Here is a 72,089-nt window from a genome sequence, read left to right on the forward strand (position 1 = left end):
GTATACCTGAAACTAACACAACATTGTAAATCAACTAGACTCCAATAGAAATTATGAGAGACAAAATTCTATAATGAGAAAGAACCTGAAAAAGAATATATATTTGTACATATGCATATGCGTGAGTATGAGTCACTTTGCTGTACCTCTGAAACATTGTAAATCAACGACGCTTCAATTACAGTAAACAAACAAACACATAAATAATTCTTTTAATTAAAAAATGGAGAAACCAAGAAGGAAGTGAATATTGATGTACTAAAGCTTAGGGAAGAGCTCTGGGCTGGTGTCAAAGCAATGGGGAAGGAGAAGGGGTCTAAGACTTACAGACAGCAGTGCAAGATTTACTCTGTTGGCTTCAATGTAACAAGTGAAAATTACCAGTAATCACTTTTTGAATAATTTATAATTATTACAGGCTGAATGAGCATTCCAGAAATATTCCAATATAAAAGTGTTCCACCTATCTAGAACAACCTAGAGTTGGGTTATAAAGACATATGACCTTAACGTGTGCATGCGTGCATGCTAAGTCGCTTAGTCGTGTCTGGCTCTTTGTGACCCTATGGACTGTAGCTCACCGGGCTCCTCTGTTCATGGGATTCTCTAGGCAAGAATACTGGAGTGGGTTGTCATGCCCTCCTCCAGGGGATCTTCCAGATCCAGGGGTTGAACCTGTGTCTCTTATGTCTCCTGCATTGGTAGACGGGTTCTTTACGACTAGCACAACCTGGGAAGCCCAACCGGTGATTAAGTACCTCTGGTAGTCCACCAGACATCTTGTAGGGATAAGTGTCTGTGTCCCTGGAGCTTGACTTTCAAGCAGGTTTGAAGAGACGAGGGGCAGGGGACAGCCTGCGCCGGGAGGACGCTGGAGACGCAATAGCTGTTTCCACGACTGGCTTCTGTGTGGGTGATGCCATCCCGAGCCTGTTATGACGTGCTGCATCAGCTCTTAAATGTTGACCCTCGACGTGATTACCACACACGTCAGCTTTGCTCCCCTCAGTCACCTGACTGTAGGTTATAAAGATAAGCCACTCAGGCAACTCTCCTGGGTCGACGCTGATAAGCGTCTGTGGCCACCAGTAAGGGTCACAATGAACATATTCTACAACTGGAAACAGTGATTTTCGAGTTTGCATCCAACGGCGGGTGGTAACCTGGGCCAAGTGTAGAGGAGAACGAGTAGTGGCCAAACTGAGGCCCGGGGAATCACGCTACTTGAGAGACCAGAAGAACAGGAAGAGTTCATGAGGGAGACTCAGATGGAGTGATCAGAAGCAGGAGAGAAACTGGGCTCGGCAGAGCGGCCCCTCCCTGCCTCTCCGGGCGCTTCCAGCACCTTCCCTCGAGCGGCCTCAGCCCAAGACACGTGGTCTTCTTATATGAGGCTTGGTTCATTTTGTCTCTGAGCTTTTGCACATGCTATTCACTCTCCTCTCAGATATTTGAAAGTCTGATTCATTCAAATCATCGTCTCTGTTCATAAGTCACCTCTTCAGAGAAGTCTTTCCTGATAATCCTGAATAAGCTTGCACACATTGCAAGCTAAAGTTCTGTCATTCATGTGCTTCTTTATTCTAGTTATTTTTCTTCCCTGAAATGGAATGTTGATTGTGTGAGAGCTAGAACCTTGTCCTGCTTTGTTCACAGAAGTATTCCAGGATGTAGGATGGTACCTGCAGTGATGGTCAGTAATTATTTACTGAGTGTTCAATGCTTCAAGCCAAGGAGCAAAGTGCAGAGTTTTTTTTAATAAGAGTCGATGGGCAACAATGTCAAATACAGGAGAAAGAGCTAAAATAAAGAGGCATCCATTGGATTTGACTCAATCTCTGTCCTTAACAGCTTTTGTTGACAGCACAAAGCACAGACCTTGGAAATGTACAAGGCATTTAAAAGCAGCATATGATAATGCGATGTAAATGGTACAAGAGTGTGGAGCATCAAATGAGTGACTTTATAAATACTTTTTCATTTACTCCCAGCATAAAAGCTCAGAGGTTTACTCTGCTCCAGTCCTAAGCCACCCACTCGCTGCTCTGGGAACAGGGCAAGTGGTGCTTTTATTGAGCCTGGTTTGAAGCTATGCCTTTGCTGCCTGTTGGCTTGTAAATATTTCAGTCGTGTCTGTTTTCAAGGGAGTGAAGTGTGACTGGTTCAGCTTTTATTGCTCTAAGGTTATGCAGTGACTCTTGATCATACTTGTCAGTTGCAAAATTTTGATCAGCTTCATTTTCAGAGATCACTCACAGAGTTTTCACATTAGAAACAGTTACCTGAAGATTATGATTCAGCTGGATAATAGGTTTTGATTGCCTAAATATGTCAGTGTTTTAAAGAGTTTACCAGATATCGCGCCTGCCTTGGTAAATTATTGAGTGTTAAAGATCTCATACTATGGGTGACTACTCATGGCAGGGGCAGGGGCAGGCAAAATCTGATCCTCAGGTCATCTGCCCAGGCAGGTGCTTTTGAGGCCATCCTGTCCGCGGTGATCTCTGTCCACAGGGGCTACACTGCTTGTCTTACCTGGAGCTCAGGTCGCTCCAGTCGCATCACCGTGGAGACCTGCCTCTTCCGGTGTACGCAGTCATGGCCCGCTGGTTTTCCTGATGCCCCTGAACCCCAGCTGGCCAAAGTCAATTGTCTGCCTTCTCCTCCCCGACACTGCAAAGTGGGAAATTCTGGCATCGTCTAAAGTTTTACTGGTCTCAGTGGACGCAGTGGTCACTCTCTCTCAACGTTTGCCGCCTCCTTTCGTTGGGTCAACCGGGATTTCATCTTCTCAAGGGTTTTGTCCACTGCTTTAGACTTACCCCAGGAGCATGCACGGTGACCCTCCCTTGGGAGGACATCTGTTGCCTCCATCACATTCCTTTGCTCCTACTTCTGTGACATTCAGGGAATTTTGTTTCCTAAACTGGGTTTAAGTGAAAGTGATATGAAAATGCTAGTTGCTCAGTTGTGTCTGACTCTTTGTGACCCCCTGGACAGTAGTCCGCCGGGCTCATCTGTCCATGGGGTTCTCCATGGAAGAATATTGGAGTGGGCAGCCATTCCCTTTTCCAGGGGATCTTCCCGACCCAGGGATCGAACCTGGGTCTCCTGCATTTCAGGCAGACTCTTTGCTGCCTGACCCACCAGAGAAGCCTGAAAGACGTGGGGAAATCTGTGTGCGTGGCATGATGTTTTATCCTCAGCCTTTGGCTGGACTGTAGCTCCTTACTATTCCTCTCCTCCACTGTTGAGGTTTTTGAGCTCAAAAGCTGAGAAGGAACTCCTTCCTTTGTTGTCATTTTCTGCCGTCACATCCCCTTTCTAAAGCAATTAGATGAGAACAGCATAGCTGGCCGGACAGCGGGCAAGGCAGAGACGGCGGTGAGAGGCCACTCGGGGGGCGTGGGTGCGGTCAGGCCGGCTAATACTTTAGTTATTAGTCCATCGTTCAGTGAAACGTCAACCTTTTATTTAGAAATAAGAGTTCTGAGTTGTCAAGTCGTGTAATTTCCCCTTGCACTGCTTCATGCTCTCTATGACTTAACAGAAAGGCTAGTGAGAATTCAAAGGGAAAATTAAGGCGGTCAAGTAGCAGAATAGATGGGAGAAAAACTTTCATTCTCGGGGTTTTCTCTGGTTCTCTTCTGAGGCATTCTTTGTGTTCTTGATATGTGAGTAGTTTCTGTACTACTCTAGCCTGTCGCCCACACCTGCTGGAGAAATGATGCGGGAGTACATAAAGGCAATGCGAGTCCTCGCTTGCTGACTACTTTTCTCACCCTCTGTTCCTACCCTCTCCTCCAAAGCTCTGAAATATCAGCCCTTAATCCACACACACACGTACATGCAGACCAGGCACACACACGCTGAAGCGCTATTTGCGTTAATGAAGCACCCTTTTAGAGTAAAAGGCAATTCTTTACTCAGTAGAAGGTTGTTTCCAGAGGAGTTTGGATTTGGGTGTTGAAGGGAAGAAGAAAATCAGGGGGGAAAAAAAACAGAGGTTCGTGTTAATGGGGATCCAAGTCTCCTCACCTGAGCCCTTCTTTCCATCACCATCTTCTCTGTCTGTAGGGTGAGACCTCGGTTATCGCGCACTTGAAAAGCTCTGGACGCTGGGCTGGAGACAACTTGGAGAGCTGGAGACTGGAGAAAGAGAGAAACTTGAGGATGGCGAGGAATCGGAGGACATTGAGAGCCTGGAGAGTGACCGAGCGCTGGGAGCGGTGGAGGCTGTCTGCAGAGGGTGACATGTTCCCACAGAGAAGCCATAGTGACTGTGGGAAAGACCTCGGACCCTAGAGATTCAGTGATTAAATGAGATTAGCCTCTAAATTTGAAGCTGGTGACACTTGGGAGTCACAGGAGAAGCCTCTCAGCTTTTAGAGTAAATTAGTCAAGTAATTCCCAGGTTGCCTGTGTCTTTAGTTCTGAGGTGTCGTTTCTGTTATTGAATCACTGCGTGTTGCTTTGTCATGCACTCAAACATCTTTGGAATAAGCTCCTTGAAGTCAGCAATTGTAGTATTTACAACGTGTCCTATGACATTTTGATTCACAGAAAGCATTTCAGTTCAGTTCAGTTCAGTCGCTCAGTCGTGTCCGACTCTTTGCGACCCCATGAATCACAGCACACCAGGCCTCCCCGTCCATCACCAACTCCCAGAGCTCACTCAAACTCATGTCCATCGAGTCGGTGATGCCATCCAGCCATCTCATTCTCTGTCATCCCCGTCTCCTCCCACCCCCAATCCCTCCCAGCATCAGAGTCTTTTCCAGTGAGTCAACTCGTCGCTAGGGCATGTTAATTCATTCTTTCCACTGAACTTTACTTGATTTTATTCCCCGAGTTATTTCTATTGTATTTTCTTTGTCTCACTGAGTAGATTGTAAGTTTCCTGAAGGCAGGGACCAGATCTTCAACTTTCTCATCATGCCTAGTAGAGCGACATGCCCAGATAGGGAGCTCACTGAATACTTGTTAATGGACTGAGTGATTGACTAGAAATTTCCCTGAGGTCCTGATTCTAGGAAGTGAAATTTTCATTTTGCCTCATGAAACAAATAAACAAAAACCGTGTGTGAAATGGTAAAGCATCTCCAGATTTCTTAATGGTTCTGATAATTTCATTGACAAGGATCTTGCATTCATCACACTTGTTTGGCTGCTGGTAACTGAAACATTATTTATATTGGGTTTTACAAAATGAATGAATGAATTTAATAGAACTGAATTTATTTACTCATGTAACTGACAAACCCAAGATCTTGTTGATTTGATCTGTATCTCAGGGACCCATTATGTCAACCAGACCTGTTCTGTCTCCCTTGCTGATCTCTGCTTTCGTCTGCAATACCTTAATATTAACACAGATTTTTCACTCACAGGGGTCCTGGTGGCTCCTTCTTATCCTTCTAGTAAAGGCTCAGGGCTGATACCTGATTGTTGCAATAGTCTGACCAGGGTCATTGTCAAGGATCTGATTGTAATATTGGAATTATCCAGGTCTGGGTCATATGCTCATCCTAAGACCAGGTGATTGACTCAACTAGACTCAGACTGACTCTGGGGGGGGCATCTTTCCCCTCAAAATTAGAGCACTGTTTCCAAAAGGAGAACGAATGCTGTATGTGCAAAAGCTACAGCTATCTACAAGAGATTCTCTTTTTAGTTTTTCCCAAATGGAGCCCAATTTCTAGTCCTCAAATAAATCAGCCCGTCTTTCATGACACAATATTGAGCCAAGCTTCCCTGGTGGCTCAGAGGTTAAAGCGTCTGCCTCCAATGCGGGAGACCTGGGTTCGATCCCTGGGTCGGGAAGATCCCCTGGAGAAGGAAATGGTAACCCACTCCAGTATTCTTGCCTGGAGAATCCCATGGATGGAGAAGCCTGGTAGGCTACAGTCCACGGGGTTGCCAAGAGTCGGACACGACTGAGCAACAGAACAGAACGGAATGGATCATTATAAGCAAAACACCAACAAACAAACAAAAACCAAACAACTCTTCCTTACCTTGGATGTTGGAAGTTACATGTATGTTTTCTCCTGGACCTTTTGAGAAATTGGAAATAGCTCCTTGGACCTTCAGTCCTGTTGCTACCACTCCTGTCATTTTAGGAGACTGGGTTGGACACAGTTGCTAAAGTTCATTTTAACACAGAGTTTTTCAGGTCTAACTGTACATAACCAGGGGTCATTAGGGAGTCCTGATTGTTCTTCAGTGCTCATGTTCAGACGTTCTTACTTAGTGAGCTTGGTGAAGGAGCCAGCCATTGGAGGGATGTTTGCTTGTTTTTGCAAACACTCTAGTGAGCTTATGTGCAGCCAGACCTGGGGACCTTTGCAAATCGTCCTCTTTTTGCAATGACTTTAAGAGGCTTTATAAATCAGGACTCATGGACAGTGAACGCAGTTGTACCCGACACAGCTGCAGCTTGCAACCACAAACAGCTGCACGACTCACTCCAGGTGTACATTTCCCTTTGTCCATCACACCTCTGCAAAAACCAGCAAATGCGACTGGAATCACCATGGAGAAGTTCACAGAAAGGTTGACACCAAAGATGTGTTTTTCCTTTTGCTCATGTGCTAGTTTTCTTTTCAAATTAATAAACAGTGACTGGTTTACATTTTTGGCAGAGTTCTGCTTCCAAGTTAATATGCATTATGAGTGCCGGGGAAGCAAAGTTTTCCCAAGAACTTCAGCATTGTTTGTGGTTTAGAGGTCACTCATAATGGCTTAAAGAGTTTAGCTGGAGTTTTGATCTTGCATTTTCTACTTTTTTTTCTTTTTCTGCAGAACGCTATATTTTTTCTTATTTCATTAAATATGTTTCTCCAAGAAGGTACAGGCTGTACCATGAACAATCTTGCCAGCTGATTTAATCTGTATATGTCAATATTTTCAAGAAACTTAGGAAGAAATGAATAATGAAGTAAAACTTATCAGCAGTGGTACTGAAAAAGGGCAAGTTATGGACCGCAGAATCCACAGAAAATTTATAAAACCATCAGATACATGTGATATCTAAACTTGGGAGTCTCAGTAGTGTATCATGAGAACGTATTTCTGCCCTGGTGTGATGAGAATGTTTGATGTGGCTATAGCTCCAGTAAATGTAGGATCTGGGCTCTTGGAAAAATTGGATTTAAAGTATCTGTTCCATTATTTCCACAAATCATCAAAATATGTGGAAATTCCATTATTTTGGCAAAGAAACAACATATCTCAAATTGTTTGCCTTCCAGCTGCCTCTAAGATATCTGATTTGGGGTTTGGAAAATCAGAATAACACAAAGAAGACCAAATAAGACTTGCAGAGAAGGTTGGTTAGTAAAATTCAAGAGTGATCTATGTTCACTTCAGGATGATGACAGAACTGTATTATTATAGATTGTGAGAAAATGATAGGAAATCAAAAGTCTACAGTAAATGAAACTGTCTTTGAATTTTCTCAATCTGATGGTTCAGACTCCATACTTAAGCACAGTTAATGCTCCAATTGACTCCATAAAGCTTGCTGTTCTTCAGCCACTAAGTACTGATTCTTTGTGACCCCACAGACTGCAACACACCAACCCTACCTGTCCCCATAAAGCTTGACTTGAGTTAAAGGGGAATTTGACTTTTGAAACTGACACACAAACTTAAAGATAATTGAAGAATTTGCTTATTGTTTCTGGACTGAATTTTTATTCCTTTTGATGAAAGGGGCTTCCCCTGTGGCTCAGCTGGTAAAGAATCTGCCTGCAATGCAGGAGACCTGGGTTCGGAAAACCAGGATTCTTCCCTGGGTTGTGAAGATCCCCTGGAGAAGGGAAGGGCTACCCACTCCAGTATTCTGACCTGGAGAATTCCATGGACTGTGTAGTTCATGGGGTCACAAAGAGTCAGACGAGACTGAGTGACTTTCACTCACTCACTTTCATTTTGACCAAAGACGTTACAAGATTTACATGTTAAGCAGGATAGGCAGTATGATCTCTAAAATTATGTATGAGTACTGAAATAGAGCAAAGGTTGACTAAGATGTTAAATGTAAGAGGTGGTGTTTCAGAAGTGATATCCTAAAATAAAGTATTAGGTCAATATTAATTATTTCTTTTCTGATGTAAAGAGTATTTGATATTTAGTGACACATGTACAATAAGCCCACCATGGAAATTAGCAAAGTCTGAGGGCATAATGAGATAGAGAACAAATGTGAACTTTGATTAAATCTCAGGCCTGACTCAAGCGACAGATCTGGCACTTATTTGAGATGCCGATGTGAGATGAATCATACCAGCAGGAAACACGGTGTGAGAGTTCCAGGTGCTCCACAGCCTGACCAACATTTGGTATTGTCAGTCTTTGTAATTTTAGACATTCTGGTAGAAGTAGAATGGCATCTTATCATGGCTTTAATTTGCATTTCCCTGATGACTAATGATATTGAACATTTATTCATGTGCTTTTTTTTGCCATCTGTTTATCTTCTTTATAGAAATGTCTGTTCAAATCTCTTGCCCATGTTTTCATTGGGTGTTTGAGTTCTTATCATTGAGTTGTAAGAGTTATTTATACATTCTGACGCAAGTCCCTTTTCACATATATGTATTGTAAATATTTTCTCTCAGTCTGTTGCTTGCCTTTTCATTTCCTTAGTGCTGCCTTTAGAAGAGCAGAAAATTTTAATTTTGATGAAGTCTTACATGTAAGAAACTCTATTTTATGTTTTGTGCTTTCTGTGTCCTATCTCATATTTTTTGCATATTCTGAGATTGAAAAGATTGTCTTCTAGAAGATTTACAAGTAAAACCACGTGGAAGATTGGTTTAACTTTTATGAAATTACACATACCAAACAGCCCAGGAATTCCTAGTAGGTATTTACCCAAGAGAAATGAAAGCATGTTCATAGAAAGACCTGAACACAAATGTCTGTAGTATCCCTAAATTGAAACAACTCAAATGACCACCAAAGGGTGACTGGATAAAAAGGTGTGGTATATGCACACATGTGGTTTATGTATACGCAGCAATAAAAAGGAATTACTATTGATACACGCAGCAGGATGGATTAACCTTGAAACATTATGCAGAGCCCAAAGAGACAGAAACAAAAACATGTAAACAGTTATGTGAAATTCTGGAATTAATCCATAGTGACAGAAAACCAATCAGTGATTGCCTCCTGGAGTAAGAAAGGATTTGTCTGAGAATAAGCATGAGGGAACTTTGTGGAGTGGTGATGGAAATGTTCTATATCTTGACTGCAGTGTGGTTGTATGGGTGTATGTGCTTGTCAAAATGCATCAACTGTCCATACTTTACTGTGCTTTAAGGTATGTAAAATCAAAAGCATTTGCTCAAAGATGGTAAAAAAAAAAATACCATAGAGTTGGCCAATAATAATAATATACTTAGTGGAAACACACATTGACTAATTTTTAAGATGTGATAATCATTGGTAGAAATTCCAGCTGTTCGAAGAGATGGAGAAGGCAATGGAAACCCACTCCAGTACTCTTGCCTGGAGAATCCCAGGGATGGTGGAGCCTAGTGGGCTGCCGTCTATGGGGTCGCACAGAGTCAGACACAACTGAAGCGACTTGGCAGTAGCAAACCTCCAGATCATGACATTATCCTTTATATTTTAAAATAAAACATTTTATTTAATAGAAATTTGAAAAATACAGAAAAGTTAAAAGAACCAAAAGAAATGGCTTCTTGTCTCAATGCTTAAACCCAACTCTTCTTCTGTGCTTTGTGTTTTTCTCTGTCGTTGTTTAGTTGCTAAGTTATGTCCAACCCTTTTGTGACTCCATGGACGGTAGCCCACCAGTCTCCTCTGTCCATGGAATTTTCTGGGCAAGAATATCAGAGTGGGTTGCCATTTCCTTCTCCGGGGGATCTTCCCGACCCAGGGATCAAACCCAGATCTGCCACATTGCAGGCAGATTCTTCACCTCTGAGCCACCAGGGAAGCCCTTTAGCATACTAGAGCGAGTTGCCATTTTCTTCTCCCGGGGATCTTTCCAACTCAGAGATTGAACCTGCATATCCTGCATTGGCAGGAAGATTTTTTTTTTTACCACTGAACCACCTGGGAAACCCCTTTTTTTTCATACTTGTAGTCATATTCTTTAACACTTCACATATTACATTGAACAGATTACTGCTTTTGCCATATAAGAATTTTTCCAAATAATTTTACAGTTTTTATAAATGTGATTTTAAAAGTTACATAATATTCAGAGAAATAGACATTATGAACTACTTGAAGATGTCTACTTTTGAACACTTCAGTTTCTTGTTTACTTTTGAATTTTTCCTTATCTAAGGTTATGCTGATTAACATATAACATTTTCCCCACTTAGAATTATTTACTTGGTATAGATTCCCAAACATCTTGTTCAAAGGGTAATGCAGTCTACATAATTACTTGAAGCCAAACGATTGAGACGTGGCCGTTCTGGGTGGCTTTTCTCTTAGGTTTCCATTCCAGAAGATCTTTTCTTCTTTCACTTTCTGATGAATTATTGTTTTTCGAAGCAGGGAGCTAAGGAGAAAGAGGATTTTCACCTACTCTTCTGCATGTACTGCGTTGCCTGAATTAGCCTCATCTATCTGTCAAAGTGCCCAGAAACCATGATGATAGGAGCTGTGGAAATAGATATCTAGCATATGGGAACCTGCTTATAATTTCTTGCTCACAGCATTTATCCCACATACAACATTTATCTTTAAAAGAGCAAGACTAATGAACCCGTATGTATTGTTTTCTACTTATAGCACGTCCTCATTTGAAATACATCCCATGGAAAATAAAGCTCTGCTAATGAGTAAGGAATTGCAATGTTTTATAGTGACTAGAATCATAATGCCTTGGTATAATTCTTGCTTTTGCCACTGACCTTATTGGGTCATTTTTTTTTTTAATTAGAGAGACCATTTATTGTCTATAAAATGCCTTGATCATTTCTGATCTAGAATACTATGTAACCACACCACTTAATAAAAATTATCTTGCTTCAAGAAAATTGGGATTGGTCAAACCAATTACTGAGGAGGCATCCATTTGGGGTAGTTATTTTTGCACTGACAAAGGATTCATAGAGTATTCGCAGAAATAGTGCATTACAACTGCAGCTTGAATAACGAAAATTCAAATGATGATCAGCTTCTTCAGGAGTGCATCTGTCACTAAACGTTAGACAGTGTAGAAGAGTGGTTAGGCTCTGTCTTTTAAAAGCTGTGTGTTTGGGGGCAAGGTACATGGCCTATCCAAGTCTTGAAGATCCAAGTCTTACAAAAGAGGAGTCTTCTGTAAAACGAACAAAGGGACAATTTGCTCATAAATTGCTACGATGTTCCAATGAGATAATGCATGTAAGCAGCATACCTCATCATGTCACCCCTCCTCTATGGCACCTGCTCAATAATGCTCGTAATTGTGGCTACACTCATAGGAAGAGCAGAACCTGGGGATAGTCCATCATGCTTCACAATTCCACTTGTCCCCTTCTCCTTCCCTCTTCTTTGAACTTGCATCACTGGACATCTGTCTCCACCCTCTATTCTCCTCTCACTTTCAAATCCTGACACTCCCCGTGGGAGGGAAACCACCCAAGAGACTCAAACTCTGATAAATGCTCTTTTCACCACTTGGACTGACATCAGACTGTCCTCTGAAGACTTGACTCCTCAGCAGTCCTCTATCTTGGAGAAGTTTCCTCCCCCTTCTCAGGACCAGAAAGAAACGGAATTGTCCTCCACCACACCAGGCTGCTTTTAAACCAGGGTTCTCTCCCTCCTCTGTGCACCCTGTAGCTTTGAGGTTCAGTTCTTGAAAACAGACCATCATCTCCTTCTCATGACTGATGTTTACAGACTTCCTCCTAGCCACTTCCCTTCTTTCATTAAACTCAGTTGTAGCTTTGGGATCTTCATTTCCTTCTACACTCTTCTCATCATTCTTGGGAATCTGGTTTTTCAGTTCCTCTTTCTCCTTGTCTTTTCCACCCACTCTAGAATCTCAGATGTATATCTCTCTTTCTTGGACCACAAGATCACATCATTATGGTATTTTTTACTGCATGACATTCAATCCACTGATCTCATTGCCTAACTCAAAAGCCTTGAGCTTATGTCTGCTACCTGCAGTTATACAGTGTAAGTGACAAACAGACTCAAGGGACTAGATCTGATAGACAGAGTTCCTGAAGAAGTATGGACGGAGGTTCAGGACAATGTACATGAGGCGGTGATCAAGATCATCTCCAAGAGAAAGAAGTGCAAAAAGGAAAATGGCTGTCTGAGGAGGCCTTACAAACGGCTGAGAAAAGAAGAGAAGCTAAAGGCAAAGGAGAAAAGGAAAGGTACACCCGTTTGAATCCAGGGTTCCAAAGAGTAGCAAGGAGAGATAAGAAAGCCTTCCTCAGTGAACAGTGCAAAGAAATAGAGGAAAACAATAGAATGGGAAAGACTAGAGATTTTTTCAAGAAAATTAGAAATATCAAGGGAACATTTCATGCAAAGATGGGCACAATAAAGGACATAAAAGGTATGGACCTAAAAGAAGCAAAAGATATTAAGAAAAAGTGGCAAGAATACACAGAAGAACTGTACAAAAAAGATCTTCATGACCCAGATGACCATGATGGTGTGATCACTCACCTAGAATCAGACATCCTGGAATGTGAAGTCAAGTGGGCAGTAGGAAGCATCACTACGAGCAAAGCTAGTGGAGGTGATGGAATTCCAGTTGAGCTATTTCAAATCCTAAAAGATGATCCTGTGAAAGTGCTGCACTCAACATGCCAGCAAATTTGGAAAAGTCAGTAGTGGCCACAGGACTGGAAAAGGTCAGTTTTCATTCCAATCCAAAAGAAAGGCAATGCCAAAGAATGCTCAAACTACCGCACAGTTGCACTTATCTCACATGCTAGCAAAATAATGCTCAAAATTCTCCAAGCCAGGCTTCAACAGTATGTGAATGGTGAACTTTCAATGTTCAAGCTGGATTTAGAAATAGCATAGGAACAAGAGATCAAATTGCCAACATCCATTGGATCATCGAAGAAGCAAGAGAGTTCCAAAAAAGCATCTACTTCTGCTTTACTGGCTTCCCTGGTGGCTCAGAGGTTAAAGCATCTGCCTGCAATGGGTTCGATCCCTGGGTTGGGAAGATCCCCTGGAGAAGGAAATGGCAACCCACTCCAGTACTCTTGCCTGGAGAATCCCATGGACAGAGGAGTCTGGCAGGCTACAGTCCACGGGGTCGCAAAGAGTCGGATACAACTGAGCAACTTCACTTCACTTCTGCTTTATTGATTACACCAAAGACTTTGACTGAGCCAGTTCAGTTGCTCAGTCATGTCCAATTCTTTGAAACCCCATGGACTTCAGCATGCCAAGCCTCCTTGTCCATCACCAACTCCTGGAGTTTACTCAAACTCATGTCCTTTGAATCAGTGATGCCGTCTTACCATCTCATCCTCTGTTGTTCCCTTCTCCTCCCTCCTTCAATTTTTCCCAGCATCAGGGTCTTTTCAGATGAACCTGTTCTTCGCATCAGGTGGCCAAAGTATTGGAATAATCGACTGTGTGAATCACAAAAATCTGTGGAAAATTCTTCACAAGATGGGAATACCAGACCACCTGACCTGCCTCATGAGAAATCTGCATGCAGGTGCGGAAGCAACAATTAGAATTGGACATGGAACAACAGACTGGTTCCAAATTGGGAAAGGAGTAAGTCAAGGCTGTATGTTGTCACCCTGCTTATTTAACTTATATGCAGAGTACATCATGAGGAACGCTGGGCTGGAAGAAGCACAAGCTGGAATCAAGATTGCCGGGAGAAATATCAATAACCTCAGATATGCAGATGACACCACCCTTATGGCATAAAGTGAAGAACTAAAGAGCCTCTTGATGAAAGTGAAAGAGGAGAATGAAAAGGTTGGCTTAAAGCTCAACATTCAGAAAACTAAGATCATGGCATCCGGTCCCATCACTTCATGGCAAATAGATGGGAAAACACTGGAAACAGTGTCAGACTTTATTTTTTTGGGCTCCAAGATGGTGACTGCAGCCATGAAATTAAAAGACGCTTGCTCCTTGGAAAGAAAGTTATGACCAAACTAGACAGCATATTAAAAAGCAGAGACATTACTTTGCCAACAAATGTCCATCTATTCAAAGCTATGGTTTTTCCCGTGGTCATGTATGGATGTGAGAGTTGGACTGTGAAGAAAGCTGATTGCAGAAGAATTGATGCTTCTGAACTGTGGTGCTGGAGAAGACTCTTGAGAGTCCCTTGGACTGCAAGGAGATCCAACCAGTCCATTCTAAAAGAGATCAGTCCTGGGTGTTCATTGGAAGGACTGACGCTGAAGCTGAAACTCCAATACTCTGGCCACCTGATGCCAGCAACTGACTCATTGGAAAAGACCCTGATGCTGGGAAAGATTGAAGGTGGGAGGAGAAGGGGACGACAGAGGATGAGATGGTTGGATGGCATCACCGACTCAATGGAAGTGAGTTTGAGTGAACTCTGGGAGTTGGTGATGGACAGGGAGGCCTGGCGTGCTTCAGTTCATGGGGTCGCAAAGAGCTGGACACGACTGAGTGACTGAACTGACTTATGTCTGCTATCACTTCCCTTCATTTCTTGGCTAGATTTGTGATGAAAAGTTCTTCCTTGCAAATATGCCAGCACTCCTGTCCTCTCTCCCTCTGTCACGTGAAGTTTGTAAACTACCAGCCCTGGTTCAAATTTTCCTGCCTTTTCCACTGCACATGAAGGAGTATGACACAGCTGAGGGGAAACAATTGAGATATCAGACCTCAAGGATTTCTTAACACTCACTGTTCAACAATAAAAAAAAAGCACCATTTAAAGATTTATCCTACTCTTCATTTCCCTAGTGCTGTTATGTAAGAAGAACCCCCCCCCCCATGACCAAAATGACTTGTTCAAGTCCAGCTGCCGCAGTGCCCGTCCTGTCCTTTCTTATTGTTAAAATGAAGTGCATGCTCCTCCTTTCAAAGGTTGGCACCTCTGTGTATCCTTCTCAGCTCATCTCCTCTCTCTTTGATAAGATTTTGCCCACCTGGCCCTTCTCTGTCTCTTGTATCATCGATCTTTCTCTTCCTGAGTGATTTTCCCCAAATTACCAACAGGCAGTCTTGTCTCCCATGCCCACAAGTCCTCCACCCCGTCACCTCTTCATCTACTGCCCCACGTCCATACACATTTTCACAGTTCAGATTCCTGAGATTGGTCTTTAAAGGTTACTTCTGCATTTTCAATGAATTTGGGTCAGGTCAGTTCAGTACAGTCGCTCAGTTGTGTCCGACTCTTTGCGACCCCATGAATCACAGCACACCAGGCCTCCCTGCCCATCACCAACTCCAGGAGTTCACTCAAACTCATGTCCATTGAGTCGGTGATGCCATCCAACCATCTCATCCTCCGTCGTCCCCTTCTCCTCCTGCCCTCAATCTTTCCCAGCATCAGGGTCTTTTCAAATGAGTCAGCTCTTTGCATCAGGTGGCCAAAGTATTGGAGTTTCAGCTTCAACATCAGTCCTTCCAAAGAATATTCAGGACTGATCTCCTTTTGAATGGACTGGTTGGATCTCCTTGCAGTCCAAGGGACTCTCAAGAGTCTTCTCCAACACCACAGTTCAAAAACATCAATTCTTCTGCACTCAGCTTTCTTTGCAGTCCAACTCTCACATCCATACATGACGACTGGAAAAACTATAGCTTTGACTAGAAGGACCTTTGTTGGCAAAGAAATGTCTCTGCTTTTTAGTACACTGTCTAGGTCGGTCATAACTTTTCTTCCAAGGAGCAAGCGTCTTTTAATTTCATGTCTGCAGTCACCATCTGATTTTGGAGTCTGTCACTGTTTCCACTGTTTCCCCATCTATTTGCATGAAGTGATGGGAATTCACCCTTTAACAAACTCCAGAATGGCTCCCACCCCTGCTGCTCCACTACAACTGCTTCGGCTAAAACCACCAAGAAGTTTCAGAGACCAATTTCAAAGACCGGCTTTCTGTCCTTATCTTTAATTATTACCTGACAGCATCTCATGGTATCTTTAGTAAAACAGCAGCGGGGTTCTCTAAAATCGGCCAAGAGGAGGCGCTTTCCAATGGGAGGTCCTTCGTCTTTTCTCTCGTTTTTCCTCTGTTCCCCAGATCCCTGTGTCCTTGGGAAGCCACATCACAGCACAGCCTCTGCTCCATCTCTTTCCTAAGTCCACATCCAGATGTGGACTCAAGGCTTCTCCTATGATATCTCTCAATATTCCTAATTCAGCTGTACGTGGAAGACTCTTAAGATCTCTCAGCACAGCGGGAACATGTTAAAAATAGCTGAAGTAAAACCTCAGGGGTCACAAAGCCCAGAAAATAAGCCTAGACAGAATCTATCAAGGCAACATTTTGGTCCAGAGGCTTGGCTTATTCTTTTGCAGCTTCGGGTTCCTAGAGTTCTGATTCTTCAAGGAATGGTCAGTGGTCCCCTGGTTGCCTATCAGGGTCTCCTTTGGATGCCAGTCATTTCTTTGATACTTAGAAATTAAAGTTGAATAGCATGCCTGTTCATAGCCTTTATTGTTACAACTGACCAAGAGCTATTGAAGCAGAACCTACTGATTTATATATTAGTCAACCCAACTTGGTTGGGTTATACAGTATTGAGCGATAAGTATTGGAAGTTGGAATTTATGAACTAAAATGGCTAAATAACTTAATTCCGTCAAGGGCTTTATCTGACAAAGAAGTCTGGTGGCCGCACATTTGGTCACATGATGAAGCTCCCTCTGATAATACACATGACCGAGTCTGTACAGTGCCACTGTTTTGTGTATGTTGGAGGGAAACTGGCCTTTGGCTCAGCTCTGGATGAGGGCAGCGCAAACATGGGAGCCCCCATCTCAGTTTTGTCTCACGTGCTAGATGTCGTCTCAGCAACACCCTTTAGGAACAAATCTGTCTCCACGCTGGAAATGCAGAGGAAGGGCCTCAGAAGAAAAATTTTCAGTTGATATTTTGAGGTTGGACTTGAAAGGCGACTCATCCATTTAGGCGGGGGAGCTTTGTTGCCTTGGGCTTGTACTTTAAGAACACTGGTTACGTTTGGGGTGACTGGTTATGCAGTCGTGGGGAAAAGCCTGTCATGTTCAGGCAGACGGGGAACAAGGCCAGGAGACACGCCTTTGTTTCTGCGGGTTCCAGAATGTTTGCATTTCTGAGACAAGAAAAATTTCAAAAGTGGGAGGGCATCACAGAAAGATGGCCTTTTATTTTACCAAATTAGGACCCCGAAAAAGCAACATGTAACCTGCTGTTAAAAGGGAGGGTTTTCATGAAATAAGATGAGGCAGGACGCAATCTCAGAACAGATAAAGTGAGTATAACCTACCGTCTGCATCGTGTGGCAAGTAATCTTACGTATCCTGTATGCTTTTTATTTAATATAGCATATGAAAACTCCATTGCAGTTTGCTATTCTGCATTTTGCCACACTGTGAGCCAGTAAAACCCTGCCAGAGGTTTCCTCTGGCATATGGGACCCAGTGCTCCATCAGACAGCTTTATAAAGCTGTCAAACATGAATCAGAATATCAAATTGTGCATTCTTTTGACTATTTTCCTATTTTTCTCCCATCCTTGAATCCATGGGAAAGTTTGATTTATATATTCTCATCTCATCTCAGTTTAAAAAAGAAAAATGAATCCATCTGTGGGGCCAATGGATTCTCTGAAACCAGGGTGGTGTCGCTATCATGCTGTTTTAGCAATCTCCAGAAAAATGCAAACTTCAGGAAAGAGGACTTGGGGATAAGGGTCCAGATGGTCCTCGCATTCGAGTTCCCACCCTGTATTATCTACTGGAGGTTTGTGTCTCAGTTTCCTCATGGGCACTGGGGGTTTCTCTAAGAGAACTTCCTCATGATTCTGGAATGGCCTTTTGGAGTTCTTGAAAGAATGAAACGACAATGTCAGACATTCTAGTCTGTCCTCACACCCGAAAAAACGGAAAGGAGTTCCTGAAATGTCTCAGCGTCTCTACATTTCCTCCTGCGGAGAGATACCAGTGTGGGCAAATAGAACTGGTCCAGCTGGGGAGGGATGGGCAGAGGCTCCTCCTTGGCACCGAGCCCGTGGCACTGCTCAGCCCCCTTCCCGAGTCCTTGTACCCTGCCTGGTGAGGAGTCAACCGTTGGCCTGCAATCAACCGGGTGCAAAGTCAGCAGAAGTTGCCCTGGGGGAGGAACTGGCTTGTTGGAGGGCAGTAGGTGAGAAGGTGGTCATGGCAAAAGTGGCTCAGGAAAGGGAGAAGCCAGGACAGGGGCTGCAGCTGCTCGGTGGGATCTCATCAGGCAGCCCGCAGGCTCATGAAGCAAGTGTGGGGGTGTTCCGGTCTTAGAAAGGGCGGTTCCTTTTCTAGTTGTTAGTGAAAATCACTCAGTCGCGTCCAGCGTCCAGCTCTTTGCAACCCCATGGAATTCATGGAACTCTCCAGGCCAGAATACTGGAGAGGGTAGCCGTTCCCTTCTCCAGGGGATCTTCCCAAGCCGGGGAGCGAACCCAGGTCTCCTGTATTGCAGGCTGATTCTTTACCAGCTGAGCTATCAGGGAAGCCCTGTTCTAGATCACTGACAATTTAGCTGGAAGGTAAGGTGAGCCATTGGTCCGAGCCTCCCCCGCGTGTGTCCCTGTTGCACTGGGGTGAGGCTGCCCATAAAACTCCTTTGCACTGGGTTCTTTCCAGACCAGCTCAGGGGGGCTTTGTGAAGCAAACCCTTAACACAGGTCTCTGTCCAGAGGCAGCACTTAAGAGTCTATTGAGATGAATAGTGTGAAATTAGCAAACCAGTGAGTAAAAGGGTGAGGGAGACACAAAAGCAGAGGAGGCGAGTGAGGCGCTGGGGATTAGGAGTAATCTGTGCACCAGGCGTGCTGTTTCCGCCGTGCGGCGCAGTGTGGTCTGACAAGGCTGAGTGAATGGCTTTGCACTGCAGGGGCATTTACCTGCATCATACGAGGTGGCCTGGAACTTCAGGGCATCCAGTAACATGTTTGTCTCGTCACCAGTCTGCCCACTCCTGCATTTACCAGCAAACCAGTGCAATATGTGTGTGTGTGTATGTATGTACATATATATATATTATATATATATGTATATTTTTAACTTCACAGTATGGTGTCTGATTTATAATTTCCCAAGGGCAATATTTTTTTTACAGAGACTGGCAGGATTTTTTGTTCTTCATTAGGCCTTTTATTAACCCACTGCCAGAGCTCTGTATCTAACCACTCCCAGTGTTTCAGTGATCATATTATCAGTAATAGCATATTTCCTCTGGGAGATATGAATGCAGTCTATTGCAGGTGGAAGGCTGGGAGGAGGCGGGCACAGAGCTGGGAGTGTTCACATCTCTGTTCGTGCTCTGCCTTCAGACTCTCCCACTGAACTTGCAGATGTTGCTGACTAGAGACTTTGACGCTTCCTTAACTTCATTTTTATGCAGGAGAGCAGCAACTTGATTTGTTCAGAAAGTTTTCTAAAACGGTGACATCCGGCTCTATAAAAAGCAGCCCTGACCACACGTTTTGGGGGTGCAGATTCCTGAGGTTTCCTTCAGACATTTGTCTTTCCCTCCCAGTTAAAGTCTAGCGAGTTAACGGACATGGACCATTTTGAAAGAGTCATACGGTGTGCAAGGGGTGGTTCCTTCCTGTCTGGCTGAAGAGCTCAGATGAAAGGAAGTACGGAAGCCTAAAGCTTAATTATTATCATCACCGCCCTTCCATTTAGAGAGCAAGAAGCGGTCGCGATTACAGGGCTAGCAGGATACTAGGAGAGGTCTTCTGGTCCCTTCCCTAACCTTCCATCAGAACCGCCTGTCAAAATGCCTCATTCAGAAAAGAAAACACTTGGTTTCTAAAAGATTTGCAGGGGAGGAAGTTCTAAAGTTTCCTTGGTATCCCATTTAAGCTCCCAGCAACATCATCTTTTTATCTTCAGTGTGAATATTTACTAGCAGAAGGTACCTGAACAAGTCACTTAATCTCTTGGAACCTCATTTGTCAAATTTGAATTCTAATAATAATCTGTGGAATCCATTTCATTGTTGTGAAGATCAAACCGAACAATCCACTTAAAAGGAATTTTCGAACAGTGAAGCACTGCACAGTGATAAGCTCCTGTGATTTCACACATAATCCCTGTTCATGTAGTACCTCTCAAAATAAAATACGATCAACAAAGTAACTCAGACACCTTGGTAGGGATGGAAACCCATTGGCCTTCTCCTTATTCTTGTTACCTTCTCCTGCACGATACCACGGAAGAGAGTCAAAGACATGCCTTCTGTCATTAAACTGAAAATATTGATGTCCCTACACTTGGACATTCTTTGAATTCCTTGACACGAATTTCCATGCCATCTCAACTCTTTCCCAAGTTAATAAGGCTATAATAGCCTTACCCCAGTACCCTTCCTGTGCTCTGAACCCTTCTTAGGAAGACTTTTACCTCACTGGGCTAGCCTGGAAAACGGGGTGAGAAGACTCTGACTGCGTGTCTGGTGCCTTCGGCTGATAACAGGAGGTTTCATTCTCTGCACACTTTTATTCTGTTTGGGTTTTTCTTGTTGAGTGCTACCCTCACACATAAAAATCAATCCAAATTGAAGTCTGTTGGGTTTGGACAGTATTTGTCTATACCTGTTTTCCCCTTAACAGATTGCCCACTGCATCTGGACAGAGGCAAAGCATCTGTGGTATGAGCAAGGCTCTCAGATGGAGATCAATACTTAAGAAAGAATCTCTTGATTCTAAAACACTCAATAAGAAGAACAAGAAAGCAGACAGACAGGAAATGAGACAGGAAATATCCCCCCTGATTTGGGGTGAGATGTGGTTTAAGACGGAATCACTCTGCATGGTCACAGCCTCATCTGTTTGTTGTAAGGATTGAACGAGATGAATGGAATGGTCATGGAAACATCACCAACTGTCAACTTTCATCTGAATGGACATCGAAGTAAGCTGCTGGAACTGGCCAATAAACCTGTTTTGTCTGACTAATATCTCTAAGGCTTTGTGACATCTGGCTCAATGAAGACAAAGAGAAATGGAATTTTCACCCAGTGGACATCTTCCTCATAAATGGAGAGAAGCTACAAGCCCCTTCTCCTCGACTAACTGGAGTTGACCATCACAAAAGGGACACACCGACTTAACAGCGCTTCTAAAAAGATTTTTCCTCCCTTCTCAAAGGCAGCTCTGTCATCAGATCTTTGACCTTGCAAGAAAAGCATGGCTCTCATTTTGAAGGAGAAACAGAGTTTCCCAGACAAGTCTGATAGCAGTGTGTTTGCTTGGTATCCATGTACAATCTTCGGAGCACGATCTTTGTGCCAGGCATTCTGTTCATAGCCTCATTTAATTCTCACAACAAAGATATGAGGTTGGTACCACTATCATTCTCATTTTTCACAGGATCAAAGGGCGAATAACTTGTTTCAGGTTATGAGGCCAGCAACCAGTGAGGTTAGGATTGACTCAACTTTCTGGGTCTCCAAGTTTCCTTTCTGAATCACTACATATTACTGTGACCAACCTAGGCAGCATATTAAAAAGCAGAGACATTACTTTGCCTACAAAGGTCCGTCTAGTCAAGGCTATGGTTTTCCCAGCAGTCATGTATGGATGTGAGAGTTGGACTATAAAGAAAGCTTATTGCTGAAGAATTGATGCTTTTGAGCTTGGTGCTGGAGAAGACTCTTGAGAGTCCCTTGGACTGCAAGGAGATCCAACCAGTCCATTCTAAAGGAGATCAGTCCTGGGTGTTCATTGGAAGGACTGATGCTAAAGCTGAAACTCCAATACTTTGGCCACCTGATGCGGAGAGTTGAGTCATTTGAAAAGACCCTGATGCTGGGAAAGATTGAGGGCAGGAGGAGAAGGGGACGACAGAGGATGAGATGGTTGGATGGCATCACCGACTCGATGGACATGAGTTTGAACAAGCCCCGGGATTTGGTGATAGACAGGGAAGCCTGGCGTGCTGCAGTCCACTGGGTCATAAAGAGTCGGTCACGTTACCGCATTCTCCATCTCCCTGAAGAGTGGTTACAGAAGACAGATTGAGCAGCAGAAACAAGCTCTGCTGTCCAAAGCTTCCTTCCCTTCAGGGGTCTGACAGGATCACTAGCACGCCCTCCCCATGAGTACCCTCCGGAGGTCTGGTTTGTCCCCCTCCCTTTCCCCATGTCCCCCAAGGTTTGTTGTGTGACCCAGAACCTGTGTGTATGCCTGCTGTTCTACACACAACCACCAGGTGGCTCCGTGTGGGTCCACGCCCTCCCCCCACCTCCAGCGTGGATTCCCAAAAGGTGGAGGAGGTGTGGGAACAAATTGCTGCTTCCTGTCCTTCGGGATTCACTGGCAGGAGCTCATCCCTTCTTAGAGAAGAGCCACAGCTTGCCTGAAAGGGTAAGACTGTTCTCCTTGGACTCAAAGGGAGACTCATTTGAAGCTGACTCAGATGTCTGATGGGCTACTTGGTGAGTGTCTGTTCTCAAGAGACCAGATGCTTATTAGTAATTCTTCCTTCAAATGCGCAAATTAAACCCAGAAAGAACTTATAAAATTTCAGCAAAGAATTTTGTGGCTTGATTAAAACCAACACACACACACACACACACGCACGCACATGCACACACACACACAGACATACCCACACCCCAACTAGCTGCCAGTAGAGAACACCTGGGTGGGTGCAATGCCCCCAGGCCCCAGATGACAGAGTCTGTAAAGAATGTCAAGGTTTGCTAAGTTGTGATCAAACTCCCCCTAACCTGCCCCCCCCGCCGCCCCCACCTCCGCACACCTCCACCTTCAACCTTCGGAGGATGAATTTTTTTCAGAAAGAAAATTCTGTTCAAGCTGCCGAGTACCAGGGGGGTTGCCTGTCGCTGAGGCTGAAATGAACTCTTTCACCCTGTTTAAATATTTAAAACCAGAAAATCCTCCTGATACAGGCAAATAGGTCATGAAGTGCGAAAAGATATATCTGAGAATACATCTGCTTTTGAGATCAGGACTCCTGATCATACTCTGTCCGTTTTGATTTGCTTTATTGCTCAAATGTGAGAGGCACAAAATCCTAGCACAAGAACTAACTCATACACCCAGTGCTCCAGGAAAGAGACCCCTTCAGGGTAAATAAAATTAATGTTCTGTCACTCACTTGGGTGTTCTTAAGCTTTTCTTGGGCATCTTTTCCCTGGAGTAAGGGACAGATCAGCTTAACCCAGGCACACTGGGTGCAAATGATTAAATAATACTCTGTGGATTAAAGAGGATGGGGGTGAGCAGTAGATGCACTTGGAGTGTAAAGCCTTGGACAGAGAAGATAAAGAGAATCAAGCTGTCTTCCTCCCTTTGACAGTTACGCCTTGAGCTGACCTGCTGCTGAGACTAAATCTGGTCCATGTAATAATATTTTATTTTCCTTCTAAGAAAGAGCCATTTGTTTCCTGCTATAAAGGCATGATTAGTTGAGATATCCCTCTCGGGAGTGTGAGGATTTGATATAAATGGAAAGCCTAGAAAAAGTACGATTGAAACTTTATATTAATTACCACTCTCTAGTCAAGACTACCCTCCACCCTTCTTGTGGCACTTGACCTCTAGGTGACCTTGGATTTGTATCAGTTATACTGTAGGTAGCAACAAACCCAAGTCAGAGTTGGAATTTAGTCTCAGTGTGTAGAGCTCTCACATGTTTAATTAGGTTACTTGGGGCATACGTAAATAGAAAAGGAGGGAAGGAATGTTTCGAGAGAGAGATTAACAGAAATTAGAGAGGCAGAGGGTTGTGAATTCCTAGTTCCACATCTCAGGTCATCAAACTCCAGGGGACACCATTGTAGCCTTACTGGTTTGCTTTTGCTGTTCAGTCACCAACTTTTGTCAGACTCTTTGTGACCCCATGGACTGCAGCAAGCCAGGCTTCCCTGTCCCTCATCATCTTTTGGAGTTTGCCCAAGTTCATGTCCATCGAGTTGGTGATACCATCCAACCATCTCATCCTCTGTTGCCCTTTTCTGCTTCTGCCTTCAATCTTTCCCATCATCAGGGGCTTTTCTGTGAGTCAGCACTTTGCATCAGGTGGCCAAAGTATTGGAGCTTCAGCTTCAGCATCAGTCCTGGTTTGCTTGGATTGACTGAAATCAGTAAGCCAGTTTCTGCCACTTGGAGTCAAAAATTTCTAGTTAACACCAATCTTTGCGTATTTCTGCTCATGGGTTGGCCAAGGACTCTCTAGATGAGGATAAATGGCCAACAATTAAGGGATAATTATCAACCTTCCAAATACTTAACAGCATTCATTTTATACCAAATAAAGTTTTGCGGTAAACTTGTTTGTAGAGTTGGAGAAGTTGAATCCAAAGAACACTTTGATCTAAAAATCTGCTTGTTATGATATAGGTTCCTAGGCCCTTTCCCTACTGAACCAGGCTGGATGAGGGTGTATGCAGGGATCTGCTCTTTAAACTACGTTCCAGATGATTCTCAAATACAGTAGAGCTAGGGCACTAATGAATTAAGGAACTGGGGGTGTCAGAATTTCTGGGATTGCTCTTGTGAGAGTGAATATGCTCCATCCATACCCCTGATGCTGAGATAAGAATCTTTCAACTTTCATTAGCAGGGTGACCTAAGCAATTTTCTTTCTTTGTAACATCTTAGCCCAACTGTCCAGCCTCACCACTTAGGTTTTCCTTACCTCCCCACCCAGTGGGAGTTCTTAATTTGATAGGTTGAGTAGCTGTTTGGATCCAAAATTCTGCAGGTTCTTCTGAAGGGGATTCACCTGCACAGCTGCACTTGTGACAACAGAGAAAGTTACTTTGCTGGCTCCCTGGAGGCTATTGGCACGATTTGGTGTAAGTCTTGTTTAAGTTCTTTAAAGCATCTCTGGCACAGGACCAAGAAAAGGGTGCTTAAAAATGGGGAAAAATCAATGGACCAATCAATATGATGAATATATGGCTCCATTAGCCGCTTCCCGGTCTCTAGGAGTGGGATGATGTCTTCTGCATTTTCTCCGTATCGGGTTTGGATGGAATTAGGGGAAGCTGCCACCGCCTGCTTCAAAGCTGCCTCATCTTCTGTCAGTGGCTAGTTCTGGATGTTTCCATACTTCAGACATGAGAGACTTGAAGATCCTCTTGGATCAAGAAGTCTGTTTTCCTTGCCCTGCCCTCCTGAGACTTGAAGACTTCTCCAGATAAAAAATTCAATTACCTCGAACTTACTCATCACCTGGTAGCTTTCCTCAGTAAACTGGTTCCTTTGCCAGGCTAATGTGAACATTGGCCCTAGATTTCCTTCCTCAAGAACACTGTTCAGTCACATTTCATGACTCTGTTCCTGACTAAGGCATACAGGTCAAATTCTGACTTCACAAAGGGAGAAGTCTGCCCACTGAATAGTTCTCAAGTAATTCTGGAAACTTGAGTGGGAATAATTAGGGCTACAAAGGGATGTGAGCTGGTTTGTTGAGCTTCCATATTGAAAAAGAGTGGCTTACCAGAGAGCACAAGCGCTCTCCAGAGACGTTCCTGCGAAACATACGTAGTCTGGTTTGAGGAGTGCTGCTGAGAAATGGTCTCTGGTGCAGGGGTACAGAAAGAAATTTCTAGACCCTAACCAAACTGCAGGAGAGTTTTCAGAAGCATCCCCTTTCCTCAGAGAGAGGTTTGGTACATATAATGGGTGTGTTTTGCTGACCACTCAGGAGACTCTTGGCCGAGACCTTACCCTAAGCTGTAGTACCAGCAATGGAAACAGATCTGTTTAGCAGTTAATGTTTCTGTTGTGCGGGAGAATGACTTCCAAGCTTCAGCAACTCTGCCTTTATTAGAGGCTACTATGATCTAAAAGGATTTTAAGTCCTTAAAGGTTATAAGGGGCAATAATGGATTCTTCTCACTCCATTGTGTCTCTCGGGGGGAGCACACAACAGATTCCATAGAGATCATTACATAAGCCTGAGATAGAAGATCCTCTCCTCTCAGAATTCCTCCTGGATGAGGACAGGAGAGCGACTCTCTGGGGGCCTATGACCCAGTCACCAGATTGGACATAAAAGGCAAGTAAAGAATATAGACTCACATGAACGATTCACATGAGGTGTTGCAATAAGGGAACTGCGCCTGTAATGAGGATGCTGAAGACAATGGAAGAGTCATCAAACAGTGGGACTTCAGCTGTCCAGGGCAGAGAGTTTGCTTTCAGCAATAATAGAAGATATGATTGGAATGCCACAGTGGGAAAAGATGGTGGGCAGAACCTGTTGCTCCTGAAAAGTTTGTAGTTATAGGTTACTGTAGGATATTTACTAAAGTTTTAGGATTCCTGACTTTCCAGGCAAAACGGAACTATGTTTTTTTTTCCTAAAGGAAAAATACGGTTGTGTACCAGTGAATCAAGTAAGACAAAGTTCGCTTACTCCTGTTGAAGGGATCAAGACCAACACTGGAGACAAAGTTTTCAGCAGTGGTTTTGCCCACACAGGTGTGGCCTTGAAGGTCCTCAGTGAAAGCCAAGGGCATCCTCCTGACCTCTGACTTTGGGAAGGCAATTCTGAGAAGCTGACATTAATGAGTTTCAAACATGGAGCTTTCTGAAGCTTTAATTTGCTAACAGGACTGGCACATACCTTAACTTAATCTCCCCAAACAATAGTTGTTTCACGAAGTGCTTCAGTCTTCTAGAGAGAATTCCGTAGTAGATTCTAGGAAGCAATTTGACAGTAGCAACCAGAAAGAGCCTTGTAAAGGATTATGGCATTGCCATAGGAATCCCATGTCTAAAAGTCTACCTTATTCGTGTTAGAGATAATCTGAAACACACAAAGATGTTCATTTCAGTATTATCTATAATAGCAAAAAAAGAAAAGAAGGAAAATACAAATGTTTAATTGTAAACACATTAGATATTACACACAATGAAATATCATAAAGCCATTGACTTGGTAATAAATAAGAGGCATATGGCTTATGATCTAAAGTAAAATAAATAAGCACATATGAAACTTCATTGGTGTTGTTCAGTAGCTCAGGGGTGTCTGACTCTTTGTGACCCCATGGACTGCAGCATGCCGGGTTTCCCTGTCCTTCACAATTCCAGGAGTTTGCTCAGACTTGTGTTCGCTGAGTTGGCGATGCTGTTCAACCGTTTCATCCTCTGTCGTCCCCTTCTCCTCCTGCCTTCAATCTTTCCTGGCATCAGAGTCTTTTCCAACGCTTTGGCTCTTTGCATCAGGTGGCCAAAGTATTGGAGCTTTATTTTTAGCATCAGCCTTTCCAATGAATATTCAGTGTTGATTTCCTTTCGGATTGAATCATATGCCCAATACGAATGGAGAATATGTTAAAGGGCTAATATCTGTGGCATTCCTGTCAGGAGTGGTCATGAAGAGGGCGTAACCATTAAGAGTGTTGGTTTCGTTTTTAAAACATTTTCCGTCATAAAAGATTATCACTTTAATAAAAAGAAAACAAATCTACGCAATTACAAAGAGAAAATTTAACCGCTAAGTGTGAGCTTGGCCTTCCCTTCTGTCAGTGACGTAAGGACAAGCGGGACGCATTTCAATATCAGACGCTCGAGGGGCAGAGCTGTCCGAATAGAGAGGAGCTGCTTCGAAGCCTCCTCTCACAGGAAGACCCATCACATCCTCAGATGGCAACAGGGGTGCTTCAAGAGGGTCCAAAATCTATGCCCCAGACACTGACTCTCCTTAAGAGATCTGATAAAATTAAGTCAAGAAAACAGTCGCGTGTGGTCTGGAGCCAGGCTGCCTGGATTCAAATCCTGGCTCATCCCTTTCTGGCTGTATGAACCTGGACAAGTCACTCAGTCTGCTGTATCACTGCCTTATCCTTATGGGGTTTTTATGAGGATTACAGCATGCAGCTGAAGAGTTCTACAACTAGCACCTTGCTTTCAGTGAGAGCTCAATAAACGTGAGCTATTATGAAATCAAGGCTCCATTTCTGGTGTGTTCGACTCGTGTTGCCCTCAGCTGCTTCTGGCCCCTGTTATAAGCTTCTAGTTGTTTTCAGTAAGAACACAATGCAATGTCTTTTTAAACTTTTTCTAGAAAAAGAGGCTCACGATTATTCACTCATAGGCACAAATATTTTTTTATAAACTAAGGACATCTTGCTTATATAGATGATTGGTTCAATAATAGGAGAATAACTCTAATGAATTAATTTGCTAATTATCCATCCTGGTTCCATAAAACAACTGATCTTTAGTAAGGACATTGGCGCATTATTCATAGTTGCCAAAGGAATAACAAAAGCTACAGAAGAGGAAGAAACCTAAGGGACAGGAAGGCCTAGGAAACAGTACAAAATCTGCTCTCAGAGCCAGGCATGGCCTCAGCGTTGACAGTCACCAATGAAAAGACAGAAGGATCCCGAACCCTGGGTCCCCTGGGGAAACCGGAAAGCCTCAGTGGTGAAAAAGCACAGATCTCTCGCAAAAGAGTGTCAGGGCTTTGAGTTTTTGAAGAAAACTATATTTGTACCACTAATTACTAACAGAAATGAAATAGGGCTGCAAGACCATATACTTCTCAAGTTTTCATCAACTGACGTTATGTTTGAGATGCTTTCTTTATTTCAATTGAAATGTAGTTAATTTACAATGTTGCATTAGTTTAAAGTGATTCTTTTATACATATAGTAAAGCAATTCTTCTATATACATATATACACATACCCTGGAGGAGGGCATGGCAGCCCACTCCAGTATTTTTGCCTGGAGAATCCCATGGACAGAGGAACCTGGCAGGTGACAGTCCATGGAGTCGCAAAAAGTCAAGACACGACTGACTATATATCTGTGTATATCGGTATGTATTTCTCTCTTCTTTGTCAGATTCTTTTCCATTATAGGTTACTGCACGATACTGAATATAGTTCCCTGTGCTATACCGTAGGTCCTTGCTGTTTACCTGTTTTATGTGTAGCAGCGTGTGAGATGCTTTCTTAAAGACATCTGGGGCGGGGGTTTAGAAATGAGCTCCCCTCGCCTCCCAACCCCCTGAAATGGAATCTTTTTAAGAAGCTAGTCAGACATTAACTCTATTGAAATATATGCTTCACTTGTTAGTGAAACAAAACAGTTTGAATTCACTAAGGTCACAGTAAACCAGGCCTTTGCTCTGAAGCTAAAGGCTTTAAATAGATCAAAACATTCTTTGTAATGCCCTTGAGTGATCCATTTATTGTACTTAACTGTCTCATTACTTAAATGCAAAAGACTAAAGTTGAAGAGGCCAAAACATACATTTGGAAATTTCAGAAGACATAATAGTCTGAGAGAGATAATGTAATCCTTCTCCACGAAGAGGAGAGCTTGAATATCTTGATTACAGCTTCCCGACCCATCCCTCACACATTCAAATCCAATATATGTGCTTTTATTAATGCGCGAGTGCAGAGAGATGCATAAATGAATATTGATAAGGCAGGATACTGTATATTTATGAGGTTTTATATGTTTTCTCTTTATGTTTTATTTGTATTTGTATCCAGGACTGCACACTGTATGTATGTGTTTATAAGTGTAGCTGCTACAAAAAGAAATAAGATTTTAATTGATTTCATAATATTTTGCAACCACATATATCCTCCCATCTCTTTCACTGATGTGCATTGGAAGTGGAGGGACACTTCCTATGGCTCTCAGTGAAGACTTGCAATAAAGATCTTAGTGTTCAGACAAAATTTTATCAGCACCCTTGTGTTGTTAACACTACTGTATCCTTGAAATTTTACATGCCCGAGTCAGAAATTTGGAGTTGTCATAGTAACATCAATTCTGGCCCTTTCCAAAAGTGCAGTATTTTGTCATATAGCATAAAATGTTAATGCTTGTGCCTTTGTGACTCGGCAATGAGGTGGAGTTACATTTGCCGTGGAAATCATGAGTCTGGAGAGCTTTACTGTCGACATTTAGAATCAGACGCGTAACATGTTGCACTAAATTTCTCTAATTAAAAAAAAAAAAACGAGACAGTAACAAACCGGACAAAAGGGCAAAGAACAATGATTATTATTTTTGAAATGAACTGAACAAATGGGAGAGAGAAATGGGAAGATGTTAAAACATTTGTCGGGGGGAACTTAGTGACCCAGACGTGTTTATTCAAATGTAGTCCACGTTGGAACCGGGTTCCAGCACTGAGGTTGGTGCATTTTGCCACAAATGTTCAGGTCTCTGCTCAGGAGAAGCAGCACCCGGATGAGATGTGGGAGCAAACGCACGAGGAAGAATGTCGCATCTTTCCCCCAGGCTTCTGCAGAAAGAAAATAAGTACGCAGCTCTTGGCGGCAGGATAAGCAAATACCTATCTGAAGACAAAAGCTCCTAAAAATTGAACTACAGTTGATTCACAATGCTGTGTTAATTTCTGCTGTACAGCGAAGTGATTCATTTATACGCATGTTTGCGTTCTTTTTCAGTTTCTTTTCCATTGTGGTTTATCACGGATATTGACCAGAGTTCCCTGTGCTAACACTGAGACCTTGCTGTTTATCATCCTATAGATAATAGTTTGCATCTGCCGACCCCAGACCCCCACCAGTTCACTCTTAAACCCACTGCAATCTGATTGGGCCCGGATCACACTTCCGCACGTATCAGCAGTCCCTAGTGATCAGCTAAGGTCCACTTTCTGTGAAAATGTCTGTCTTTCCTCATGTTTGTTACACCTCTGCTGAAACTTTCCTCCTAAATCTCCTTTGCTCCTTAGCCTAGGCAATTTTGTGGGAAGTTTTCCAAGGACATCATTGTGTGCCCCTCTTTACGGCTCTTCCACCTGCTGCCAGCCCCAAATGCCACCTTGCTCTGGGATTCTGGGTGTGTTCTTCACGTTACTCCCTGGACTGCTGCACTCACTCCCCAGCTGCGATTATCACCCATCCCTGTCCTGGCCTACAAGGTAACCACTTAGCCACAAAGCGTGACTCAGAATAAAGTGAATTTACACCTTAGTTCCTCTGTCACACTAGACACATTCCAAGTATTCACTAACCACGTGGGCTAGTGGCTCACATACTGGACAGCACAGATCAGAACAATGTCCTCATTGCAGAGTGTTCTGTCGGATAGCGTTACTCGTAGGCTGAGGATTCTCAAACTACACGTGAAGTCCAAACATCTCTCTGAGGTCCAGGCTCATGGTTTGCACGAAGATAAAGAAATAAGGCAAAGGCAAAGTTCAGCATTCAGTTTTGCAGAGGCTTTGACTAACAGGAGACGTGAAACTTTTGAGTTTGGAAGCCATTGGTAGCAGGGGTTCTTAACTGGTTTTCTACCAAGACGTAGAGGATGAATGACAGCTATCTGAACCCAGATTTTCACAGTACTTAAAAAGGTATTGCTGGGAGGTAATCCTCCATACCGATTTGAAGTCACCTCAGCTGTTCATGGTAGGATATGGATGATCTGCAGCTAGAGAAGACGGGCTGTGTGCGGAAACTGTTTTAGAACTAGGGAACCGTCAACTCCTTTGGGTGCTTGCCTTCATGTGCCTTAAGATGATCATTGTCCTTCCAATAATCTCCCTAAAAATGAGTCTTTTGTCCCTTTTGTCTGTGTTCATGACGTCCCTTTTGCAGGTCTCCAGGTGAGAACCACAGAGTCGGCGTGGCTTCCATCCCTTTTCTCATGAGCCATAGTCCTTCTGCCGTCAGGTCTCTCCGGGGCTTCATCACTGTCCCTTGAATCCTCCCTCCCATCCTCAGTCCCGTGGACCCTTTGGAAGGCCAAGTTCCTCATGATAACTCAGCTGGATGGCTGCAAACCTCAATAAACCTACCTCCTTCTACTTTCCAGGTACCAGCTGGGATAATTTTCCCCTGATTTAAAATATTTCCTTGACTCTTTAAAGCCTGTCCCTTGGCTGTGAATTCCTCTATGCCAACACCAAACTCTTTAGCCTGGCATTCTTCACCTCAGTTACTTTTCCTCTCATTACCTTTTCCATCCTGTTGCTGAAACAGCAGAACCGTGGGGCTTCTGGGCATGGAAGCCTTTCTGTGCTCACCATTTCCTGTTAGTATGAAACAGCTTCGGCCTCTACGACCTTCCCTGAGTTCCAAGCAGCAGATTCAAGCAGTTGCTGATCAGTGAGGGGAGGGCATGTGGAAACAGCATGGTCGTGGGGCAGGCTCATCACTCTGGGTTCCCCCTTGACGGAGCTCTTCTGTGGGACTAACCCGTGTCCCCACTCCACCCGAAATGGAAGATGCTAACCACCTGACATCACTTTACCAACAAAAGTCCCTCCAGTCAAAGCTATGGTTTTTCCAGTGGTCACGTGTGGATGTGAGGGTTGGACCATAAAGAAAGCTGAGCACTGAAGAACTGATGCTTTTGAACTGTGGTGCTGGAGAAGACTCTTGAGAGTCCCTTGGACTGCAAGGAGATCCAACCAGTCCATCCTAAAGGGGATCAGTCCTGAATATTCATTGGAACGACTGATGCTAAAGCTGAAGCTCCAATACTTTGGCCACTTGATGCGAAGAGCTGACTCATTGGAAAAGACTCTGATGCTGGGAGGGATTGGGGGCAGGAGGAGAAGGGGACGACAGAGGATGAGATGGTTGGATGGCATTGCCGACTAGATGGACATGGGTTCGAGTGAGCTCAGGGAGTTTTTGATGGACAGGGAGGCCTGGCGTGCTGCAGCCCACGGGGTCAAAAAGAGTCAGACCAGACTGAGCGACTAAACTGAACTGAAGCATTCTTCATTTCAGAGAGGAGGTCATGGTTTGATAACCTCCAGAACAGCAGCAGTTCGTCAGGAGACCACCTGAGGCCAGAGGAAAGGAGTGCAGACCCAGCATACACCCTGATCCTTATCAGCAACTGTGCCCTTGAACCATCACTATAAGACTGCTCACCAAATCCCCCTGGGTTGGAACACAGAGTTTTGAAGGCCTGTGTCCACTGTGGCCCTCCTGCCTGGCAAAGCAATAACGCTATTCTTTTCTACTTTACCCAAAACTCTGTCTCCAAGGCTGGGTTTGGCAACTGGTGCACAGAGGCTGAGATTTTGGCGTCACGACCATCGCTTCCAAACATCCCCCTTCTTCATGACTCACCTTGAAAGCTGTGTTCTCCATGAAGCTTTTTTCTGAGTTCTCTCTTTTACACCTCAGCTGGTTGTGACCTCCACTTCTTAACTTTGTCTCTTTCTTCATCGGGAACCAGAAAACCATAGCCCACAGGTCAGAGCTGGTGCACCTCTTGTTTTCATAGCACATGAGTTAAGGATGGTTGTTACATTTCAAAATGGTTGAAAAAAGCAATAAAAAGAAAAATAATATTTTGCAAGAATGTGATAATTACTACGAAATTCAAATTTCAATGTCCATAAAACCTTATTGGAAAGCAGCCACACCCACTGATTTGCATGTTGTCTGTGGACACTTTCCCAGCATCAGGGTCTTTTCAAATGAGTCAGCTCTTCGCATCAGGCAGCCAAAGTATTGGAGTTTCAGCTTCAACATCAGTCCTTCCAATGAACACCCAGGACTGATCTCCTTTAGGATGGACTGGTTGGATCTCCTTGCAGTCCAAGGGACTCTCAAGAGTCTTTTGCAACACCACAGTTCAAAAGCATCAGAAGGACTGATGTTGAAGCTGAAACTCCAATACTTTGGCCATCTGATGCGAAGAGCTGACTCATTGGAAAAGACCCTGATGTTGGGAAGGATTGGGGGCGGGAGGAGAAGGGGACGACAGAGAATGAGATGGTTGGATGGCATCACCGACTCAATGGACATGAGTTTGAGTGAATTCCGGGAGTTGGTGATGGACAGGGAGGCCTGGCGTGCTGCACTCCATGGGGTCACAGAGTCGGACACTACTGAGCGACTGAACTGAACCGAACCGATGGACACTTTTGGCTACAATGGCAGAGTCCAGTCATGACAACATTGATTACAGCATACAAAACTGAACTTACGTACTCTCTGGCTCTTTATGGAAAAAGACTGCCAATGCCTAACCTACTGCACCTTTATGTGGATATTTCTGTGTAACTTTTGAAACACCAATAATACTTTCTTCTCATCTCTGTTGACACTTGGTTAAGTTTACTAACCGTTGTTTGTTCATTTGTCTTTCTAACTAACTGAAACATGGCAAGCTTCTTGAGAACATATTGCATTTATTATTCATTTTTGAATCCCTTGCTAGCCCTTAGATTTCGCACGTACAATGTGCTCACTAAATATTTTCATCAAAGTGATTAAAATATGGTTTTCTATGCAAAACAACTTCAGTGTGAATTATACCACATTAGGTATGTATCTGTATGGACACTCAGATACAGACACAGTTCACAGATATACATATAGTTCAGTTCAGTTCAGTTCAGTTCAGTCGCTCAGTCGTGTCCAACTCTCCGCGACCCCATGAATCACAGCACGCCAGGCCTCCCTGTCCATCACCAACTCCCGGAGTACACTCAAACCCATGTCCACAGAGTCGGTGATGCCATCCAGCCATCTCATTCTCCGTTGTCCCCTTCTCCTCCCGCCCCCAACCCTTCCCAGCATCAGAGTCTTTTCCAGTGAGTCAACCCGTCGCATGAGGTGGCCAAAGTATTGGAGTTTCAGCTTTAGCATCAGTCCCTCCAAAGAACATCCAGGATTGATCTCCTTTAGAATGGACTGGTTGGATCTCCTTGCAGTATAAGGGACTCTAAGGAGTCTTCTCCAACACCCAAATGAATGTAAATATATCTGTCTGGTGTTTAAAAACAGAATCCCATGGTTTCTACAGAGATAAAATTGATGTAAAACCAAGAAAATAGAGGGAGATGTTTATCAGATAAAGAAACATACTCCAAATGCTTTATATTTGAACTGTCACCCCTGCTCCCAATTGAATGGCAGCGTTTTCCTTATCTGATAAATGCTTAATCCTATTGTAAGTGGTGGAAACAATTACTCACTTGGGCTCTCATATTGTCAGCATATTCAATCTTGTCAAAGAGTGTGCCTTTGACTATCAGTTAGCACATTTGTTGGATGAAGCAATAAACAAACGGCGAAAGTGTGTGGGTTGCGGGATGGTTTACAGGCACTTGTTTTTGCATTCAGCACAGCATCTGCAGCCTACCTTTTATTGAGCATGTGCTTTGATCTTTGGCTACACTGGCAAAAAACTTAGCTGACTCATTTTTTCTGGGGGTACGGGGCACCCTCTGGCCAAATGACATTTTTTTAAAGAAGAGAGGCAGGACTTGGAGCTTGAGCGTAAGAAAAGCCAGGCTGCTTGACACCCTGAAAGTGCAGACCTGTGTCCCTGGGCCCAGGAGCTCTGTGTTCTGATCTGGGAGAACCTTGAAAGAGTGGCTGAAAAAAGGCAAAAGGCGGGCCGGAGTCACGGTGAGAACCCTCTCGTTTGTGAGTATGGTGTGAAATGGGAAGAGCTGATTCGTGAAGCCTTCTGGACAGTGCTGACTTTCGGCATTGCAGTTTGGAGATAATCTGAGTCGTGCGTGGCTGTGCCTCTGACTGGTCTTCTCTGCAGAGACCACAGGACAGAAGGTCGTCTACACATGGATGTTAGCCAGGCTATGACCACCGCCCTTGCTGAGGTCAGAGGTCGTCGGTTTGTCCGGTGGAAATGCCCGCCGCTTGGATCTCATCAGCTGTGGATGTCTTGCCTGTCCCCAGGGTAACAGGAACTCATCCCCTCCGCTCTAGAGCAGCTTGGAACCCAAGGGAGTAAAAGGGTCATTATTAAAGGGGTAACTTTGAATTCACAAGGCATTTGCTACTTTTAGTCCTGTCTTACCTGTAATAAGAAAATGTTGACATTTCATAATTGATTTCGCATCTTCATCTGCCTAAACAATACAATTGAGATTTGTCAGTCTATATAAACAATTTACTAACTTAATCTTATCATCTATGGTAACTTAGTTCCCTGAAGGGATCAAACCGGATGCAGAGAGTCCTAACCACTGGACTCCCAGAGGAGTCCCCTAAAATTTTTTTATTCCAGAAAAAAACACACATTATTAATCCAGAGAAAATAAAAAATAAATGCTTGCATGCAATTCCACAAGCCAAAGATACACACTTAGTCATTTTGTCCTGTCTGACCCTTTGAGACTCCATGAACTATAGCCTGCCAGGTTCCTCTGTCCATGGGATTTCCCAGGCAAGAATACTGGAGTGGGAAGCCATTCTAATCAGAGTTAAAATAACAGGGATTAAGAAATGCTTTTTATTAAAGCTCCCAGTATATGTGTAAATTAAAAAGAAAACAACTGGAGTTAGTTATATTATGTGTACGGCTTTGCATCTATTTAACAGTGTACCTCCATCACATCTCCTTATCACTTAATACATATTTTCCCTTGTGGCTCAGTTGGTAAAGAATCCGCCTGCAATGCGGGAGACCTGGGTTCGATCCCTGGATTGGGAAGATCCCTTGGAGAAGGGAAAGGCTCCCCACTCCTGTATTCTGGCCTGGAGAATTCCACGGACTGTAGAGCCCATGGGGTCACAAACAGTCGGACATGACTGAGTGACTTTCACTTTTTTAATACAGACTGAAATCACGATTTTGAGTAGCTGCCAGCACTCCAGTAGATGGACCTACCACAGTCCGTCTGGCCAGCGCCCTATTCCTGACACCGTGGTTATTTCTCATCCCACTGCAAACAATGCAGTGACGAAATCACCGTGTAGTCATCTTTCCCCACTTATCTAGATTGCTGCCTTAAGATAAATCCTTGGAAATAAATATGCTGATTTGGAGTAGTAGGTGAAATCCCCAAGCATTTGATATTATTGCCATTTGCCTTTCAGAAAATTTGTTCTTATATATACCCTCAGCAGCAATGAGAGACCAACCCCATCCCCCAGCTCTGCCGAGATAGAATTATTACAAATGTTTTAGTCCAAGAAAGAAAAGATTCTCATACTCTCTCACTGTTTTCTTCTTTACATTACTGATACTATTCAGCAAGTTAAACAGAGTTTTTAATGTGTGTGGTGTGTGTGGTGTGTGTGTGTGTGTGGTGTGTGTGGTGTGTGTGTGGTGTGTGTGTGTGGTGTATGTGTGTGTGTGTGTGTATGCGTGAATTGTGTAGTAATTAAAAGAGTAAAGTCTTTGGAGTTGGACTGTGTGGGGCCACTTCTGGCTCTAGTATTTCCTAGCTCTGTGGCCTTGGGAGGGTTACCTACACACCCTATATTTCAGCTTCTTCATTTATAAAATGGGAAAACCAAGAGTAGCTTCTGAACCAGCTTACTGTGAGGAATAAGACAGTTTATATCAAAGTGCCTTAGCATAGTTCTAGGAACACGTGAGCTCTGATGAAAGGTTAGAGGTTGCTTGAGAGCAGATTTTCAACGCGTTAGTGGCATCCACTTGTGTGTTTCTAGACTGAGCTGGTGTAGCAGCGAGTCAGGGTTTGCACTGATGGGCTCCATCTGGCTTGGTCAGGTCTGATGCTAAGTTTAGGGACGTTCAGGACTTTCAAGTGTGGGTGCAGCTATCACTGGTCTCAGAACCCTCTCCAAGACCTGGCAGAGACAGCCCTGGGGTGAGGCCGGTCCAGGGCTCTTCCAAGGCTTCAGGAAACTTCAGAGATTAAACAAGACCTGAATTTCCTATAACCTGGAACGTCTCCTCCATCAGTTCCTGAATAACACGCCCATGCCTGAATTGAGCCCTGCTTCTTAGGAAAGAAACCCTGGCCGAAGAAGAAATTGCATTTGAAGGAATCAAACACACTTCCAGCCAGACCTCTACTTGGACAGGAGGAGTCTGTGGGCTTGTGGGCCCAGCGGCTGAAGCCCCAGCCTTACTGATGGCCCGTGTGGCCGTGGATCTTTGAGAGACATTTCCTAATCCCGGGAGAACTTTTCCTCCATCTGTGTGATTTTCGATTTAAGTGACCAGCTGCTTTAAAATAAACTAAGCATATGACATGGGCACTCGGCACATCTTGAAAAGCAGGAGGAAGTTTATTCACTTAAAACTGCATTTCTGTCATTCCTGCATGGTTCCTCCCTGAATTGTCTTTCCCCAAAGCATCTGATGTTAGGAAGAAATTCTCTTTCCATTCAGCTCTCAATCCAAATAAACAGTACCTTCTCATCCTCGGGCTGGCTTCTTCAGGCTGCCTACGGCTGCCTTTTTAGTGCCATTTAAATCTGGGTTGGTTTTCACTAGCATTGCAGGAGAAGAGTTTCAAAGCAGATGTATCATGCCTTGCAACGCAGGTGAGAAAAAACTTCAAGACGTTCCGAACCTGCTTTTCCTCCGTGTTCTCCTGCTGACGGAGAGACTGTCAGTAAGGCCGCCTCGTTAAGCAATGAGTCATTTCAGAGATCCAGGACCACTTTATCCTGGAGGAGGTTATTTAGCACAGGTGTTTTAATAATTGTAAGAGGCTGAGAAACCTCACGTGGCTGGGCCTCAGACTCAGTGGCGGCCTCCCGCTGGGCCAGTTCTGCCCTTGGAGCCTGCCGTCACTTCCAAGGCTGCCTCTGGCTGACACCTCAGTGTTGGCGTCCTGGCAGCTGCTGCACCTTTGTCTGGGTTGAGCTTCAGGCCTGTGCTTTCTGGGCATTTCTCTGTATCTGCATTTACAATCAGCATGTTGAAAGGCAGGGATGAAAGGGAGGACTTGTCACTGTGCAGCCAGCAGAGAGCCTCCTGGATGCCACTCGCTGCCTTTGTTTCCCAAGCAGTCTCGGGAAGGTGCAAAGCACAGGTGGCGGCTTGCGGAGCGCAGGTGGCAGGGGCGCTAAGTGACGGCCCGGCGTCCAGGCTGCAGCAGGCCGCAGGGGCTCCCGGCCGCGGCTGCTGTGCTGTGAGGCGCTCCGACGATCTAAGCAGGGAAAGCAAATCCGGCAGGTTAACAAAGCTCCTGGAGGAGGAAGGTGAGGAGGTGTGATCGCCACATCCAGCAGGGAAGCTTTCAGGAAGGCAGTAAATTGGATTGAGGGGCTGGCACCCAGTATCAGGGACCCCTCCCTGGGTATCACCCGAGAGCTTTGTGGTGCTGAGACGTGTGCAGGCAGAGGGTCGCTGGCTCCACACCGTCCCACTCGCTTAAGTGTTGGGCTTTATCACCCAGTGAGTCTGTGTGAAATGTGGAGGGGATTCTACAACAGACCAAGATGCGATCCTTCTGTCTTCCTTTTTAAAATTTCATCTTTATTGGGACTGCAGGAAGGAAACGGAAATATCTGCAGTTACCAGGAATGTCCTTCCAAGCCAGTGTTCCCCCCGACTCTCCCTGATGCAATGATATTGGTAAAGGAAATAAATTCATTTACTGGACGTGATACTTAATGCAGGCCTGAGTCTGGAGTCCCACTGTCTGTCCCGACTCAGGGAGGAGGAAGGCCAAATTGACAACATTGGAATGATGGGAAACCCAGGCCATTTGTCATCTGCAATTCAGATCGTGTGATATATTTCAAGATTTCTCCTGACACAGTTTATATGGGAAAAGTCTTGAAAGGTCTTCACAAGATAACAGTGAAATCTGACAGTGAGACAAACTCTTTTTTTAAAACATACCTTTCCAAGGAGGGTGTTAATCATGAACCTGTTTTTATTTACGGGAATGTAAAGACAGTATAAAAGGAGTTTGGTCAGGGTATAATTGAAGTTTGCTTACTGCCTTGTGGTGCTTCCCACATTAAGTGACTCTGGCAGATTTTTTTCTTCCCGTGGAGGAAGACGCTGGTGGGGCAACCCTGTCGAAGGAGAGGCGTGGCAGACACATGGAAAGGATGTTCTCTGCACCTTAGGAGTGTGTGACGAAGGATGATGTGCCCTGTGGTAAATCAATTACTACAAAGGACAGTTCCCCATGGGGAATTCTGATAGCTGTCTACTAAAATATTTGGGCTTCAGTTACTTTTATTTTTCTGCATTATTAAAAATAAATCAATGGGCATATTTAGGCTATCCAATCTACATATTTTTAGATCAGTGGAGAAAACTATAAGGCTTGTATTTCAAGAGGAATGAGAAGAAAGCAGGTAAAATCACTCTGTGGAATGCTTTGATACACACAGATTTACTTTGGGTCAAGGAACAACATTGCTGCTTTCAGTGATATGAGCCCTGGCAGTTTTGAACATTTGGTAGCAATGTCTGAAAGATGACTGACTCTTTGGTAAACTCACTGAGTCCATCAGATAACGTGCTTTTGGCTGCAAGTAACAGAATATGCCATTAGAAGTGGATTAAACAAAGAGGAGAATTTATATGCTCAAAAACAGGAGCAACTCCAGGATTTACTAAATCAGTGGCTCAAAGGTGACACTAATGGCCCAGGTTCTTCCTGGCTGTCCACTCTCCAGCCACGGGCGGTCGGCATTTCTTCTCGGTTTGTTTCCTCATAGAAGTCAGGTGCTCTCTGTTGTCCTGGACCCCACGTTCTCACACAACCCCGTGGGGAGATAGGAAAGAGGACGTTTTTCCTTAATTGTCTGTTTGTCGGGAAGGAAGCTGATTTATCAGAAACTCCTTAGCAGACTCCCCTTTGAGTTACTATGGCCAGGGTTGTAGCGCCGGCCATCACAAAGAATGCAACTACCAGAAAAACAGAGACCATTGAAGACCTTGGCGTATTAAATTTTAACACAAACATTTTCATCTTTGGACATTTCTGTAGGTAAAATCTGGATTTCCTGGTCCCAAGACGATAATGTTAAAAGATAGTTACTGATAATAAAGATGTTTTTAAAAAGGAGAAAAAGTTGTGCAGTAGCATGCACATGTAGTGCTCAGTTCAGTTCAGTTGCTCAGTCCTGTCTGGCTCTTTGTGACCCCATGGACTGCAGCACGCCAGGCCTCCCTGTCCATCACCAGCTCCCGGAGCTTGCTCAACCTCATGTCCACTGAGTCAGTGATGCCATCCAGCCATCTCATCCTCTGTCATCCCCTTCTCCCCCTGACCTCAATGTTTCCCAGCATCAGGGTCTTTTCCAATGAGTCAGCTCTTCACATCAGGTGGCCAAAGTATTAGAGCTTCAACTTCAGCATCAATCCTTCCAATGAATTTTCAGGAATGATCTCCTTTAGGATGGACTGGTTGCATCTCCTTGCAGTCCAAGGGACTCTCGAGAGTCTTCAACACCACAGTTCAAAAGCATCAATTCTTCAGTGCTCAGCTTTCTTTATGGTCCAGCTCTCACATCCATACATGACCACTGGAAAAACCAAGCCTTGACTAGATGAACCTTTGTCGGCAAAGTGATGTCTCTGCTTTTAAATATGTTGTCTACATTGGTCATAACTTTTCTTCCAAAGAGGAAGCGTCTTTTAATTTCATGGTTGAAGTTACCATCTGCAGAGATTTTGGAGCCCCCAAAAATAAAGTCTGCCACTGTTTCCACTGTTTCCCCATCTATTTCCCATGAAGCGATGGGACCGGATGCCATGATCTTAGTTTTCTGAATGCTGAGCTTTAAGCCAACTTTTTCACTCTCCTCTTTCACTTTCATCAAGAGGCTCATTAGTTCCTCTTCACTTTCTGCCATAAGGGTGGTGTCATATGCATATCTGAGGTTATTGATATTTCTCCCGGCAATCTTGATTCCAGCTTGTGCTTCTTCCAGCCCAGTGTTCCTCATGGTGTACTCTGCATATAAGTTAAATAAGCAGGGTGACAATATACAGCCTTGACGGACTCCTTTTCCTATTTGGAACCAGTCTGTTGTTCCATGTCCAGTTCTAACTGTTGCTTCCTGACCTGCATACAGATTTCTCAAGAGGCAGGTCAGGTGGTCAGGTGGTCTGGTATTCCCATCTCTTTCAGAATTTTCCACAGTTTGTTGTGATCTACACAGTCAAAGGCTTTGGTGTAGTCAATAAAGCAGAAGTAAATATTTCTCTGGAACTCTCTTGCTCTTTTGATGATACAACAGATGTTCACAATTTGATCTCTGGTGCCTCTGCCTTTTCTAAAACCTGCTTAAACATCTGGGAGTTCACGGTTCATGTATTGCTGAAGCCTGGCTTGGACAATTTTGAGCATGACTTTACTAGCGTGTGAGATGAGTGCAACTGTGTGGTAGTTTGAGCATTCTTTGGCATTGCCTTTCTTTGGGATTGGAATGAAAACTGACCTTTTCAAGTCCTGTGGCCACTACTGAGTTTTCCAAATTTGCTGGCACATTGAGTGCAGCACTTTCACAGCATCATCTTTTAGGATCTGAAATAGCTCAACTGGAATTCCATCACCTCCACTAGCTTTGCTCGTAGTGATGCTCTCTAAGGCCCACTTGACTTCACATTCCAGGATGTCTGACTATAGGTCAGGGATCACGTTATCTTGACTATCTTGGTCGTGAAGATCTTCTTTGTACAGTTCTTCGTGTATTCTTGCCACCTCTTCTTAGTATCTTCTGCTTCTGTTAGGTCCACACCATTTCTGTCCTTTATTGAGGCCATCTTTGCATGAAGTATTCCTGGTATCCCTAATTTTCTTGCAGAGATCTCTAGTCTTTCTCATTCTATTGCCTTTCTCTATTTCTTCATATTTGCTGCATTAAACTCTAAGCTCCATAAGGACATTCTTTTGCAGTGCATCCCCAATGTGTGGAATGATGCCTGACGAGTATTAAAAGCTTGATCAACATTTTTGAAGGAATCCCTCTTTGCCCATATATATTCCAAAGCCTCCCTGGGTTTCTCACTTGTGTCCTGATTCTCCCATCCATGAACTTCTCTCCAATCCTAATTCGTCTGACGTCCCCACACAATCCACAACCCATGTCTGAACCTTGTCCGGTTTTCACTCCCTGGTGATACCTGCCCATTTCTTTGCTCAGCTCCTGTGTAATCACACACCCTCTCCAAGGCTTCTTTAGTTATTTCCAACAGTAGTTGGCAGTATTTCTGATGTGTCCGAACATTTCTTGCAGATGTTAAAATTTCCTCCATTGATGATATGTCACCTGTGAAACCGTCTGGGTGGATTCCTTGCTCTGGCCATGGAGGCGGGTGCGAGTGCCCCTCCCGCAGGCTTCTGATGCTCGCACTGTGGGGCCTGCCCCCCAGCTCTCGGGTCTGCCAGCCCTCACTCATCCTGCCAAAGCGCTGGCCTCCCAGGAGTCTTCACAGCCTCTGACCACACAGTGCTCCCGCCAGAAAGACCGCCCTTCTTGGGGGGGAGTTTCTCCTATAACCACCAAGCAGGGCATGAGTCCTGGGGGCCAGGCTGGGGAGCAGACACCCCAGTGGGCTGTTCCTGCCCCTTCTCACTTCTGTCACTCTTGCTATCACTGCCATTCCACGCTCTCCTCCACTCATTTCATGAGACACACCTGCGTGCGTTTCACATGCGCTCAGCTGGGACACTTACAATTCTTCCTTTCCTCCCTTCCTGAAAGAATATAAGGTGCTTACTACAAAAGCACAGTATCCTATTCCAGGTTGATGGTATCAGAACCGTCTGGACAAAGGACTTGACTTCTTATTATTTCGACATCCCCTTCATTCCACAGTTCCCGATTCATTTATGAGTGATGCTCCGGTGACATCAAGCATGCTGTGGTGGCCCTGCATACGTCCTCCCAGGATTTCCCTCTACAAGCTCCCAAAGTCTCCCATGCAAGCATGCTCAACTCTCCCCAGAGGGCTCTTCTACTTCCCGGAGGAGGGATGGCTCAGGCCTGGAGTAGTCTGCAGCCAAAGTTCCGAGAGGCCCTTCTCAGCAGACACAGCAGGAGTTGGCGTGAGCCCCCAGCCCCTCAGTTGGGCTAACTGAAAGGTGGGCTCCACACTGTGCCCAGGGCTCTCAGCCGTGTGGGGTCTCTGCTGTCCACGGTGACTGCCTCCTTGGCGATGCGCCCTTCAGGGCCATTTCCTCCTTTTTGTCTGTCTTCTCCTTCCCTTTAGCAGAGTTTTCTGGATTATGTTCCAAATATTTTACTTGCACTCAAATCCTCGTGTCAGGGTCTGCTTCTGGGGGAACCAAATCAACATAGAAACTAAAGAAATGAAGTTTGTTAGGATTAATTTAAACAATGCTCACTTTCCAACATACTTGAATTGATACTGGTGTTGCATCCTTATTACATACCAAATTCAAGGAAATTCAGGGAATATCATTCTCCACGTTAGTCTCAGTAAAGGGCATGCGATATTTTGGAGGAAAAAACCCCAAAAAACAAGACAATGTGAACGTGAATATTTCCAAGAATAATGCCTTAAGTTTTTAGTGACATTTTCTCCCTTGTTTATAAGACGTATTCCTGCAATATAAATGCACAGGAGGCTTTCTTTTAAATCTCTGACTTTCTTATGTAGTACTTCTGTTGTTGACAGTAACTCCAACTGCCTCTTGTTTGGTACTGAAGTTCATACAACAGACTATGAGCCAAAGTTAGTGATTAACTGTTTTGAAAGAATCTCCCAAAATACACTTGTTTGTAATATGTCTTGCTTTTGTGTCTCAGGTGCAAAATAATTGGCATCTTATGCCCACTTTGCCTTTTGTGAGTGATCTGTGCAGTGGGACTTGAGTGTCTCTGTAAGGCTCGTATTGGGAGCAGGGGCTCCAAGCACTGGGCCCCAGTCTACCCGGACTTGCCCACTTCTCATCTCTGCTTTCATTCAATCCCTGTGAAAATGTCCAGTTTTCCTGCTGGAAGAGACTGATGCCATTTTAAATGTAATTCTTAATTATATATTAAGTTTTTCCACAGTAACATTCTCTGACAGTAACTTCAGCTGTATTTTCACTTTTGTAGATATGCAATGATGTTCTTAGAGAATTCCAAGTGGTTTGACTACGTTGATCTAACTCTGTTGCTTTCTCTTAATGGTAGAAGTCGGAGACCAAAACAGCTGATTTTGACACACTCAGTTTGCTGTGCCTTTATTAAAGTATATATGTAAAATATGTATATTAACATTAATTTAAATTAGATAATATATACAACAGATGCATCGTCCCCGAGTGTCGCCCTGCTCCTGGCCATGGGAACGCAGTTCTGACTTTGAATGGAAGGGTTAGCTGAGATCACTCTGTCTCAAATACACAAATCTCTGATGTGTGTAAAGTCTGGTGCTTGCCTTTGGGAGCTTCAATTGTTGAGCTTGTATCAGGAGTGGGATGCTTACTTTCCCAGAATCTGTTTGGTTTAGGGCCTTCTCTGGCCCTTCTTTTGAGACCACTGCTGTTAGGCTCTTGATGGAAGCAACCTCTCTCAGAGATTCCCTCATCCCCCCTACCCCAATCACCACTCCCTAAAACACTCCCTTTGTTGTATACTTGCTCATTGTATTGAAGATTTGGGGCCATAGGGAGCATTTTCATCATAGAAACCCATCACCTTCCAGAAGCATTTTAGAAATCCTCATCCCTAAGGATCGTTCGGACAACCCCACCCGCCCCCCGCCATGGGTATTCCGTCCTTCCCAGTTCCCCACCAGGTGCTCAATCCCTGTGCAGATCTGCGTTCCCATTTCTTGTTCCCACGCTCATCAATTCCAGCGAGACAGGCTCACATGTGCTTCTCTGATTCCATCGAGAAATCAGCATTTTATTTTTTTGTTCTCCTCTTTTCTGAGGGTCTATCTTTTCACAACTAGATGACTTGTCAAGGGATTTTTCTGAACAAAGACAGTTCCCTCCCTAAGAGAAAGTTTGATACCAGCTTACAGATAATTAATTTTCCTTTTACCCTGCTCTCTTGTACGACCTCAAGAGCTTTCCACATCCTACCTCACTCCAAACTACCCTCCATGTGCTTCTAAAATGAACACTTGCTCTTGTGACTGATCATCTGTTGAAAACCTCCCCAATGTTTCCAGCTCTCTGTTGTTCAAAGCTTCCTTCATGGGTTTGTCTGAGAAAGGGCAGCAGGAATCACAGCTGTAAAGAATAATATTGCACAGGAACCTGGAATGTTAAGCCCATGAATTAAGGCAAATTGGAAGAGGTTAAACAGGAGATGGCAAGAGTGAATGTCGACAGTTTAGGAGTCAGTGAACTAAAATGGGCTGGGATGGGTGAATTAAATTCAGATGACCATTATATCTACTACTGTGGGCAGGAATCCCTTAGAAGAAATGGACTAGCCATCACAGTCAACAAAAGAGTCTGAAATGCACTGCTGCTGCAGCTGCTGCTAAGTCGCTTCAGTCGTGTCTGACTCTCTGACCCCACAGACGGCAGCCCAGCAGGCTCCCCCGTCCCTGGGATTCTCCAGGCAAGAACACTGGAGTGGGTTGCCATTTCCTTCTCTAATGCAGTACTTGGGTGCAGTCTCAAAAATGACAGAATGATCTCTGTTCATTTCCAAGGCAAACCATTCAGTAGCACAGTAATCCAAGTCTTTGCCCTGACCAGTAATCCTGAAGAAGCTAAACGTGAATGGTTCTATGAAGACCTACAAGACCTTCTAGAACTAACACCAAAAAAGATGTCCTTTCATTATAGGGGACTGGAATGCTGAAGTAGGAAGTCAAGAAATACCTGGAGTAACAGGCAAATTTGGCCTTGGAATACAGAATGAAGCAGGGCAAAGTTTAACAGAGTTTTGCCAAGAGAACGCACTGGTCATAGCAAACACCCTCTTCCAACAACACAAGAGAAGACTCTACACATGGACATCACCAGATGGTCAATACCAAAATCAGACTGATTATATTCTTTGCAGCCAAAGATGGAGAAGCTCTATACAGATAGCAAAAATAAGACCAGGAGTTGACTGTGGCTCAGATCATGAACTCCTTATTGCCAAATTCAGATTTAAATTGAAGAAAGTAGAGAAAACCACTAGACCATTCAGATATGACCTAAATAAAAACCCTTATGATTATACAGTGGAGGTGGCAAATAGATTCCAGGGATTAGATCTGATAGACAGAGTTCCTGATGAACTATGGATGGAGGTTCGTGACACTGTACAGGAGGCAGGGATAAAGACCATTCCCAAGAAAAAGAAATGCAAAAAGGCAAAATGGTTGTCTGAGGAGGCCTTACAAATAGCAGAGAAAATAAGAGAAGCTAAAGGCAAAGAGAAAAGGAAAGACACACCCATTTGAATGCAGAGTTCCAAAGAATAGCAAAGAGAGATAAGAAAGCTTCCTTGGTGATCAGCAAAGAAACAGAGGAAAAAAATAGAATGCGAAAGACAAGAGATCTCTTCAAGAAAATTAGAGATACCAGGGAACATTTCATGCAAAGATGGGCTCGATAAAGGACAGAAATGGTATGGACCTAACAGAAGCAGAAGATATTAAGAAGAGGTGGCAAGAATACACAGAAGAACTATACAAAAAAGATCTTCACGACCCAGATAATCACGATGGTGTGATCACTGACCTAGAGCCAGACATCCTGAAATGCAAAGTCAAGTGGGCCTTAGGAAGCATCACTACGAACAAAGCTAGTGGAGGTAATGGAGTTCCTGTTGAGCTATTTCAAATCCTGCAAGATGATGCTGTGAAAGTGCTGCACTCAATGTGCCAGCAAATTTGGAAAACTCAGCAGTGGCCACAAGACTGGAAAAGGTCAGTTTTCATTCCAATCCCAAAGAAGGGCAATGCCAAAGAATGTTCAAACTACCGCACAATTGCACTCATCTCACATGCTAGCAAGTAATGCTCAAAATTGTCCAACCAGGTTTCAACAGTATGAACTGCGAACTTCCAGATGTTCAAGCTGAATTTGAAAAGGCAGAGGAACAAGAGATCAAATTGCCAATATCTGTTGGATCATCAAAAAAGCAAGAAATTTCCAGAAAAACATCTATTTCTGCTTCATTGACTATGCGAAAGTCTTTGACTGTGTGGATCACAATAAACTGTGGAAAATACTGAAAGAGATGGGAATACCAGACCGCCTGACCTGCCTCTTGAGAAACCTGTATGCAGGTCAGGAAGCAACAGTCAGAACTGGACATGGAACAACAGACTGGTTCCAAATAGGAAAAGGAGTACGTCAAGGCTGTATACTGTCACCCTGCTTATTTAACTTATATACAGAGTACATCATGAGAAACGCTAGGCTGGATGAAGCACAAGCTGGAATCAAGATTGCTGGGAGAAATAGCAATAACCTCAGATAAGCAAATGACACCACCCTTATGGCAGAAAGCGAAGAAAAACTAAAAAGCCTCTTGATGAAAGTGAAAGAAGAGAGTGAAAAAGTTGGCTTAAAGCTCAACAATCAGAAAACTAAGATCATGGCATCTGGTCCTATCACTTCATGGCAAATAGATGGAGAAACAATGGAAGCAGTGAGAGACTTTAATTTTTTGGGCTCCAAAATCACTGCACATGGTGACTGAAGCCTTGAAATTAAAAGACACTTGCTCCTTGGAGGAAAAGCTGTAACCAACCCAGACAGCATATTAAAAATCAGAGACGTTTCTTTGTTAACAAAGGGTCCATCTAGTGAAGTATGTTTTTTCCAGAAGTCATGTATCAATGTGAGGGTTGGACTATGAAGAAAGTTGAGCACCAAAGAATTAATGCTTTTCAACTGTGGTGATGGAGAAGACTCTTGAGAGTCCCTTGGACTGCAAGGAAATCAAACCAGTCCATCCTAAAGGAAATCAGTCCTGAAAATTCATTCGAAGGACTGATGCTGAAACTCCAACACTTTGGCCAGCCAATGTGAAGAGCTGACTCATTGGAAAAGACCCTGATGCTGGCAAAGATTGAAGGCAGGAGGATAAGGGATGACAGAGGATGAGATGGTTGGATGGCATCACCGACTTGATGGTCATGAGTTTGAGCAAGCTCTGGGAGTTGGTGAAGGACAGGGAGGCCTGGTGTGCTGCAGTGCTGGGGTCGCAAAGAGTCGGACACGACTGAGTGACTGAACTGAACTCTACTGATAAGATGTACCCATGATGCTCTGATGCCACTGATATCAGGTGGTCTTGGCATGCAATGGCTTGGAGTCTGTCTTGGATTTCAAACTGGACACTGAGGCTGGGTCTGGGAGGTGAAAGCACCAGATCGTAGCCACTAGACCAGTGATCAGTGACAAGGGCCCTGACCTTGCAGAGAAGAATTTCCAGTAAGACAGAAAGTAGTGAAGGAAGCAGTGTATTTATTAAGAGGAAAAGAGTACAGAATGTGTGGCAAGACATGGGCAGACTGGCAGGAAGAGTCCCCGTGTTGCTGAGCTGCATCACTCAGGTGGACTCACTTTTCTGGGGCATCTCTTCCAGTTTTCCTTTGGTCAGGCATTTTGATTTGCCGGGCCCACAGTCCGTATTTGGTATATCTCAGTGTCCTTCCACGTCTATGTGTACATCTCTTAGACAACATGGATTCCACCACAAAGGTGTATGGGTAGAGCATCCCTTGACGTTGTTCCCCCTTTGACCTCCAAGGAGCCTTTGTGTGCGTGTGCTCCTGGGGAGGTCTCCTGACTTTGGGAATGAGAAGTGTGTGGTCTGGGCAGCACCCAGCCTCCGCTCTTGATCGCCCTGCTGTTCTCCTCGTGGAGTTTCAGTCTACAGGGAATAAACCTCCCGCTGCTTTACTCTGGGAGGCCCCGTCTTCCTCCTCACTCATCGCCAGCACCCTGACTCTTCCAAGGCTGACCGTCAAAGGCCAACAAGTGGGTGGTGGCCCAATTCCTGGAATAGTTGCAATAATCCTCCCACTCTTCAGCCTATGAAGCTGCTGTTGCTGTTCAGTCACCAAGTCATGTCTGACTCTTTGGGGCCCCATGGACTGCACCAGGCTTCCCTGTTCTTCACCATCCCCCATAGTTTGCCCAAGTTCATGTCCACTGACTCAGTGATGCTATCCATCCATTTCATCTTCCGTTGTCCCCTTCTCCTCCTGCCTTCAATCTTTCCCAGCATCAGGGTCTTTTCCAATGAGTCAGTTCTTCAAATCAGGTGACCAAAGTATTGGAGCTTCAACTTCAGCATCAGTCCTTCCAAAGAGTATTCAGGGTTGATTTCCTTTAAGATTGACTGTTTTGATCTCCTTGCTTTCCAAGGGATTCTCAAGAGTCTTCTCCAGCACCATAGTTCGAAAGCATTAATTCTTCACTGCTCTGCTTTCTGCTTTTTTTCATTAGCCTATGAAATTATCCAGCCCATAAAAACTATTCTGAAATGGTCCACCCTGTGTGGAGTGTGTCTCCCCCTGAATAAATTCATTTCTTACCTGTCACTTTTTCTCTCACCGAATTCTTTCTGCAAGGAGACATCAAAAACCTGAACTTCACCAGAAGTTTTGAATCCTGAGAACAGATGTGATTTCAGGTAAAAGACCTTGGGTTCAGGTCCCAGTGTGAGCGACATGATTTCAAGCTCACTGGGAACAAATGTGTGAAGACTGGGGTGGGACAGGAGCAACCGCAGCAGCAACAAAACTCCTGAGGAGGTGACACAAATCTCTGACGCGTGAAGCCTCCCAGGATGACATCTGTGCTCGTCTCCAAACACAACGGGCATTTACCTCAGTGTTTACTATTTTACACTAGATGAACAACTTTCAACCAAAATTATGAGACATATACAAAGGCAAGTAAAAGACACTCCAGAGAAACAAGGTAGTCATCAAGAGCAGGCGCTTCGCACAGTGTGGGTTTGTCAAAAATGACACACAGCAGACCAGGAGACTTAAATAGGAAACTCAGAGCCAGACTCACATAAATGCAGTCAACACATTTTTGCACAAATATGCAAAGGCAATTTTATGTAGAGAAGATAGTCTTTTCAACAAATGGTGAAGAAAGACTTGATAGCCCCATGCAAGAATAAAATAAAAGGAAGATTGATACATGCCTCCAACGTTATATGAAAATAACTCAAAAATGGATCATTGACTTAAAGGCCAGATGTAAAACTCTGAAACCCCCAGAAGAAAACTGATGTGACCTTGGGTTTGGAGAAGACTTTTTTAGTTATGAAACCAAAAGCACATGATTCCCTAAAGGAAATCCATCCTGAATATTCACTGGAAGGACTGATGCTGAAGCTGAAACTCCAATACTTTGACCGCCTGATGTGGACTGACTCATTGGAAAAGACCCTGATGCTGGGAAAGACTGAAGCTGGGAGGAGAAGGGGATGACAGAGGATGAGATGGTTGGATGGCATCACTGACTCAATGGACTTAAGCCTGAGCAAGCTCTGGTGTTGTTGTTGATGGACAGTGAAGCCTGGTGTGCTGCAGTCCATGGGGTTGCAAAGAGTCGGACACGACTGAGAGACTGAACTGAAAAAAAAAAAAAAAACTGTTAAATTGAGCTTCATGAAAATCATAAACTTTTACTTTGTGAATGAAACTGTCGATGACACTGAACAAGAGATCCACTTTTGCCTTTCTGGGCCCAAAGACCCTGGTTTCATGTCTGTGGGATAATGATTTCAGACTCCTAGGCTTTTCTGCATACCAAAGAGCAGATTTAAACAACTACTCGTCAGGGAAGTGAGAGCACTGCAGGAGCAAAGCAGAGCAGTCAAGAAGCAATAGTCAGCCATGGGGCAAGGTCCTGGCTCCTCCTCAAGGGACATACAAACAATTTCTTTGCGTTATTCTGCAAAACACGCCCTTCCTCACAAGGAGAAGGATGGCTAACTTCAGACTGAGCACAAGACTCTCGGAACATGGCCCTGTTAACGCACCACCAACCAGTCAGAAGGAAGTCACGCATCCTGAGGCCCTCACCAAAATTTCAGAGCTTCTCTCTGAAAACCTTTGAGGAGTGCTGGGTTTTCTGAGCACAAGTCACTTGTTCTTCTTACTTGGCCTTTCAGTAATCATTTCTCGGCTCCAAATCCCAGTGTTTCAGTTTGTTCGACCTCAGTGTGCATTGGGACCACCAGTGTGCATGTGGTGGCGTTAAGAGAAGGGAAAGATAGGCCGTAGTGTGGGGTAAACCATTTGTAAAATGTGTAACTGACAAGACACTTAAAGCAAGAAAATAGCAAAAAATCTTAAACCTCAACAATACAAAATCACACAACCCACTTAAAAAATGGGTAAGATCTGAACTGACACTTTGCCGAAGGGGTACATAGTGGGCAAGTAAGCATATGACAGTATGTTCAAAGTCGAAGTTAGTTTTTAGGGAAATACAAATTAAGATCACAGTGAGATACCTTTACATTAGAACAGCTAAGACAAAACAAAACCAACAATTTCAAGTGCTGATAAGGCTGCACAGCAATGCACCCTCTAGCCTTAGTGGAACACAAGTCAGTACATTCACTTTGGAAAGCAGTTGCGCAATTTCTTATCAAGTTAAACGTGAGTTTATTAAATGATTAACCAATCTTACTTTGGTTTGTCAAGTATTTAATCAAGTGAATCTAAAACTTATACAAAAGCATGTATGTGAACATGTATAAAATTGCTAAACAGTGGAAATAGCCCGGTTATCTTCCAACAGGAGGAAGAAGAAAGAAGCTGTAGTATATCCATAGAATAGAGTACTACGCACTGATAAAAAGGAACCGACTGTTGTTTCATGCAATAGCATGAATGAATTTCAAGTGAATTTTCTTAAATGAAAGAAGGCAGATACAGAAGTCTGTATGTTGTGTGATTCCATTTGTATGACATTCTAGATAAAGAAAATTATAGAAATGGAAAGCAGATCTTTGGTGGGTGAGTGTGGGAGGGGCTGACTCAAAGGATCAACAGGAGGGAATTTGGTGGGCAATGTTTTGAGTGGTTCCATGATGGGAGATGTATGATTCTATGCATTTGTCAAAACGCATAGAAATGGACATCACAAAGAACGAATTTTACTTATGCAAATTGGATTAAATAGCCAGGATGTTAGTGGACGTCAAGAAAGAATACAGACTGTGATAAATAAATATGTGATGTAATTCCTAAAAGTGATTAGGGAAGAAAGGGGTTGACCTATGTACCTCGGAAAACAGTATTTAAACTAGGTGATTTAGGTCTGAAGATTAAAACTATGCATGAATTATTTATTTACTGTGGTTAAGTTTCTCATAGGGGCATGGGTTAGCAATTCTGAAACTAACAAATAAATTGTATCAATAGAAATCAAATGCCAGATTTCTCACTGCCAGAGAAAGAAGCTTACAAACAAACAGGGGGAAGGCCAATGAATCCTATTTTTCTAGATAATATTCAGAGATAACAGTTTGAACCCATGATTTTGAGGGGTTTTATTTCCCTTTAGTTTTTTTATTTTGTATTGCAGTATAGTAAATTAACAATATTGTGATAGTTTCAGGCGAACAGTGAAGAGACTCAGCCATGCATATAGAAGTATCTCTTCTACCCCAAATTTTAGTAGGCACATAGTTAGAATGAAAATAAAATTTGGATGCATATATGAGTGTGTGTATATTATTTAATTAGAAAACATGCACATTCCCATCTTTTTCACCTGTCTTTCCTCTTGAGAAACCTGTGTGCAGGTCAGGAAGCAACAGTCAGAACTGGACATGGAACAACAGACTGGTTCCAAATAGGAAAAGGAGTGCGTCAAGGCTGTATATTGTCACCTTGCTTATTTAACTTATATGCAGAGTACATCATGAGGAACGCTGGGCTGGAAGAGGCACAAGCTGGAATCAAGATTGCTGGGAGAAATATCAATAACCTCAGATACGCAGATGACACCACCCTTATGGCAGAAAGTGAAGAGGAACTAAAAAGCCTCTTGATGAAAGTGAGAGTGAAAAGGTTGGCTTCAAGCTCAACATTCAGAAAACTCAGATCATGGCACCTGGTCCCATCACTTCATGGCAAATAGATGGGGAAACAGTGGAAACAGTGTCAGACAATTTTGGGGGGCTCTGAAATCACTGCAGATGGTGACTGCAGCCATAAAATTAAAAGACACTACTCCTTGGAAGAAAAGCTATGATCAACCTAGACAGCATATTAGAAAGCGGAGACATTACTTTGCCAATGAAGGTCTGTCTAGGCAAGGCTATGGTTTTTCCAGTAGTCACGTATGGATGTGAGAGCTGGACTATAAAGAAAGCTGAGCGCTGAAGAATTGATGCTTTTGAGCTGTGGTGCTGGAGAAGACTCTTGAGAGTCCCTTGGACTGCAAGGAGGTCAAACCAATCCATCCTAAAGGAGATCAGTCCTGGGTGTTCATTGGAGGGACTGATGTTGAAGCTGAGACTTCAATACTTTGGCCACCTGATGCGAAGAGCTGACTCATTTGAAAAGACCCTGATGCTGGGAGGGATTGGGGGCAGGAGGAGAAGGGGACGACAGAGGATGAGATGGTTGGATAGCATCACTGACTCAATGGACATGAGTTTGAGTGAACTCCGGGAGTTGGTGATGGACAGGGAGGCCCGGCGTGCTGCAGTCCACGGAGTCACAAAGAGTCAGACACGACAGAGTGACTGGACTGAACTGAACTGACTGATACATGCATATATTCCCTGAGAGGGCCTTGCAGCAGTGACATCCTATTTAGCACCCAGAACTTGGTTTCTAAATACCATTCTCCAATAAAATGAATACTATATAGTATAGGGTTATAGCCCCCAAATAAAATACACAGTGATGAATCCATGCTTATATAAGTAAATAAGATAGATTATTTTTTCTTTTCAGAGAAATTTCAGTTAATATATGTGGACGGAATGAGGGACAGAGGGACATGGAAAATTACCGCTGACATTACAGTAAAAGTTGCTGCATATGCCGATAAATGCTAGAAATTAATGAGCAAAGGTTTAAGAAGGAATTTTAGCATCACCACAAATGATTTCTCCCCAAAATATGAACTAATTGCTGTGCTGGTTGCTATTACGTCCATGAACTCTCTGATAAATCTCCTCCCACAAGGCGGAGATCATTTCTTCTCCGCTTGGGTGGGGGCTGGACCGAGCTGCTGTGTTACCAGTAACAGAGCACCCTCATCCCAGGCTCCTTCTGTCCTGACACAAGGAGGTGTGGGGCCACCCCACCTCTGCGGTGTTCTGCCTCAGGTTCCATCACCCACTCAACCGTGAGAAAGCCTCAGACAACCCCAAATCTGGGGACAGTCTTCAAGGTATCTGACCAGCATTTTTCAAATGGTCAAGGTCACGCAAGACAAGAATAAACAGGGTGTGTCACAGATTGGAGGAGGCCGAGGAGACACAAGGTGGACACTGGATTGGACCTTGGAATGGAAGAAAGGGTGGTACTGAAAACCCGGCGACACTGGAATACACTCTGTAATGCAGCTGAGAGCACCGTGCCAGAGTCAGTTTCTGTAGATGGCTGTATCGTTGTTATGTAAACGTTAACTGAACTTCATGAAAGGTATAAAGGCAGCTCTATATTGTCTTTGCCAATAATCTGTAAATATAAAATCGCTTTAAAATAAAGGTTTTCTTTTTTTTAAGGAATATAAAATTTTTTGAAGTTTTGTATCTTTGATATCATCTAATTGTCAATTCTTTGTTTTTTGGTTCTCAGAAAAATCTTCAAAATGGCTGCAATGGGCTATTTCCCTTTTCCCAGAGAACACTGATCCTGCCCTTCAAGTACTCTTAGCAGCAACAGCAATAATAACAGCAGTAGTTTACATTTATTGCATGCTTACTGCATACCAGACACCCTGCCAAATACTTTACATAGATCCCTGCTCATTTCATGCTCAGCAGTTCTAAACGGACTTCCTATCCAATTTGATAGAGGTGGAAACTGAGGCTAAGATATGTCATGTCCAAGGATATATGATTAGTTGATGTTGAGCAAAATATGATTTAAATCACTTAAGATGCCAGACTCCATAGCTAAGGCTAATTATGATAAAAATCTGAGGGGCTGATATGTGCTTAAAAGTGAAATTGCTTAGTTGTGTCCTACTCTTTGTGGCCCCACGGACTGTAGCCCACCAGGCTCCTCTGTCCATGGGATTTTCCAGGTAAGAATACTGGAGTGAGTTGCCATTCTCCAGGGGATCTTCCTGACCCAGGGATTGAACCCGGGTCTCCCGAATTGCAGACGCTTTACCATCTGAGCCACCAGACACGTCTATGCGCTCAGCACCAAGTCATTTAAGAGTGCTGTTTTGTTGGTCTGCCCTTGGTAGCCATCTGGACTGTCTTGTTCCACCGATGAGGGTGCTGAACCCCGGGAAGGAAGCACCTCGCTAAGCCCCGTGTCCAGTGAGCCTGACTTCCCTCTCCACCCCGAGTCTGCCTCACTCTCTTTACAAAGATGTGGCTTTTCCTCCCTTGATTGCCAAACTCAGGGGGGACCCCAGACACATTTTTCGAAATGATATAACTGTGTTCTGATGTTCACTCTGCTTTCCAATCGCTTTAAAGTCACAGTGATTGAAAACTGTTCCTCGTTGAGTGGATGCAGTGTGGGACACCACGGGGTCCCTGGATGTTATGGCGAGTGTCTCGCATCACGACACCATCGAAACACTCCCTGCCTGCCAGCCTGTGTTGCAGGCACTTTTTATCAAGACAGACACCACTGTTTATGTCACAGAGCCTTCCGTTCAAAAGCCAAACAACAAAGCCATCCAGCAGAGGAATTTTCTCCCTACTTCCACATCTGAAATGAACCCTGAGCTGAAAGTACCATCAGATGCTCTTTCAGCAAAACAAATGAACAAGCGAGCCTGGATGGCAGGAGGGCACTCTGCAACGACTTTGTGGAGTTACCCAGCAGGGTGCTCAGCAGAGCCACTCTTGAGTCAGAAGGGTGAGGTCAGACCGCCTCTGTTGCTTATCACCTTCCAGCTTACTGCTTCCCAAAGTAAAGTCTTGAAGCGAACATCAAGGGGTCACTTTGTACAGGAAGCCTGTTCTCGACCCACCTAGACATGTCTGGAGTCCCTCATCTTCAGCTCCATAGGGGTGATGCCTGTTGCCAGGTGCAGGGAAACAAGGGTGCCGTGTCACCCAGCAACCATGTACCGTGAGTCTAAGGGCAGGAAGGACGATGAAACCAGAGCGAAAGGCAGAGCCTCAGGGGTCAGCAAGCAGAACGGACCTGCAGTGGAACACTTAGCCATCGTTCACAGGTAGAGCTGGGTGAGGGTCTTTTCATTCCAATTTCGTGTTTAATACCCGTCACTGATGAGCAGATAGAAAGGGATGGCTTAGATGGAGGTGACCGCACAGAGCAGCAATCTCTGCTTAGCCATGTAACAAATATTTACTAAACACTCACCGTGTCCTAGGCATTTTGCCAGATGAGGGAGCAGAAAGGATTGTAAGACATAGTCTAGGACTTTGAGGAGCTCACAGTCTGGTAGAGAACATGGACTTGTAAACAAGTAATTGCAACCAAGTGTGGTGTGTCTTGATATAAAGGTGGGAGTCAGCTTACCAGAAGAGCCCGAAGACGGTGGGATCTCCTCTGTTTGGGGAGGACCCAAGACGTTTTCTCCCCCATGAGAATAAAACAGTTACTAGTGTTCAACAGTATGTGGTAGGAGAGATGAACATTCATCTGCTAGGATAGTGCCATCTATTGTTGGGCATACACTAATTTGCAGTTTATTTATTTTTGTTAATATAACGTATTTATTTAATTGGAGGCTAATTAGTTTACAATATTGTATTGGTTTTGCCATACATTGACATGAATCTGCCCCCAGAGTACATGTGTTCCCCATCCTGAACCCTCCTCCCACCTCCCTCCCCATCCCATCCCTCTGGTTCATCCCAGTGCACCAGCCCCGAGCATCCTGTAAAATGCATCGAACCTGGACTGGCGATTCATTTCACATATGATAATATATAAGTTTCAATGCCATTCTCCCAAAGCATCCCACCCTCGCCCTCTCCCACAGACTCCAAAAGACTGTTCTATACACCTGTGTCTCTTTTGCTTTTGAACTGTGGTGCTGGAGAAGACTCTTGACAGTCCCTTGGACTGCAAGGAGATCCAACCAGTCCATTCTAAAAGAGATCAATCCTGGGTGTTCATTGGAAGGACTGATGCTAAAGCTGAAACTGCAATACTTTGGCCACCTCATGCGATGAGTTGCTTCACTGGAAAAGACTCTGATGCTGGGAAAGATTGGGGGCAGGAGGAGACGGGGATGACAGAGAATGAGATGGCTGGATGGCATCACCGACTCTGTGGACATGAGTTTGGGTGAACTCCGGGAGTTGGTGATGGACAGGGAGGCCTGGCGTGCTGTGATTCATGGGGTCGCGGAGAGTCGGACACGACTGAGCGACTGAACTGAACTGATACAGGGTTATCGTTACCATCTTTCTAAATTCCATATATATGCATTAGTATGCTGTATTGGTGTTTTTCTTTCTGGCTTACTTCACTCTGTATAATAGGCTCCAGTTTCACCTACCTCATTGGAACTGATTCAAATACATTCTTTTTAATGGCTGAGTAATCTCTTGAGAGGCCCTTGGACTGCAAAGAGATCCAACCAGTGCATTCTAAAGGAGATCAATCCTGGGTGTTCATTGGAAGGACTGATGCTAAAGCTGAAACTCCCTTACTTTGGCCACCTCATGTGACGAGTTGACTCACTGGAAAAGACTCTGATGCTGGGAAAGGTTGGGGGCTGGAGGAGAAGGGGACGACAGAGAATGAGATGGCTGGATGGCATCACCGACTCTGTGGACATGAGTTTGAGTGAACTCTGGGAGTTGGTGATGGACAGGGAGGCCTGGCGTCTGTGATTCATGGGGTCGCGGAGAGTCGGACACGACTGAGCGACTGAACTGAACACTCCATTGTGTAAATGGACCACAGCTTTCTTACCCATCCGTCTGCAGATGGACATCTAGTTTGCTTCCATGCCCTGGCTATTGTAAACAGTGCTGCAGTGAACACTGGGGAATGCATATAACTTGCAGTTTAATTTATCAGCTTCCTTGTGCCGTCAGCCCCCTATCCAGGGCGAGGCTCCTGGCCTGCGCCTGCTCTGCTTTGCTGGGTGGCCCTCCGATGGCTCTGTAGAGCCTCCGCTCACACTGAGACGCTCTCGTGCCTCATCTCTGTGCTTTCGCACATCCTAGTCCTTCCACCTGATCGTCTCCGTAAATGCCGAACAAAGTCCACCCATTCTTTAAAGGGTCCATCCAATACTGCCTCTTCCAAGTCAACCTATCTAGAAGTGAAGCCTTCCTCTTTGCATAGTTTTTGTTGTTTTGGTTTTGTGTTTGATTGCTGTTTTGTTTTGTTTGACGATCTTTCTTCCCTGACCAGGGATCAAACCCACGCTGCCTGCAGAGGGAGTTCAGAGTCTTAACCACCGGACCGCTTCTTTAACCAGGGAAGTTCCCGAACCCTCCCTCTTTGGACATCCAGCCTACAGCCTTCTGTCTCCTTCATCTTACTAATCACACACTTCCTTACACTGCTGTTGTTTCTGCCTCCAAATTATACATGATTTCAGACTAGGTCCCATGTGACGTTTGTAGAAGCTAGCAGAGCGACTGGAACTTTGAACGGATTCAGCATATTTGACAAATAAATGCACTTGTGGAAAGAGATGATAATGTGCTGGAAAACTTGGACTTGACCAACCACAAACAAGTCAAAAATGCTCTACAAGGAGGCAAGATACATTCCAGCAAAGAAAGTAGAGTGAAGATGCTACTGAATGGCTCAGATATCTGGTAGGACCCGGTAGGGTCCTGAGTGTGCAATCCATGTATCACATTGTGCTCCACCCATGGGTTAATTCATTACTATCACCATCTTGAAATTCTTATTACTTTGCTAACAAGAGGAAAAGAGTCTGATGCTGGGAGGGATTGGGGGCAGGAGGAGAAGGGGACGACAGAGAATGAGATGGCTGGATGGCATCACCGACTCGATGGACATGAGTTTGAGTGAACTCCGGGAGTTGGTGATGGACAGGGAGGCCTGGCGTGCTGTGATTCATGGGGTCGCAGAGTCGGACACGACTGAGCGACTGAACTGAACTGAACTGAACAAGAGGACCAGCATTTTCAGTTTGCTCTGGATTCTGCTTCTTATGTAGCTAGTCTTGGATTCAGTTTAAGAAGCAGTTTCAAGATTCAGAAGAATTAGTGGGAACCATGACATACCAGCCCCCATCCATCACCTGGAGACTAACAGGTGGGCTGCAGTTGTTACAGGTGGTCTGCGTTATGTTCCTGCTGAGGTTACAAGGATGCTACTTCCTTTCTGTCCTGGGTCTTCCCCTCCCTCTGCCCCCATTCCCCAGACAACTATGCCTCTTGTTGCTGTCATTTAGTCCCTAAGTCATATCTGACTCTTGTGACCCCACAGACTGTAGCCTGCCAGGCTCCTCTGTCCATGGTATTTCCCAGGCGATGATACTGGAGTAGGTTGCCAATGACTCTTGTGAGTACATGGATGTGAGAGTTGGATCTTAAAGAAAGCTGAGCATGGATGAATTGATGCTTTTGGATTGTGGTGCTGGAGAAGACACTTGAGAGTTCCTTGGACCACAAAGAGATCAAACCAGTCAATCCAAAAGAAAATCAACCTTCAATATTTATTGAAAGGGCTGATGCTGAAGCTGAAGCTCTAAGACTTTGGCCAGCTGATGCAGAGACAACTCATTGGAAAAAGCCTTGATGCTGGAAGGACTCAAGGCAAAAGGAGAAGGAGGCAGCAGAGGATGAGATGTTTAGATAGCATCACTGACACAGTGGACATGAATTTGAGCAAAGCGTAGGAGGTAGTGGAGGACAGGGGAGCCTGACGTGCTGCAGTCCATGGGGTCGTAAAGAGCCGGACTTGACTCGGTGATTGAGCAAAAACGACAGAAATGTGGATGGAAGGGGGTGCATTCTGTGAGTCTGTTAGGGCTCCTGTAACACAGCACGGGCACACCTCTTTTCATTGGACTTCCCTTATTTCTCTTTGCAGGGACTGTATTTCTTGTAAATTGAAGGTTTGTGGTAACCCTGTATCAAGCAAGTCCACTCGGGTCAGTTTCCAACATATCTTATCACTTCATATGTCTGTGTCATTGTTTCATAATATTTCATTTTCCTTATTATTATAAATGTGATGGTGATCTGTGGTCTTTGATGATGTTACTATTACAAAAAGATTATGACTCACTGAAGGCTCAGATGAAGGTTAGCATTTTTTAATCAATAACATTTTAAAAATTAAGTTATGTAGATATTTTTTAGATACAATGTTATTTCAAACTTAATAGACTGCAATAGTGGAAACAGGGTTTCCCTGGTAACTCAGCTGGTAAAGAATCTGCCTGCAATGCTGGAGATCTGGGTTCGATCCCTGGGTCGGGAAGATCCCCTGGAGGAGGTCATGGCAGCCCACTCCAGTATTCTTGTCTGGAGAATCCCATGGACACAAGAGCCTGGCGGGCTGCAGTCTGTGCGGCAGCAGAGTCAGACACGGCTGAGTGGCCGAGCGCAGCTCAGACACGCCGTGGAAACATCACTCTTATCTGCATTAGGAAACGAAAAGTGATCTTGTGACTCGCTTTGTTGCAATGGTCAGCGCTGAACCGCAGTGTCCCTGAGGCCTGCCTATCCCACGGACTCACATGGCAATGTGCTGTCTCATAGTTCTGGAGGCTGAACGTTCAGGCTCAAGGCAGGGTTGGCCCCTCCGAGGGCCGTGAGAGAGAATTTTCTCCACGTCTGTCTCCTGGGTTCTAACGGCCTTCGACACTCCTTGGCATGCAGATGGCGTTCTCTCTCTATTTGCATGTGTGTCTGTCTGTGTCCAAACGTCCCCTTTTCATAAGGATGCCAGTCATATTGGATCCTTATAAAAAGCTCCTGGTTGGGAAGATCCTCTGGAGGAGGGCATGGCACCCCGCTCCAGTATTCTTGCCCAGGGAAATTGCATGGACAGAGGAGCCTGGCGGACTGCAGTCCATGGGGTCACACAGAGCCGGACACCACAACTGAGGGACTAACACTTTCACTGTACCGCCCAACCTCACTTTAACTTAATTATCTCTGAAAAGACCCGGTTCCCAAAGCAGATCATTCTGAGACATTGGGAGTTGGACTTACATCCTTTTATTGGGAGGGGTGGGGATGATTCAACCCTCGATAGGTGGATCTCTGTTGTACAGAATTGTTATTATTATTTGTATATTCAGCTCTCTTTTGAATAAGATTGGATAGGATTGAATTCGGGCTGTCATTTTTCTGTAGTGTTCTAAAAGAACTGTGACTTCTGCACTCTTCTCTTAGAATTTTACTATTCAGGTGAAGCTAAAATCATTTCTCTCTGAGCATGTGAATATGCCATTAGGACCTCAGGTTGACCGATGGTTCTTACAGTTTAGCCATATATGAGGCACAGCCTTCTAGACCTACAATGGGCCCTAAAGGTAACACAATACCTTTGTTTTGCTAATAAAGAAATCCATGTCCAAAAGGTTAACTAATTTGCTACAGAGCACACAGCTAACTAAGGGTAGACGTAGAGTCAAAGGCATGCCATTTAACTCTGAACATGGAAACCCACTCCAGTATTCTTGCCGGGAAAATCCCATGGACAGAGGAGCTTGGTGGGCTACAATCTGTGGGGTTGCAAAGAGACGGACATGATGTGGCATCTGACACATGGGAGCTTTCTCATCTATTGTGTATTTTTATATGCAAATAACTATCCTAAAATCTTTACATAGACGAGTTCTCAGATACACACCACTTGTATTCCCTCACTAATGTTTGCAACAAAGGCTGTAAATGCTTGAAAATGAAAGTGAAAGAGAAGTCGCTCAGTCCTGTCCGACTCTTTGTGACCCCATGGACTGTAGCTCACCAGGCTCCTCCATCCATGGGATTTTCCAAGCAAGAGTACCGGAATGGGTTGCCATTTCCTTCTCTAGAGGATCTTCCCAACCCAAGGATTGAACCCAGGTCTCCCGCATCGTAGGCAGATGCTCTACCGTCTGAACCACCAGGGAAGTCCTCTGTAAGTGCTTAAATGCTCACAAAGCCAGGCTGATCATGCAAATCAATCAACCAGGTTGGGTGCTGGTTCCAGGGAGTTGTAAACAGCTGAAAAACAGGAGCCTTTTCTATGCAAGGGTGATGGGGAAAGGAGCCTGTTCCCAGCCCAGCTGCTTACTGCCCTGGGGTCATGTGCTCATTTTCCAGACATTCTTTTATTTAAAGGAAGTCTAATCTGGATTTCATGTAGAATTCTCCAATTTTTAAAAATTTTAATTTTATTATTTTTTTCTTTTTTTAAATTTATTTTAATTGGAGGCTAATTATTTTACATTATTGTATTGATTTTGCCATACATTGACATGAATCTGCCCCGGGTGTACATGTGTTCCCCATCTTGAACCCCCCTCCCACCGCCCTCCCCATCCCATCCCTCTGGTTCATCCCAGTAAAAAATTTCATTGGAATACAGTTGCTTTAAAATGTTGTGTTCGTTTCTGCTGTACAGCGAAGTGAAGCAGCCTCACATGTGTGCCCTCTGTTCTGGATTCCCTTCCTGTTCAGGGCGTCACGGGGCTCTGAGCAGGGCTCCCTGTGCGGCTCAGTGGGTCCCCGACCGGCATCTATTCTGCACGTGGCGTCAGCGCTGTGTGTAGGCGGTCCCAGGCTCGATCCCTCCCGCCCCAGCCTTCCACCTTCTATCCACGTCTGTTACGTCTGTGTCTCTATTTCTGCAAATAAGTTCATCTGCACCATTCTTCTAGAGTCCATATATATGCGTTAATGTGCGATAGTTGCTTTCCTCTTTCTGACCACGGTATGACAGTCTTTAGGTCCACCCATCTCTCTGCAAATGGCGCCATGTCATTCCTTTCTATGGCCGTAAGTTGAGGGAAAACATTTAAATGTTAATATGATCCAGCAATTGCACTCTTGGGCATACACACCGAGGAAACCAGAATTGAAATAAACACATGTACTCCAATGTTCATCGCAGCACTGTTTATAATAGCCAGGACATGGAAGCAACCTAGATGTCCATCTGCAGACGAATGGATAAGAAAGCTTTGGTACATATACACAATGGAGTATTTCTCAGCCATTAAAAAGAATGCATTTGAATCAGTGCTAATGAGGTGGATGAAACTGGAGCCTATTATACAGAGTGAAGTAAGCCAGAAAGAAAAACACCAATACAGTATACTAACGCATATATATGGAATTTAGAAAGATGGTAACCTGAACCCTATATACGAGACTGCAAAAGACACATAGGTATATAGAACAGTCTTTGGGACTCCCTGGGAGAGGGTGAGGGTGGGATGATTTGGGAGAATGGCATTGTAGCATGTATATTATCATATGTGAAATGAATCACCAGTCCAGGTTCGACGCATGATACAGGATGCTCGGGGCTGGTGCACGGGGATGACCCAGAGGGAGGATATGGGGAGGAGGGAGGTGGGAGGGGGGTTCAAGATGGGGAACACATGTACACTCGGGGCAGATTCGTGTCAATGTATGGAAAACCAACCAATATATTTAAAAAAAAAGAATAGAAAAAAAATATATAAATGTTGAGAAGCACTGTCTAAGCCAAATAAAATCTGTCAGAGAGCCTGGCCAGTGGTAAGCCTCTGATTCGTCTCTTTTACTCCTTTCTTATTCATCTAATAATCCCTTTACTCCCTGGGTGTTGCTAGGTTTAAGAACTCCAAGGCACCCTCAGAAACAAATGGCATGACTTTTGATGGTACATACTCAGTGCTTTCTGCTGGGCTTCCGCAAGCTTTCTTTTAAGCCTTTTCACATCCTGAGTACCTGCGTCACTGCAAACAGTAGCAAAGTTTGTGTAATTAGTAGCCATGGGGTCTAAATTATTTCTCAATTTTTGGGGGCTCGGCTGGAAGGCTTGAGGGGTCTTAGCTTTCTGACCAGAAATTGAACCCAGGCTCCCGGCAGATCGAGGGCAAAGCCCTAACCACTGGACTGCAAGGGATCTCCCTGCCATCCCTGTGAATTTCCCGAAATGTCAGCAAGCTTTTGTGAGAAGGAAAGGCAGTCCTCAGTTTGGGTGGTGGTCGAAGAAGCCACCTTCAGGGGAAGGGACAAATTTGGAATTTGAGTTGAACAGATCCATACTATTGCCTATAAAATAGATAATCAACAAGGACCTTCTGTACAGCCAAGGGGGCAATACTCGACACCTTGCAATAACCTATAAAGCAAAAGTATCTGAAAAAGAGTAGATATATGGATATATGTATAACTGAATCACTTTGCTACGTACCAGAAACACTGTAAATCCACTATACTTCAATAAAAAATAAAAATTAAAGATAAAAAAAGAATTCACCTTCCCACAGGTGAACTTCCGGTTCAGATGTTTCTGGAAGGGGCCCGGCTAGTATTGTGATTGTGTTTACACAGATGGTGTATCACATACATGTAGCTGATTCACTTTGTGGACGGCAGAAAGCATCAAAACACTGTAAAGCAATTAAACTCCAGCAAAATGAAGTAAATAAATAAATAGTGACCACACCAGGTTTGAACTTCACGTGCTTACCTTCCTCTTAACTCTCCGGGGCAAGGTGGAATTCCTGCTTTGTGACCTTGTATTTTACTGCCAGAGATGGAGTGGAGACATCTGTCTATTCCTTTAAAGAGCGAGTCACTCACTCATCCCTGCAGGAAAGCCTGAGAGTTTTGTCTTTCAGTGACTCCTTGTCCCTGGGTTTTCTCCCTTGGTTTTTCTGTTAGTGCTATTCAGGGGGCGCGGGGTGCAGGTGGGAATCTTTTCCCCTATGGAAAGAACGACTTTCAACCTTTGAAGCGATGGTTCTAAGGTGACGTTCTTTCGACAACTTAACATAGACACGTTCCCCTTCTCTCTTTTTCCCTCTTAGGCAGGCGGGCACTCTGGTTGCATTTTTCATTCTTCCCAGTGTGGAAATTGTGTGGAAGACAATAGGCTTGTTTCTAATTTGGTGTTTCCGAAAGCTTGGCAAAATAGAAATAAGTCTGTATTCAAAAGTTGAAAAAGAGCATGTAAATAGCAATAACTGAAATTTGTGATTAAACAATTAACAAAAAAGAACCTTATGAAGTCATTAAAAAGTATAAAGAGGGAGGCGCTTCCTGCGTGATCATTACTGGGTTTGAACTGTTATTATTTAACGTTGACTGAGCACCAGCCACATGGGAGGCAGCCTGGGAACGGCGGGATTGGAAACAGTTGTTTCCCAGTGGTATCCTCTCTGCCGTTTCTTCCCAGCTGGAAAACCTGAAAAAAGTTTAGGTAGCACTCTATACAGTACAGAATAAAGAAAGGGGCTCTAGACAACATGGTTTTGGGAATCAAGGTAAAGAGAGCATCAGCTTTGGAGCAAAACAGACAGACGGATGGACGAACAAAACTGAGTTTGAATCTTGTCTTCCCTCTATTTCTGGGATTGTGGGCAAATCATTTCGTTTCTCTCAGCCTCAGTTTCTTCATCTATAAAATGGGAGTAATATTATAGCTCTTACAAAGTTTTCGGGAGAATGGGTGATGATCCACATAAAGTCAAAGAACATCCTAAATACTTAGGAAAAAGTTGCCATCGTATGATTATTGATACTAAGCATCTTCATTCACAACCATCTCATTGTTTTATAACATTGATTAATTCTAAGGATATTTAAATGTCATAAAGAATTTGAGAAAGAGGAATTTAAAGGGATCAGGGAAAAGTGTACCAGTCAGTTAGGATTATGTTATTTCATTTGGCTTTAAGCCAAGCAAATGTTGAGCTGCCAGTTAAAAACGTACCACCTGCCTTCCCCTTCTTCTTAATATATTCTTTAAAGTAACATGGTGGAAGGTATCCAGCTAGACTCAGAGCATGCTTTTTAATTTGCAATTTTGAGCATCCAGATTCTAGAAGCAATCCTCATTTTGGACCTGTAAACAATGAAGGTATTTGAAGGCTTGCACACTCTCCCCTGCATCTTTAAAGGAACACTGCTCCAGACAAACGCAGTTATATATATTTTTGCTTGGGATTTATCTCTGTTCATATAGAATTATATTACTTTCCCCTATGAATAGTAACAGATGCAAAGAGAAGATTACGTAAAAATGGCTTAGTAGAGATAAGGATATTTTCACTTTTGAGAGATGAAACGTGTTAAGCGAAGGCAGAGAACAAAAGCTCTCTTCCACAGTAGGGAATGTGTTTGATGACCCAGTGCAAATATTATGCACTGTGGAAGGTGCTTGATATTACAAGCATCGTTCTGTAGTGTGTACTCCTCTCAGCGTCTTTGCCGTTTTATTTTAATATACACGATTAGCACGAGAAATGGACAGTGTCACAGATAAGAAATTCTATATACACGGAAGATGCAGTGGCGGTGCTCAGGGCAAACCTAAGCGGCAGGCACTCCAGGTGCCCACAGATGGGCTTACCTGCCCCATTCTGGTCAGGAAGACAGCAGGCATACAGTGGAGTTCATCAGGCAGGAACATTCGGTGAGGCCACTTCTTGCAGATAAATTGGATTTTTAAAAGAATTAAAAATGTCCAGTACAGTGTTTGGAACTAATCCTTAGTTGTGTCCGACTCTTTGCGACCCCATGGTCTGTAGCCCACCAGGCCCCTCTGTCCATGAGATTTTCCAGGCAAGAACACTGGAGAGGGTTTCCATGCCTTCTTCCAGGGGATCTTCCCGACTCAGGGATGGAACCTGAGTCTCGTGCATCTCCTGCATTGACAGGTGAATTCTTTACTGCTGTGCCACCTGGGAAGCCCGTCTGGAACACAGCAGACACTCAGTACTGGAGGTGTATTCTCTTTTAGCCTCTTCTCTCTTGGGCGGTGTGATATTGTTGCTGGCAGGTGGAGTCCTGGAGGCTGTTTACTGAGAGCCTGTCACGCAGCGAGTCGCCTATGAAACCCTTCTCACTTGCATCACAGCACTTACCTGTTTTGTTGATGTTGTCCCTGGGAATTCACCTTCCTTGGATTCCTGTGACAGGCTTCTCCGAGGCTGGCCCCACGAAGGTTTTCAGATTTCTCCTGTGGCCTTCATCACTCTCCTAGGGGCAGAAGTCTAGCTGGGGCAGGCTGAATGTGCAGAGTTGCTCAGTTGTGTCTGACTCTTTGCGACCCCATGGACTGGAGCCTGCCATGCTCCTCTGTCCATGGGCTTTCCCAGGCAAGAATACCGGGTTACCATTTCCTTCTCCAGGGGATCTTCCCAACCCAGGTCAAGTTGTCTGAATAAAAATTATTATTATTATTGAGAAGGCCCATCATGCATCTTGGGGGATTTAGTTCCACCACTAGGGATTTCAGCAGGGAAAGCACGGAGTCCTAAACTCTAGACCACCAGGGAACTCCACACAGGAACCTACTGCATAGCGCAGGGAACTCTGCTCAATGTTATGCAACAGCCTAAGTGGGAAAAAAATTTGGAAAAGACTAGATACGTGTATGTGTTTAATTGAATCGCTCTGCCGTGCACCCGAAACCAGCACAGCCTTGTCAATCAAACAGAACAAGCAACCAGACCAAGCAGGAGATACGTACCTACCTCAGAACTCAGCCTGAGCAAAGCGAGAGGCCCTAAAGGCTTCAGAGGTGAAAATTTTCCATGGGCTTTGCAAGTTCTTTCCCTTGACAGCTGTTTCTTTCTAATCCCTTTTGGGCAAAAGGTTGATCTCCAGGTGTTCTTCTTCAAATTTAGATTGACAGAGAGCGGGGTGTGGCCCAGGGAATCTGCATTGGTATATCAGGATTCCACGTGGTGCAGAGGCTGCTGGCTCCTAGACCACACTTGGAAGAGATGAAATCAGGAGACCGTCTTATTAAGGTATCTATTCCAGTCGTGAGTTATTAAGATTGCACGGCTCAGTGGCATAGCCAGTGGTTCTGGCAGACATTGAACCCCTGTTATTCGCAGCATGAGCTCTGACTTAGTCACTTGCAATTTATAGCCGTAAAACCGGAAAGGCTCTGAGTAGCTGAGAGCTTTCAGTTACTCTTTGCTTTGTTGACTTTCCTCAATCGTTGTCCAAAATAAGAGTTTAAGAGGATGACAACAAAAATCAAATTTTGTAACTCAGTTGTCAGTTGTTACAAATAGATTTTATATCCCAGATATATGAACCATACTGTTCATTGACAATCTATTGGGCCTGTTTTAACTAATTCTTTTCCTTGGCTGAGCAGTAAGTTTCAGGAGTGGGCACAAATTTTGATTTTGGAGGCTGAAGAATTATAGGTCTGATGAAGAACTAGAAATTCTTTAAACCCAAAGGACACTTGAACCCATTCTAGGGAGACTTGTAAAGGAGTGTATTATTGTGGGATGGATAATGGTGGTTTTCTTCTACACGTAGCCGTTTCATAGCAATGATACAGCTGAGTACTATGGGAAACTACCCAAATGCTTGGCAGAAGTAGAATACCAATGGTTCATTTCTAATTAAACTTGCCTATTTTATTTTTTCCTTTGTGTGTGTACGGCCTTAGTTTAGGTTTGAGTTCATTCTGTGATACGAAGGCTTACTGCAGGTGAAATACAGTCCGAGCAGAAAGGCTATTTTTAATGTCTGGACTCTTTTTTTTTTTTTCTGAATTTTTTCTCTCCTTCTTTTCATCCATCCCCTCATACCAAGTACCTATTGCTTTATTTTCTCCCCAGCTTGTCTTTTATGCAAGATTCCTTGGGAACAATCTAATACCAGCTATTGGAAGTAGAACTATAAATCCATATGCTTTTCCAAAGTATATTTACACTTTAAAATCTCATCTTTATCGGAACTGAAAAATGATGCCCCAGGTATTTGAAAATTAGCATTGAAGAGCCGATAGCACCCGCAGAAGGTTACAGAGCTTCTGGTTGGAGCACCAGGCGATATTTGGGTAGGGATTTATTTGAAGACGAAAAGAGCCCTTCCAGTTCCCTTTGGAGTTCTTTGGGACTCGACTAAATTTGTAATTGGTCCACAACTGATCAATACCGTGTGCTTTACGTACCAAGGACTCTTCTCCCCTCTCCCCTTCCCCAAAAGACATTCAACTGAGAGAGGATTCAGATTTCAAAGTGAAGAAGAGTCCGACCACTTTGCATCTTTCAAAAATGCCTTCTAATTTTATTGCCTTCTCTCACTGCATTTTATGTTCAAGTGGTTTGTCAGAAAATGATTGCAGGAGTAGGAAAAAAGGCTAAAAAGAGTAAAACAAAAGACATGGTAGCTTTTTGTTCAATCATCTTTTCTTTCAACAAATATTTACAGAATACCTACAACTAGATAGTATGGAGTCTACAAAGCAGTTTTTCCTCTTTGGGGGGGATTAATTATTTATTCATCTTAAAAGAATAAAGCCTTCATGAAAAAGGACTTTTTAGAAACCTAAGCCTCATTTGGACAAATATGTGGGTGCCATGTTCTACAACGCCACAGGGTGACTTGTGTGTAGACCTCTGTGGAGGGTTCCCACTGGACTTGTGTAGGGTTCAGCTGTCCAGCCTTCAGAGGCACCCCTGTGATACTTTAGGGCCAATGAAACAGAATGCCTTGTTGTCTCTAAAAATACTTCCCAAAATATCCTTTCTCCTTTGTTTATATGATAACCACATTTTTTTTTTTATAATCACTCAAAAAATTGCAAATTGACCCAAATGGTCTAAAATGTTTTCCCTTTAAAGTTCACTTTTTATGGAAGACAGCCTTCAGAATGGGAGAAAATAATATCACATGAAGCAACTGACAAAGAATTAATCTCAAAAATATACAAGCAGCTCATGCAGCTCAATACCAAAAAAATAAATGACCCAATAAAAAAATGGGCTAAAGAATTAAACAGACATTTCTCCAAAGAAGACATACAAATGGCTAACAAAGACATGAAAAGATGCTCAACATCCCTCATAATCAGAGAAATGCAAATCAAAACCACAGTGAGGTCCATTTCACACCAGTCAGAATGGCTGCCATCCAAATGTCTACAAGCAATAAATGCTGGAGAGGGTGTGGAGAAAAGGGAACCCTCTTACACTGTTGGTGGGAATGCAAACTAGTACAGCCACTATGGAGAACAGTGTGGAGATTCCTTAAAAAACTGGAAATAGAACTGCCATATGATCCAGCAATCGCACTCCTGGAAACCAGAATTGAAAGAGACACGTCTACCCCAATGTTCATCACAGCACTGTTTACAATAGCCAGGACATGGAAGCAACCTAGATGTCCATCTGCAGACGAATGGATAAGAAAGCTGTGGTACATATACACAATGGAGTAATACTCAGCAATTAAAAAGAATACACTTGAATCAGTTCTAATGAGGTGGATGAAACTGGAGCCTATTATACAGAGTGACGTAAGTCAAGAAGAAAAACACTAATACAGTGTATTAACACATATATATGGAATTTATAAAGATGGTAACCTTAACCCTGTATACGAGACAGCAAGAGAGACACGGATTAAAGAACAGACTTTTAGACTCTGTGGGAGAGGTGAGGGTGGGATGATTTGAGAGAATGGCACTGAAACATGTACATTACCATATGTGAAATAGATGACCAGTCCAAGTTTGATGCATGAAACAGGGCACTCAAAGTCAGTGCTCTGGGACAACCCAGAGGGATGGGGTGGGGAGGGAGGTGGGAGGGGGTTCGGGATGAGGAGACACATGTGCACCCATGGCTGATTCATGTCCATGTATGGCCAAAACCACCACAATATTGTAAAGTAATTAGCCTCCAGTTAAAATAAATTAATTAATTTAAAAATAGTCCACGTTTCATGGGATTTTTGCTTCATATGGGGGAAAAGTGAAACAAGGAGGAGAGGCTTTTGAGACATCCTTCCTGATTGGATGGAAGCTGTTCAGTTCTCCCATCCAGATAACAGTTGCTCTCTAGAGTCAAATGTTTGGCTTCTCTTTACACAAAGTAGAGCTTTTTTAGTGTTTTTTTTTTTTTTAACAGAAATTTGAGCTAGTAAGGCAAAGGGCTGAGTAGAGTCTGTTCAGTCACAGAAAACCCAAATTATCGATGCCTTTTTATTGTGTTTTTTTTCCTTTTAAACAAAGCTGATCGCCGAAGAATCGATGCTTTTGAACTGTGGTGTTGGAGAAGACTCTTGAGAGTCCCTTATAC

This window comes from Moschus berezovskii, chromosome 1, assembly GCF_049115385.1.
Source record: "Moschus berezovskii isolate FMDL1 chromosome 1, NW_MosBer_1.0, whole genome shotgun sequence".
NCBI classification, from domain to species: domain Eukaryota; kingdom Metazoa; phylum Chordata; class Mammalia; order Artiodactyla; family Moschidae; genus Moschus; species Moschus berezovskii.